The sequence below is a fragment of the Oncorhynchus keta genome, unplaced genomic scaffold (assembly GCF_023373465.1).
Source record: "Oncorhynchus keta strain PuntledgeMale-10-30-2019 unplaced genomic scaffold, Oket_V2 Un_contig_15037_pilon_pilon, whole genome shotgun sequence".
Classification (NCBI taxonomy): Eukaryota; Metazoa; Chordata; class Actinopteri; order Salmoniformes; family Salmonidae; genus Oncorhynchus; species Oncorhynchus keta.
This window is the reverse complement of record NW_026279095.1, coordinates 5626-67500: the sequence shown is the minus strand read 5'-3', so window position 1 is coordinate 67500 and position 61875 is coordinate 5626. Positions and strand designations below refer to the sequence as shown.

Below are 61875 nucleotides of genomic sequence, written 5' to 3'. Positions count from 1 at the left end.
CTCTTCCTCCTCCACCTCCTCTTCCACTTTCGCCTCATCCAGCTCCTCCTCCACTTCCAGCTCCTCCTCCACCTCAACCATGTCCTCCTCCTCCACTTCCTCTTCCTCATCCTCCACCTCCACCCCTCCTCCTTCCATTCCTCCTCCTCCTCCTCCACCTCCCTTACTTCTTCCACACACACACACATTCTCACATTCTCACTGTCTGTTCTTCCTCCCGGGGAAGGACTGCCCGTTCCATGATCTCGCCATCACGGTTGACAACTCCATTGTGTCCTCCTCCCAGAGCGCTAAGAACCTTGGCGTGATCCTGGACAACACCCTGTCGTCCTCAACTAACATCAAGGCGGTGGCCCGTTCCTGTAGGTTCATGCTCTACAACATCCGCAGAGTACGACCCTGCCTCACACAGGAAGCGGCGCAGGTCCTAATCCAGGCACTTGTCATCTCCCGTCTGGATTACTGCAACTCGCTGTTGGCTGGGCTCCCTGCCTGTGCCATTAAACCCCTACAACTCATCCAGAACGCCGCAGCCCGTCTGGTGTTCAACCTTCCCAAGTTTTCTCACATCACCCCGCTCCTCCGCTCTCTCCACTGGCTTCCAGTTGAAGCTCGCATCCGCTACAAGACCATGGTGCTTGCCTACGGAGCTGTGAGGGGAACGGCACCTCAGTACCTCCTGGCTCTGATCAGGCCCTACACCCAAACAAGGGCACTGCGTTCATCCACCTCTGGCCTGCTCGCCTCCCTACCACTGAGGAAGTACAGTTCCCGCTCAGCCCAGTCAAAACTGTTCGCTGCTCTGGCCCCCCAATGGTGGAACAAACTCCCTCACGACGCCAGGACAGCGGAGTCAATCACCACCTTCCGGAGACACCTGAAACCCCACCTCTTTAAGGAATACCTAGGATAGGATAAAGTAATCCTTCTCACCCCCCCCCCCCTTAAAAGATTTAGATGCACTATTGTAAAGTGGCTGTTCCACTGGATGTCATAAGGTGAATGCACCAATTTGTAAGTCGCTCTGGATAAGAGCGTCTGCTAAATGACTTAAATGTAAATGTTAAATATAATACGCCACGCCTCTTTCTGGGTCGTAACTAGTTACCACAGCCACAAAGTCGTAATTACGTCTGAACCACGCTTATTTCCACCATTTATCTTCTTAAAATCTGATTTTAAACCTAATCCTAACCGTATGTCTAACCCGAATGAAGAGCAAAAAACACATGTTTGTTTTCATGAATTTTTAGGACAACCATTTCGACTTTGTCGCTGTGGTAACTGGTGACCACCCTCTTTCGCCACACTCAACATGGTGGAAAACCACGGACGTATGTAAACAAACTACTTTACAGCACCTACGATCTACTGTCGTAAATTGCATTTGGCATCCCCATGCTATGGATACAAGCTTGCTGACAGAATTATGTGTCTACACGTGGGTAAGTTTCTTTATCAACCAATGTTTTTTTGTATGTATCATGACACTCGTATTTAGCTAATAAGATCCAGTTTGTTTGTGATACTAACGTTAGCTAGCTACGTTTTGTCAAGCACACTCGTTTCAAGAACGCTAGCTACCAAAACTCATGTTAGCGCCAGTTAGCTAACGTTAACTAACTTGAATTATCTAACTAGTGAAAGTGAACTAGAGTAGTACAATCTCTCCGTCTCTGGCAGTTGTGTACCGGTGATTTACTGAAGCGATGTCATATGTTAAATATGAACACAGTAGCAACTGCATCTCAATTCGCACTGTCAATGCCTCCTGAAACATTACAGGGAACCAACAGCTATTGGCAGTTAGGACAGGGCCATGTTGAAGACCTGTCAGTGCCCAGGCTCGCTGATGGAGCCCTACAGATGGGGACGGTGCGCCAACTCAGTGGAGGTGGTGGGCATTCGGCTGTGATCTCTGGTGCGTGTGGCTCATGATGCCATTTTTGTTGTCATGAAGAAAGTTATCGAATATCTGCAAAGGGGTTGACTTTGTCTCCCTCTGCTGGACATATGGCTTCTAATTTTGGTGTGTCAATAAAGCTATGCGAATAACATTTTTCTGCGTGTGCATTACACAGTATATACAACTAATACGTTATTATCCTTCTCTTCTTCTACCTCCCTCATTCTCTTCCTCCTCAACCGCCTCTTCCACTTCCTCGTCCTCCTCCACGTCCCCTTCCTCCACCTCCTCTTCTTCCACCTCTTCCCCCACTGCCTCTTCCTCCTCCCTCCAGAGAAAGGAGATCTGCTGGTGTGTGGCCAGAACCACAGAGGTCAGCTGGGACTGGGTCACTGTTTAGAGGTCACCACCTTTCAACTCTGTCCTCTCATTGGTCAGAGGGTTGCACACGTGTCCTGTGGTTGGGATTTCACACTCGTCCTCACTGGTGAGTGGAAGAGAATGTACTGCTCATTCTCTCTGGGGAGAGAGGCAGAGAATGTACAGTAGCGAACTGGAGCAGCAGCTGAGTCAGGTCTCTGTGACAGTCATCACAACACCTTAGTTGTCAACCAGAGACCTGAATGTCTTGACATATATCTAGGTGTTCATGCTTGTCATTTTATATCATGTTTTGTTTCTCCTCTCTCAGATCATGGCCAGGTACTGACGTGTGGATCTAATGCATACGGCCAGTTAGGTGTCTCAGAGCCAATCCCTCATTCTGTGGTGCTGCTGCCCATTCAGTCTGTAAGGGAGCCAGTGATCAGAGTGGCAGCAGGACTCAGACATTCACTATCTGTCACTGGTAAGACATACCTGTCACTGATAAGACATACCTGTCACTGGTAAGACATACCTGTCACTGATAAGACATACCCGTCACTGATAAGACATACCCGTCACTGATAAGACATACCCGTCACTGATAAGACATACCTGTCACTGATAAGACATACCTGTCACTGATAAGACATACCTGTCACTGGTAAGACATACCTGTCACTGATAAGACATACCTGTCACTGATAAGACATACCTGTCACTGGTAAGACATACCTGTCACTGATAAGACATACCTGTCACTGGTAAGACATACCTGTCACTGATAAGACATACCTGTCACTGATAAGACATACCTGTCACTGATAAGACATACCTGTCACTGATAAGACATACCTGTCACTGATAAGACATACCTGTCACTGATAAGACATACCTGTCACTGGTAAGACATACCTGTCACTGGTAAGACATACCTGTCACTGGTAAGACATACCTGTCACTGGTAAGACATACCTGTCACTGATAAGACATACCTGTCACTGATAAGACATACCTGTCACTGGTAAGACATACCTGTCACTGGTAAGACATACCTGTCACTGGTAAGACATACCTGTTCACTGACTTCACAGCCACATTCATAAATATGTTATAATTCTGATTACAGATCCAATCTCTGAATTTAACTTTTACATTCACTCTGGTCTTCATTGCTGTGTGTGGTTCTGTGTAGTGTCCTCTCATTGCTGTACGTGGTTCTGTGTAGTGTGTCCTCATTGCTGTGTGTGGTTCTGTGTAGTGTGTCCTCATTGCTTAACGTGGTTCTGTGTAGTGTGTGTCCTCATTGCTGTGTGTGGTTCTGTGTAGTGTGTGTCCTCATTGCTGTGTGTGGTTCTGTGTAGTGTGTGTCCTCATTGCTGTGCGTGGTTCTGTGTCGTGTGTGTCCTCATTGCTGTACGTGGTTCTGTGTAGTGTGTGTCCTCATTGCTGTACGTGGTTCTGTGTAGTGTGTGTCCTCATTGCTTAACGTGGTTCTGTGTAGTGTGTCCTCATTGCTTAACGTGGTTCTGTGTAGTGTGTCCTCATTGCTGTGTGTGGTTCTGTGTAGTGTGTGTCCTCATTGCTTAACGTGGTTCTGTGTAGTGTGTGTCCTCATTGCTGTGTGTGGTTCTGTGTAGTGTGTGTCCTCATTGCTGTGCGTGGTTCTGTGTCGTGTGTGTCCTCATTGCTGTACGTGGTTCTGTGTAGTGTGTCCTCATTGCTTAACGTGGTTCTGTGTAGTGTGTCCTCATTGCTTAACGTGGTTCTGTGTAGTGTGTCCTCATTGCTGTGTGTGGTTCTGTGTCGTGTGTGTCCTCATTGCTGTACGTGGTTCTGTGTAGTGTGTGTCCTCATTGCTGTACGTGGTTCTGTGTAGTGTGTGTCCTCATTGCTGTGCGTGGTTCTGTGTCGTGTGTGTGCTATGTAAATAGTTCAGTCTTCTTCTCAGTCACTACAGAGCAGGTGGTTAATAGTGGTTAAGAACGTCAGGCCACTAACCGAAAGGTCTCTGGTTTGAGTCGCCGAGTCGGTGAGAAATCTGTCAGTCTTGAGCAAGGCACTTAAACCCTAATTGCTCCTGTAAGTCGCTCTGAATAAGAGTGTCTGCTCAATGACTCAAATGTAAATGTACTATTATCAATGCTTTCTTTCTTATGGGGCACAACAATCACCAATACGTCTTACTCTTTGTGCTGTTCTATCTCCAGCTACAGGTAGTGTTTACCAGTGGGGTATGGGTCTCTCTGGCCAGGCTAAGAGAGCTCTGAGTCCACAGCCTGTCCCAGAACACTTCACCTCCAAGGTACCTTGTCTGGTCCCAGGTCTGGAACAGGTGATTTCGCACAGTGTTGCTGCAGGCTCCGCCCACTCTGTGAGCCTTACTGGTGAGTGACTGTTATTGCTCTCCAGTCTGCTGTTCCGTTGTTCTGCTAGTCTCCAGTCTGCTGTTCCGTTGTTCTGCTAGTCTCCAGTCTGCTGTTCTGCTAGTCTCCAGTCTGCTGTTCTGTTGTTCTGCTAGTCTCCAGTCTGCTGTTCTGCTAGTCTCCAGTCTGCTGTTCTGCTAGTCTCCAGTCTGCTGTTCTGCTAGTCTCCAGTCTGCTGTTCTGCTAGTCTCCAGTCTGCTGTTCTGCTAGTCTCCAGTCTGCTGTTCTGTTGTTCTGCTAGTCTCCAGTCTGTTGTTCTGCTAGTCTCCAGTCTGCTGTTCTGCTAGTCTCCAGTCTGCTGTTCTGCTAGTCTCCAGTCTGCTGTTCTGCTAATCTCCAGTCTGCTGTTCTGCTAGTCTCCAGTCTGTTGTTCTGCTAGTCTCCAGTCTGCAGTTCTGCTAGTCTCCAGTCTGCTGTTCTGCTAGTCTCCAGTCTGCTGTTCTGCTAGTCTCCAGTCTGTTGTTCTGCTAGTATCCAGTCTGCTGTTCTGCTAGTCTCCAGTCTGTTGTTCTGCTAGTCTCCAGTCTGCTGTTCTGCTAGTCTCCAGTCTGCTGTTCTGCTAGTCTCCAGTCTGCTGTTCTGCTAGTCTCCAGTCTGCTGTTCTGCTAGTCTCCAGTCTGCTGTTCTGTTGTTCTGCTAGTCTCCAGTCTGCTGTTCTGCTAGTCTCCAGTCTGCTGTTCTGCTAGTCTCCAGTCTGCTGTTCTGCTAGTCTCCAGTCTGCTGTTCTGCTAGTCTCCAGTCTGCTGTTCTGCTAGTCTCCAGTCTGCTGTTCTGCTAGTCTCCAGTCTGCTGTTCTGCTAGTCTCCAGTCTGCTGTTCTGCTAGTCTCCAGTCTGCTGTTCTGCTAGTCTCCAGTCTGCTGTTCTGCTAGTCTCCAGTCTGCTGTTCTGCTAGTCTCAGTCTGCTGTTCTGCTAGTCTCCAGTCTGCTGTTCTGCTAGTCTCCAGTCTGCTGTTCTGTTGTTCTGCTAGTCTCAGTCTGCTGTTCTGCTAGTCTCCAGTCTGTTGTTCTGCTAGTCTCAGTCTGCTGTTCTGCTAGTCTCCAGTCTGCTGTTCTGCTAGTCTCCAGTCTGCTGTTCTGCTAGTCTCCAGTCTGCTGTTCTGCTAGTCTCCAGTCTGCTGTTCTGCTAGTCTCCAGTCTGCTGTTCTGCTAGTCTCCAGTCTGCTGTTCTGCTAGTCTCAGTCTGCTGTTCTGCTAGCCTCCAGTCTGCTGTTCTGCTAGTCTCCAGTCTGCTGTTCTGCTAGTCTCAGTCTGCTGTTCTGCTAGTCTCCAGTCTGCTGTTCTGCTAGTCTCAGTCTGCTGTTCTGCTAGTCTCCAGTCTGCTGTTCTGCTAGTCTCCAGTCTGCTGTTCTGCTAGTCTCCAGTCTGCTGTTCTGCTAGTCTCCAGTCTGCTGTTCTGCTAGTCTCAGTCTGCTGTTCTGCTAGTCTCCAGTCTGCTGTTCTGCTAGTCTCCAGTCTGCTGTTCTGCTAGTCTCCAGTCTGCTGTTCTGCTAGTCTCCAGTCTGCTGTTCTGCTAGTCTCCAGTCTGCTGTTCTGCTAGTCTCCAGTCTGCTGTTCTGCTAGTCTCCAGTCTGCTGTTCTGCTAGTCTCCAGTCTGCTGTTCTGCTAGTCTCAGTCTGCTGTTCTGCTAGTCTCCAGTCTGCTGTTCTGCTAGTCTCCAGTCTGCTGTTCTGCTAGTCTCCAGTCTGCTGTTCTGCTAGTCTCAGTCTGCTGTTCTGCTAGTCTCCAGTCTGCTGTTCTGCTAGTCTCCAGTCTGCTGTTCTGCTAGTCTCCAGTCTGCTGTTCTGCTAGTCTCAGTCTGCTGTTCTGCTAGTCTCAGTCTGCTGTTCTGCTAGTCTCCAGTCTGCTGTTCTGCTAGTCTCCAGTCTGCTGTTCTGCTAGTCTCCAGTCTGCTGTTCTGCTAGTCTCCAGTCTGCTGTTCTGCTAGTCTCCAGTCTGCTGTTCTGTTGTTCTGCTAGTCTCCAGTCTGCTGTTCTGCTAGTCTCCAGTCTGCTGTTCTGCTAGTCTCCAGTCTGCTGTTCTGCTAGTCTCCAGTCTGCTGTTCTGCTAGTCTCCAGTCTGCTGTTCTGCTAGTCTCCAGTCTGCTGTTCTGCTAGTCTCCAGTCTGCTGTTCTGCTAGTCTCCAGTCTGCTGTTCTGCTAGTCTCAGTCTGCTGTTCTGCTAGTCTCCAGTCTGCTGTTCTGCTAGCCTCCAGTCTGCTGTTCTGCTAGTCTCCAGTCTGCTGTTCTGCTAGTCTCCAGTCTGCTGTTCTGCTAGTCTCCAGTCTGCTGTTCTGCTAGTCTCCAGTCTGCTGTTCTGCTAGTCTCCAGTCTGCTGTTCTGCTAGTCTCAGTCTGCTGTTCTGCTAGTCTCCAGTCTGCTGTTCTGCTAGTCTCCAGTCTGCTGTTCTGCTAGTCTCCAGTCTGCTGTTCTGCTAGTCTCCAGTCTGCTGTTCTGCTAGTCTCCAGTCTGCTGTTCTGCTAGTCTCCAGTCTGCTGTTCTGCTAGTCTCCAGTCTGCTGTTCTGCTAGTCTCCAGTCTGCTGTTCTGCTAGTCTCCAGTCTGCTGTTCTGCTAGTCTCCAGTCTGCTGTTCTGCTAGTCTCCAGTCTGCTGTTCTGCTAGTCTCCAGTCTGCTGTTCTGCTAGTCTCCAGTCTGCTGTTCTGCTAGTCTCCAGTCTGCTGTTCTGCTAGTCTCAGTCTGCTGTTCTGCTAGCCTCCAGTCTGCTGTTCTGCTAGCCTCCAGTCTGCTGTTCTGCTAGCCTCCAGTCTGCTGTTCTGCTAGCCTCCAGTCTGCTGTTCTGCTAGCCTCCAGTCTGCTGTTCTGCTAGTCTCAGTCTGCTGTTCTGCTAGTCTCCAGTCTGCTGTTCTGCTAGTCTCCAGTCTGCTGTTCTGCTAGTCTCCAGTCTGCTGTTCTGCTAGTCTCCAGTCTGCTGTTCTGCTAGTCTCCAGTCTGCTGTTCTGCTAGTCTCCAGTCTGCTGTTCTGCTAGTCTCCAGTCTGCTGTTCTGCTAGTCTCCAGTCTGCTGTTCTGCTAGCCTCCAGTCTGCTGTTCTGCTAGCCTCCAGTCTGCTGTTCTGCTAGCCTCCAGTCTGCTGTTCTGCTAGTCTCCAGTCTGCTGTTCTGCTAGTCTCCAGTCTGCTGTTCTGCTAGTCTCCAGTCTGCTGTTCTGCTAGTCTCAGTCTGCTGTTCTGCTAGTCTCCAGTCTGCTGTTCTGCTAGTCTCCAGTCTGCTGTTCTGCTAGTCTCAGTCTGCTGTTCTGCTAGTCTCCAGTCTGCTGTTCTGCTAGTCTCCAGTCTGCTGTTCTGCTAGTCTCCAGTCTGCTGTTCTGCTAGTCTCCAGTCTGCTGTTCTGCTAGTCTCCAGTCTGCTGTTCTGCTAGTCTCCAGTCTGCTGTTCTGCTAGTCTCCAGTCTGCTGTTCTGCTAGTCTCCAGTCTGCTGTTCTGCTAGTCTCCAGTCTGCTGTTCTGCTAGTCTCCAGTCTGCTGTTCTGCTAGTTTCCAGTCTGCTGTTCTGCTAGTCTCCAGTCTGCTGTTCTGCTAGCCTCCAGTCTGCTGTTCTGCTAGCCTCCAGTCTGCTGTTCTGCTAGTCTCCAGTCTGCTGTTCTGCTAGTCTCCAGTCTGCTGTTCTGCTAGTCTCCAGTCTGCTGTTCTGCTAGTCTCAGTCTGCTGTTCTGCTAGTCTCCAGTCTGCTGTTCTGCTAGTCTCCAGTCTGCTGTTCTGCTAGTCTCCAGTCTGCTGTTCTGCTAGTCTCAGTCTGCTGTTCTGCTAGTCTCCAGTCTGCTGTTCTGCTAGTCTCCAGTCTGCTGTTCTGCTAGTCTCAGTCTGCTGTTCTGCTAGTCTCCAGTCTGCTGTTCTGCTAGTCTCCAGTCTGCTGTTCTGCTAGTCTCAGTCTGCTGTTCTGCTAGTCTCCAGTCTGCTGTTCTGCTAGTCTCCAGTCTGCTGTTCTGTTGTTCTGCTAGTCTCCAGTCTGCTGTTCTGCTAGTCTCCAGTCTGTTGTTCTGCTAGTCTCCAGTCTGCTGTTCTGCTAGTCTCCAGTCTGCTGTTCTGCTAGTCTCCAGTCTGCTGTTCTGCTAGTCTCCAGTCTGCTGTTCTGCTAGTCTCCAGTCTGCTGTTCTGCTAGTCTCAGTCTGCTGTTCTGCTAGTCTCCAGTCTGCTGTTCTGCTAGTCTCCAGTCTGCTGTTCTGCTAGTCTCCAGTCTGCTGTTCTGCTCGTCTCCAGTCTGCTGTTCTGCTCGTCTCCAGTCTGCTGTTCTGCTAGTCTCCAGTCTGCTGTTCTGCTAGTCTCCAGTCTGCTGTTCTGCTAGTCTCCAGTCTGCTGTTCTGCTAGTCTCCAGTCTGCTGTTCTGCTAGTCTCCAGTCTGCTGTTCTGCTAGTCTCCAGTCTGCTGTTCTGCTAGTCTCCAGTCTGCTGTTCTGCTAGTCTCAGTCTGCTGTTCTGCTAGTCTCCAGTCTGCTGTTCTGCTAGTCTCCAGTCTGCTGTTCTGCTGTTCTGCTAGTCTCCAGTCTGCTGTTCTGCTAGTCTCCAGTCTGTTGTTCTGCTAGTCTCAGTCTGCTGTTCTGCTAGTCTCCAGTCTGTTGTTCTGCTAGTCTCCAGTCTGCTGTTCTGCTAGTCTCCAGTCTGCTGTTCTGTTGTTCTGCTAGTCTCCAGTCTGCTGTTCTGCTAGTCTCCAGTCTGCTGTTCTGTTGTTCTGCTAGTCTCCAGTCTGCTGTTCTGCTAGTCTCCAGTCTGCTGTTCTGCTAGTCTCCAGTCTGCTGTTCTGTTGTTCTGCTAGTCTCCAGTCTGCTGTTCTGCTAGTCTCCAGTCTGCTGTTCTGCTAGTCTCCAGTCTGCTGTTCTGCTAGTCTCCAGTCTGCTGTTCTGCTAGTCTCCAGTCTGCTGTTACGTTGTTCTGCTAGTCTCCAGTCTGCTGTTCTGCTAGTCTCAGTCTGTTGTTCTGCTAGTCTCAGTCTGCTGTTCTGCTAGTCTGCTGTTCTGCTAGTCTGCTAGTCTCCAGTCTGCTGTTCTGCTGGTCTCCATGTCTGCCAGTCTCTAGTCTGCTATTCTGCTAGTCTCAGTCTGCTATTCTGCTGTTCTGCTGGTCTCCATGTCTGCTAGTCTCCAGTCTGCTGGTCTCCATGTCTGCTAGTCTCCAGTCTGTTGTTCTGCTAGTCTCAGTCTGTTGTTCTGCTAGTCTCCAGTCTGCTGGTCTCCATGTCTGCCAGTCTCTAGTCTGCTATTCTGCTAGTCTCCAGTCGGCTATTCTGCTAGTCTCCAGTCTGCTGGTCTCCATGTCTGCCAGTCTCTAGTCTGCTATTCTGCTAGTCTCCAGTCGGCTATTCTGCTAGTCTCCAGTCTGCTGGTCTCCATGTCTGCCAGTCTCTAGTCTGCTATTCTGCTAGTCTCCAGTCTGCTATTCTGCTGTTCTGCTGGTCTCCATGTCTGCTAGTCTCCAGTCTGCTGGTCTCCATGTCTGCTAGTCTCCAGTCTGTTGTTCTGCTAGTCTCCAGTCTGTTGTTCTGCTAGTCTCCAGTCTGCTGGTCTCCATGTCTGCCAGTCTCTAGTCTGCTATTCTGCTAGTCTCCAGTCGGCTATTCTGCTAGTCTCCAGTCTGCTGGTCTCCATGTCTGCCAGTCTCTAGTCTGCTATTCTGCTAGTCTCCAGTCGGCTATTCTGCTAGTCTCCAGTCTGCTGGTCTCCATGTCTGCCAGTCTCTAGTCTGCTATTCTGCTAGTCTCAGTCTGCTATTCTGCTGTTCTGCTGGTCTCCATGTCTGCTAGTCTCCAGTCTGCTGGTCTCCATGTCTGCTAGTCTCCAGTCTGTTGTTCTGCTAGTCTCCAGTCTGTTGTTCTGCTAGTCTCCAGTCTGCTGGTCTCCATGTCTGCCAGTCTCTAGTCTGCTATTCTGCTAGTCTCCAGTCTGCTGTTCTGCTAGTCTCCAGTCTGCTGTTACGTTGTTCTGCTAGTCTCCAGTCTGCTGTTCTGCTAGTCTCCAGTCTGTTGTTCTGCTAGTCTCCAGTCTGCTGTTCTGCTAGTCTGCTGTTCTGCTAGTCTGCTAGTCTCCAGTCTGCTGTTCTGCTGGTCTCCATGTCTGCCAGTCTCTAGTCTGCTATTCTGCTAGTCTCCAGTCTGCTATTCTGCTGTTCTGCTGGTCTCCATGTCTGCTAGTCTCCAGTCTGCTGGTCTCCATGTCTGCTAGTCTCCAGTCTGTTGTTCTGCTAGTCTCCAGTCTGTTGTTCTGCTAGTCTCCAGTCTGTTGTTCTGCTAGTCTCCAGTCTGCTGGTCTCCATGTCTGCCAGTCTCTAGTCTGCTATTCTGCTAGTCTCCAGTCGGCTATTCTGCTAGTCTCCAGTCTGCTGGTCTCCATGTCTGCCAGTCTCTAGTCTGCTATTCTGCTAGTCTCCAGTCGGCTATTCTGCTAGTCTCAGTCTGCTGGTCTCCATGTCTGCCAGTCTCTAGTCTGCTATTCTGCTAGTCTCCAGTCTGCTATTCTGCTGTTCTGCTGGTCTCCATGTCTGCTAGTCTCCAGTCTGCTGGTCTCCATGTCTGCCAGTCTCTAGTCTGCTATTCTGCTAGTCTCCAGTCGGCTATTCTGACTTGAGATCCACGTGCTTTACTTGAATGAATGATTTAAGAGAGTGTGAATTGCGTCCACAGAAAAGCATTTTACCTCAGAACAACAGAGACCATTTGATGCTTGTGTGTTTTTCTTTATTATGTAGTAGAGCAGAGTCCCAAACTTCTTTTTTTTTTTTAATTCAAAACTCAGTCCGACCTTCAACTTCCTCTTCAAAGTTGTATAATAGTAGAAAGCACAAGGTGTGATATCTAAATTGGTTATATCATCATCATCATCATCATCATCATCAGTTAGTCATTACAGACCTTACAGAGATATTTATAACTAGTCAGAAATGTCCAGATCAACTCGTCCCATGTCAACTAACGTTTTTTTTAAGCCAATAGATTTCGTTGTAACTCTTGAGTCACTCAAATATCACATGAATACACATTAGACATGGAAAAATGTGTAGAATTGCAAGCAAATTATCTTTTAAAAACTGCAACATGTTCTCGACGACCCCATGACAACATGTGTAGAATCGCAGGAAATACTGTAAACTTTAAACCTGACAGTTTGTGTCATGAACAGGGCTAGTCCCTATAGAAATAGACATGGTGGCAGGTTGTGTGTGTGTTATATTACTCACTGTGAAAATGAATCAGCATTTACCCACCTCTTTCTACCACGACATCACTGGTTTACATACATTCTCCATTGATTTACACTTTCCCTGGTGATGGTCTTCATGCTTGCATTCATCTTGGCACGTTTGTCTGTGTCTCAGTGTTGTATTATAGCAGGGGTGGTGTGTTATAGCAGGGGTGGTGTGTTATAGCAGGGGGTGGTGTGTTATAGCAGGGGTGGTGTGTTATAGCAGGGGTGGTGTGTTATAGCAGGGGTGGTGTGTTATAGCAGGGGTGGTGTGTTATAGCAGGGGGTGGTGTGTTATAGCAGGGGTGGTGTGTTATAGCAGGGGGTGGTGTGTTATAGCAGGGGGTGGTGTGTTATAGCAGGGGGTGGTGTGTTATAGCAGGGGTGGTGTGTTATAGCAGGGGGTGGTGTGTTATAGCAGGGGGTGGTGTGTTATAGCAGGGGGTGGTGTGTTATAGCAGGGGTGGTGTGTTATAGCAGGGGGTGGTGTGTTATAGCAGGGGTGGTGTGTTATAGCAGGGGTGGTGTGTTATAGCAGGGGTGGTGTGTTATAGCAGGGGTGGTGTGTTATAGCAGGGGGTGGTGTGTTATAGCAGGGGTGGTGTGTTATAGCAGGGGTGGTGTGTTATAGCAGGGGTGGTGTGTTATAGCAGGGGTGGTGTGTTATAGCAGGGGTGGTGTGTTATAGCAGGGGGTGGTGTGTTATAGCAGGGGGTGGTGTGTTGTAGCAGGGGTGGTGTGTTGTAGCAGGGGTGGTGTGTTATAGCAGGGGTCGTGTGTTGTGTTATAGCAGGGGTCGTGTGTTGTGTTATAGCAGGGGTCGTGTGTTGTGTTATAGCAGGGGTCGTGTGTTGTGTTATAGCAGGGGCTCGTGTGTTGTGTTATAGCAGGGGCTCGTGTGTTGTGTTATAGCAGGGGCTCGTGTGTTGTGTTATAGCAGGGGCTCGTGTGTTGTGTTATAGCAGGGGCTCGTGTGTTGTGTTATAGCAGGGGCTCGTGTGTTGTGTTATAGCAGGGGCTCGTGTGTTGTGTTATAGCAGGGGCTCGTGTGTTGTGTTATAGCAGGGGCTCGTGTGTTGTGTTATAGCAGGGGCTCGTGTGTTGTGTTATAGCAGGGGCTCGTGTGTTGTGTTATAGCAGGGGCTCGTGTGTTGTGTTATAGCAGGGGCTCGTGTGTTGTGTTATAGCAGGGGCTCGTGTGTTGTGTTATAGCAGGGGGTCGTGTGTTGTGTTATAGCAGGGGGTCGTGTGTTGTGTTATATAGCAGGGGGTCGTGTGTTGTGTTATATAGCAGGGGGTCGTGTGTTGTGTTATATAGCAGGGGGTCGTGTGTTGTGTTATAGCAGGGGGTCGTGTGTTGTGTTATAGCAGGGGGTCGTGTGTTGTGTTATAGCAGGGGGTCGTGTGTTGTGTTATAGCAGGGGTCGTGTGTTGTGTTATAGCAGGGGTCGTGTGTTGTGTTATAGCAGGGGGTCGTGTGTTGTGTTATAGCAGGGGTCGTGTGTTGTGTTATAGCAGGGGGTCGTGTGTTGTGTTATAGCAGGGGGTCGTGTGTTGTGTTATAGCAGGGGGTCGTGTGTTGTGTTATAGCAGGGGGTCGTGTGTTGTGTTATAGCAGGGGGTCGTGTGTTGTGTTATAGCAGGGGGTCGTGTGTTGTGTTATAGCAGGGGGTCGTGTGTTGTGTTATAGCAGGGGGTCGTGTGTTGTGTTATATAGCAGGGGGTCGTGTGTTGTGTTATATAGCAGGGGGTCGTGTGTTGTGTTATAGCAGGGGGTCGTGTGTTGTGTTATAGCAGGGGGTCGTGTGTTGTGTTATATAGTCAGGGGTCGTGTGTTGTGTTATATAGTCAGGGGTCGTGTGTTGTGTTATATAGTCAGGGGGTCGTGTGTTGTGTTATAGCAGGGGGTCGTGTGTTGTGTTATAGCAGGGGTCGTGTGTTGTGTTATAGCAGGGGGTCGTGTGTTGTGTTATAGCAGGGGGTCGTGTGTTGTGTTATAGCAGGGGGTCGTGTGTTGTGTTATAGCAGGGGGTCGTGTGTTGTGTTATAGCAGGGGGTCGTGTGTTGTGTTATAGCAGGGGGTCGTGTGTTGTGTTATAGCAGGGGGTCATGTGTTGTGTTATAGCAGGGGGTCATGTGTTGTGTTATAGCAGGGGGTCGTGTGTTGTATTATAGCAGGGGGTCGTGTGTTGTGTTATAGCAGGGGGTCGTGTGTTGTATTATAGCAGGGGGTCGTGTGTTGTGTTATAGCAGGGGGTCGTGTGTTGTATTATAGCAGGGGGTCGTGTGTTGTGTTATAGCAGGGGGTCGTGTGTTGTGTTATAGCAGGGGGTCATGTGTTGTGTTATAGCAGGGGGTCATGTGTTGTGTTATAGCAGGGGGTCGTGTCTAGGATAGTGAGTAACACCAGTCTATCTGTATTCTGTTCTAGCTGAGGGAGATGTGTTCCTGTGGGGCAGTAATAAGCACGGCCAGCTGAGCAGTAGCAGTACAGACTCCTTCCTACCCAGACCTGTCCTCCTAGACCGCTCACCACTGGGTGGAGAGAAGGTTTCCCACGTTCACAGTGGCTGGACACCTGGTGGCCCAAACAGGTGAGAGAGAGAGACACAAAGACCTGTTTTTAGTCGGGAGAAAATGTTTTGGAATGGGCAGGGACTACCTGAACGTGTCTAATAAGAAGAGATTGTTTTCAGTAGCAAAATTGTTCAAATCGATGTGTCTTATGGAACCTTTTTTGGGGGCATCGACTCTTAACTAGAGAGTTTAAATATCAGTATCAATGGTGCTGTGGATGATACTGTTGAAAGGGGCAACAGGTCCTGAAGCCTGAAGGTATGATACATTATAAATGGGCTATAATGCATCGTAAGACACAATATGACCGTGTTAGTGTCTACTGTCTATATATATATATATATATATATATATATATATATATATATATATATATGCCATTTAGCAGACGCTTTTATCCAAAGCGACTTACAGTCATGTGTGCATACATTCTACGTATGGGTGGTCCCGGGAATCGAACCCACTACCCTGGCGTTACAAGCGCCATGCTCTACCAACTGAGCTACAGTATACAGTATGACCCTGTTAGTGTCTATATACAGTAGGACCCTGTTAGTGTCTATATACAGTAGGACCCTGTTAGTGTCTATATACAGTATGACCCTGTTAGTGTCTATATACAGTAGGACCCTGTTAGTGTCTATATACAGTAGGACCCTGTTAGTGTCTATATACAGTATGACCCTGTTAGTGTCTATATACAGTAGGACCCTGTTAGTGTCTATATACAGTAGGACCCTGTTAGTGTCTATATACAGTAGGACCCTGTTAGTGTCTATATACAGTAGGACCCTGTTAGTGTCTATATACAGTAGGACCCTGTTAGTGTCTATATACAGTAGGACCCTGTTAGTGTCTATATACAGTAGGACCCTGTTAGTGTCTATATACAGTAGGACCCTGTTAGTGTCTATATACAGTAGGACCCTGTTAGTGTCTATATACAGTAGGACCCTGTTAGTGTCTATATACAGTAGGACCCTGTTAGTGTCTATATACAGTAGGACCCTGTTAGTGTCTATATACAGTAGGACCCTGTTAGTGTCTATATACAGTAGGACCCTGTTAGTGTCTATATACAGTAGGACCCTGTTAGTGTCTATATACAGTAGGACCCTGTTAGTGTCTATATACAGTAGGACCCTGTTAGTGTCTATATACAGTAGGACCCTGTTAGTGTCTATATACAGTAGGACCCTGTTAGTGTCTATATACAGTAGGACCCTGTTAGTGTCTATATACAGTAGGACCCTGTTAGTGTCTATATACAGTAGGACCCTGTTAGTGTCTATATACAGTAGGACCCTGTTAGTGTCTATATACAGTAGGACCCTGTTAGTGTCTATATACAGTAGGACCCTGTTAGTGTCTATATACAGTAGGACCCTGTTAGTGTCTATATACAGTAGGACCCTGTTAGTGTCTATATACAGTAGGACCCTGTTAGTGTCTATATACAGTAGGACCCTGTTAGTGTCTATATACAGTAGGACCCTGTTAGTGTCTATATACAGTACGATCCTGTTAGTGTCTTACTACCAGTTTATAATGATCCGCAACTCTCTTCCAGAGAGCGGCCGTGTCTTCACTTGGGGCAGAGGCAATTATGGACAGCTGGGGAGGACAGAACTGACCAATCAGAGTACAGATCAGCAGTCAAGTAGTGCATTGAGAGGAGCTGCCAGCCAATGGACATGTGTCCCTGCAGAAGTCAAGATCCTCTGTGGAGCCTCACAGGTGAGACGGGTCACGGGCGTCTCGGGTCACGGGCGTCTTGGGTCGCGGGCGAGACGGGTCACGGGCGTCTCGGGTCACGGCGCGTCTCGGGTCACGGCGCGTCACGGGCGTCTCGGGTCACGGGCGTCTCGGGTCACGGCGCGTCTCGGGTCACGGGCGTCTCGGGTCACGGGCGTCTCGGGTCACGGGCGTCTGGGGTCACGGGCGTCTGGGGTCACGGGCGAGACTGGTCTCGGGTCACGGGCGTCTCGGGTCACGGGGGTCACGGGCGTCTCGGGTCACGGGCGAGACGGGTAACGGGCGTGTTTGCGACAGCAGTCGCGCTACAGAAATGAATGATCAATGATTTCACAAACCTCTTGAAGAGAACTTCGGCCCCAGTCCAGCAGCAGAGGGCAGCAGAAACTAAAACACGGAGTCCCTGGATATAAAGGTGGTTTTCCACAGAGTAAACGTCTTGATGCCAGGTTGTTGTACTGGTGCGTTGGTTGTTACCTTATTATATTATTGGTCAAATCTGGGAACACTGGACAGATTTATAGCGAATGAAAACACCCCAGAGACCCACACCTGTATCATCAGTCTTTTATTTAACTGGACAAGTTAGTTAAGAACAAATTCTTATTTACAATGACGGCCTACCAGGGAACTGTGGGTTAACTGCCTTGTTCAGGGGCAGAACGACAGATTTACACACTGTTGCTGACAGGGGTATAAAATCGAGCACACAGCCATGCAATCTCCATAGACAAACATTGGCAGTAAAATGGCCCTTACTGAAGTGCTCAGTGACTTTCAATGTGGCACCGTCATAGGATGCCACCATTCCAACAAGTAAGTTTGTTCAATTTCTGTCCTGCTAGAGCTGCCCTGGTCAACTGTAAGTGCTGATATTGTGAGGTGGAAATGTCTAGGAGCAACAACGGCTCAGTCGCGAAGTGGTAGGCCACACAAGCTTCACAGAACGGCCTACCGAGTTCCAAACTGCCTCTGGAAGCAACGTCAGCACATGAACTGTACGTCGGGAGCTTCATGGGTTTCCATGGCCGGGCAGCTGCACACAAGTCTAACTTCTCGATGCTCAATGCCAATCGCCGGCTGCAGTGTAAAGTACACCGACATTGGAGCAGTGGAAACGCGTTCTCTGGAGTGATGAATCGCGTTTCATCTGGCAGTCTGACGGACAAATCGGAATGTTGACTGTCCTTGGGGAGAGTGCGTTTCCTGTCTAGCCTACATGACCATGTGAAGAATAGACAGGTTGACATTCAACCAATTCATATGATGTAAAGACTTCATCAGATATTTAATTTCTCTCCACAGATTGCCTGTGGATCTGAACATAACCTTGCCATAGTAGGTATGTATTTATATATTGTTCAATGCAGTCATTGAAACTACAAATTATTTGTGGTGTTATTCTACTGTATTTGGCTATAAATAGACTTTCCACAAAATAATTGGATGATGAATGAATGTTAAAATGTACTCTGTCAACCCACTAAGAGGAAGCTAGGGGAGAGGAGGGGACAGGGGAGTTTGGAAAATGGGTCAGAAACTATTTTTAATTTTTTAAAAGCATGTTGTTTTCACTACACTAAGTGCAAGTGACTGAAATGGGACACGTCCCAAATGAGACACTATGCCCTATATAGTGCACTACTGTTGACCAGAGCCCTATGGATTGCAGCTGGCTCTTATGCGTGACTCATGTTTAGTTACTACAGTACACTGTGCTCTTACTTCCTGGTTTGGGGAACCAACCAGAATACAAAAATACATGCGAGGCTTAATGAGGCATTATGGGGAAAAATGAATATTTGATGGGGTTTTCCTCGCCTTCTTCTTCTTCTTCTTCAATAAGTGAAGGATTCTCCCGTCTAATGCATGACAAACCTCTGGGTGGAATGTTAAAATAATTAGTGGTTGAGGGGTAAGTCACATACAAATTGCCTGCTGGAGACTGAGCATCAATCCCTGCATCCTCCCCACTGTTTCTTCCACTACCTGTCTCCCCTTCCGATTTCCATTCTGCCTCAATACAATGTTAAATACCTTAAGAAATGTATTGAAATTTAAATAATTAGTTAGCTATGAAACCACCTTTTTTTTAATCCAAATGTTGGTGAGGTTAATTACAGTTGATGTGACACATGTCCAAATATGGAATGGAATTGATGGATAGAATTATATGCATAGAATTCAATAGACACGTTTGATTGGACAGTTCTTCCAGTGAAAGAGAGGAGGACCAAAATGCAGCGTGGTTATTTATAAACATCTTTAATAAAGATGAAAATACGAAACAATATACAAAACACAAGAAACGTGAAAAACCAGAGACAGGAACAATCACCCTCGAAAATACTCAAAGAATATGGCTGCCTAAATATGGCTCCCAATCAGAGACAACGATAAATCACCTGCCTCTGATTGAGAAACACTCTAGGCAACCATAGACTTACCTAGAATACTATACTGAACACAATCCCATAAACTACAAAACCCCAAGACAAAACAAACCACATAAATCACCCATGTCACACCCTGGCCTCACCAACATAATAAAGAGAACACAGAATACTATACTAAACACAATCCCATAAACTACAAAACCCCAAGACAAAGCCTCACCAACATAATAAAGAGAACACAGAATACTAAGACCAGGGCGTGACAGACATGACCTTTCTAAAGAATTAGTAAGAGAGAGAGAGAGAGAGAGATATAATGCTTTACAGTTTAACATCAGGGTGAGAGAGAGAGAGAGAGATATAATGCTTTACAGTTTAACATCAGGGTGAGAGAGAGATATATAATGCTTTACAGTTTAACATCAGGGTGAGAGGGAGAGATATATAATGCTTTACAGTTTAACATCAGGGTGAGAGAGAGAGATATATAATGCTTTACAGTTTAACATCAGGGTGAGAGAGAGAGATATAATGCTTTACAGTTTAACATCAGGGTGAGAGAGAGAGATATATAATGCTTTACAGTTTAACATCAGGGTGAGAGAGAGAGATATAATGCTTTACAGTTTAACATCAGGGTGAGAGAGAGAGATATATAATGCTTTACAGTTTAACATCAGGGTGAGAGAGAGAGAGATATAATGCTTTACAGTTTAACATCAGGGTGAGAGAGAGAGAGATATAATGCTTTACAGTTTAACATCAGGGTGAGAGAGAGAGATATAATGCTTTACAGTTTAACATCAGGGAGAGAGAGAGAGATATAATGCTTTACAGTTTAACATCAGGGTGAGAGAGAGATATATAATGCTTTACAGTTTAACATCAGGGAGAGAGAGATATATATATATATAATGCTTTACAGTTTAACATCAGGGTGAGAGAGAGATATATATATATAATGCTTTACAGTTTAACATCAGGGTGAGAGAGAGATATAATGCTTTACAGTTTAACATCAGGGAGAGAGAGATATATATAATGCTTTACAGTTTAACATCAGGGTGAGAGAGAGAGATATATAATGCTTTACAGTTTAACATCAGGGAGAGAGAGAGATATATAATGCTTTACAGTTTAACATCAGGGAGAGAGAGAGATATATAATGCTTTACAGTTTAACATCAGGGAGAGAGAGAGAGAGAGATATATAATGCTTTACAGTTTAACATCAGGGTGAGAGAGATATATATATAATGCTTTACAGTTTAACATCAGGGAGAGAGAGAGAGATATATAATGCTTTACAGTTTAACATCAGGGTGAGAGAGAGAGATATATATATGCTTTACAGTTTAACATCAGGGAGAGAGAGAGAGATATATAATGCTTTACAGTTTAACATCAGGGAGAGAGAGATATATATATAATGCTTTACAGTTTAACATCAGGGTGTGAGAGAGAGAGAGAGATATATAATGCTTTACAGTTTAACATCAGGGAGAGAGAGAGAGAGATATATATATGCTTTACAGTTTAACATCAGGGAGAGAGAGAGAGATATATATAATGCTTTACAGTTTAACATCAGGGAGAGAGAGAGATATATATATAAAGCTTTACAGTTTAACATCAGGGAGAGAGAGAGATATATATATAAAGCTTTACAGTTTAACATCAGGGAGAGAGAGATATATATATAAAGCTTTACAGTTTAACATCAGGGAGAGAGAGAGATATATATAAAGCTTTACAGTTTAACATCAGGGAGAGAGAGAGAGAGATATATATATAATGCTTTACAGTTTAACATCAGGGAGAGAGAGAGAGATATATAAAGCTTTACAGTTTAACATCAGGGAGAGAGAGAGAGAGATATATATATAATGCTTTACAGTTTAACATCAGGGAGAGAGAGAGATATATAATGCTTTACAGTTTAACATCAGGGAGAGAGAGAGAGAGATATATAATGCTTTACAGTTTAACATCAGGGAGAGAGAGAGAGAGATATAATGCTTTACAGTTTAACATCAGGGAGAGAGAGAGATATATAATGCTTTACAGTTTAACATCAGGGTGAGAGAGAGATATATAATGCTTTACAGTTTAACATCAGGGTGAAAGAGATATAATGCTTTACAGTTTAACATCAGGGTGAAAGAGATATAATGCTTTACAGTTTAACATCAGGGTGAGAGAGAGATATATATAATGCTTTACAGTTTAACATCAGGGAGAGAGAGAGAGATATATAATGCTTTACAGTTTAACATCAGGGTGAGAGAGAGAGATATATAATGCTTTACAGTTTAACATCAGGGTGAGAGAGATATAATGCTTTACAGTTTAACATCAGGGTGAGAGGGAGAGATATATAAAGCTTTACAGTTTAACATCAGGGTGAGAGAGAGAGATATATAATGCTTTACAGTTTAACATCAGGGTGAAAGAGATATAATGCTTTACAGTTTAACATCAGGGTGAGAGAGAGAGATATATAAAGCTTTACAGTTTAACATCAGGGTGAGAGAGAGAGATATAAAGCTTTACAGTTTAACATCAGGGTGAGAGAGAGAGAGATATAATGCTTTACAGTTTAACATCAGGGTGAGAGAGAGATATATAATGCTTTACAGTTTAACATCAGGGTGAGAGAGAGATATATAATGCTTTACAGTTTAACATCAGGGAGAGAGAGAGAGATATAATGCTTTACAGTTTAACATCAGGGAGAGAGAGAGATATAATGCTTTACAGTTTAACATCAGGGAGAGAGAGAGAGAGAGATATAATGCTTTACAGTTTAACATCAGGGAGAGAGAGAGAGATATAATGCTTTACAGTTTAACATCAGGGAGAGAGAGAGAGATATAATGCTTTACAGTTTAACATCAGGGTGAGAGAGAGAGATATATAATGCTTTACAGTTTAACATCAGGGTGAGAGAGAGAGATATATAATGCTTTACAGTTTAACATCAGGGTGAGAGAGAGAGAGATATATAATGCTTTACAGTTTAACATCAGGGTGAGAGAGAGAGAGATATAATGCTTTACAGTTTAACATCAGGGAGAGAGAGAGAGAGATATAATGCTTTACAGTTTAACATCAGGGAGAGAGAGAGATATAATGCTTTACAGTTTAACATCAGGGTGAGAGAGAGAGAGATATAATGCTTTACAGTTTAACATCAGGGAGAGAGAGAGAGAGAGATATAATGCTTTACAGTTTAACATCAGGGAGAGAGAGAGAGATATATAATGCTTTACAGTTTAACATCAGGGTGAGAGAGAGAGAGATATAATGCTTTACAGTTTAACATCAGGGTGAAATGTTAATTCTTTTGTTGAGGCTTGAGGCGAATTCAAGGGGTTTGGATTATAACTATGTCGCCCTGTAGGGATTATAGTCTTTGGCTACAGGAAGTAATTACTTATAGGGAAGACGAGTATCACTGACCGGGTCTAATCACTCACACACAGTATATGATAAGCAGAATATGTGTCACTGACCGGGTCTAATCACTCACACACAGTATATGATACTGAATATGTGTCACTGACACGGCTAATTAGCTGCTCTGTGTTAATGAGAAGAGTCAAACACAAGAACAATCACACAGAAGTTTTCACTTTAGACCAGAACCCTATAGAACCCTATTCCCTATATAGTGCACTACTTTAGACCAGAGCCCTATAGAACCCTATTCCCTATATAGTACACTACTTTAGACCAGAGCCCTATAGAACCCTATTCCCTATATAGTACACTACTTTAGACCAGAGCCCTATAGAACCCTATTCCCTATATAGTGCACTACTTTAGACCAGAACCCTATAGAACCCTATTCCCTATATAGTGCACTACTTTAGACCAGAACCCTATAGAACCCTATTCCCTATATAGTGCACTACTTTAGACCAGAACCCTATAGAACCCTATTCCCTATATAGTGCACTACTTTAGACCAGAACCCTATAGAACCCTATTCCCTATATAGTGCACTACTTTAGACCAGAACCCTATAGAACCCTATTCCCTATATAGTGCACTACTTTAGACCAGAACCCTATAGAACCCTATTCCCTATATAGTACACTACTTTAGACCAGAGCCCTATAGAACCCTATTCCCTATATAGTGCACTACTTTAGACCAGAGCCCTATAGAACCCTATTCCCTATATAGTGCACTACTTTAGACCAGAACCCTATAGAACCCTATTCCCTATATAGTGCACTACTTTAGACCAGAACCCTATAGAACCCTATTCCCTATATAGTGCACTACTTTAGACCAGAACCCTATAGAACCCTATTCCCTATATAGTGCACTACTTTAGACCAGAACCCTATAGAACCCTATTCCCTATATAGTGCACTACTTTAGACCAGAACCCTATAGAACCCTATTCCCTATATAGTACACTACTTTAGACCAGAGCCCTATAGAACCCTATTCCCTATATAGTGCACTACTTTAGACCAGAACCCTATAGAACCCTATTCCCTATATAGTGCACTACTTTAGACCAGAACCCTATAGAACCCTATTCCCTATATAGTGCACTACTTTAGACCAGAGCCCTATAGAACCCTATTCCCTATATTGTGCACTACTTTAGACCAAAGCCCTATAGAACCCTATTCCCTATATAGTGCACTACTTTAGAGCCCTGTTCCCTATATAGTACACTACTTTAGACCAGAACGCTATGGAACCCTATTCCCTATATAGTGCACTACTTTAGACCAGAACCCTATGGAACACTATTCCCTATATTGTGCACTACTTTAGACCAGAGCCCTCTAGAACCCTATTCCCTATATAGTGCACTACTTTAGACCAGAACCCTATGGAACACTATTCCCTATATTGTGCACTACTTTAGACCAAAGCCCTATAGAACCCTATTCCCTATATAGTGTACTACTTTAGACCAGAGCCCTATAGAACCCTATTCCCTATATTGTGCACTACTTTAGACCAGAGCCCTCTAGAACCCTATTCCCTATATAGTGCACTACTTTAGACCAGAACCCTATGGAACACTATTCCCTATATTGTGCACTACTTTAGACCAAAGCCCTATAGAACCCTATTCCCTATATAGTGTACTACTTTAGACCAGAGCCCTATAGAACCCTATTCCCTATAGTGTACTACTTTAGACCAGAGCCCTATAGAACCCTATTCCCTATATAGTGCACTACTTTAGACCAGAGCCCTATAGAACCCTATTCCCTATATTGTGCACTACTTTAGACCAGAGTCCCTATAGAACCCTATTCCCTATATAGTGCACTACTTTAGACCAGAGCCCTATAGAACCCTATTCCCTATATAGTGTACTACTTTAGACCAGAGCCCTATAGAACCCTATTCCCTATATAGTGCACTACTTTAGACCAGAGCCCTATAGAACCCTATTCCCTATATTGTGCACTACTTTAGACCAGAGTCCCTATAGAACCCTATTCCCTATATAGTGCACTACTTTAGACCAGAACCCTATGGAACCCTATTCCCTATATTGTGCACTACTTTAGACCAAAGCCCTATAGAACCCTATTCCCTATATAGTGCACTACTTTAGACCAGAGCCCTATAGAACCCTATTCCCTATATAGTGCACTACTTTAGACCAGAGCCCTATAGAACCCTATTCCATATATAGTGCACTACTTTAGACCAGAGCCCTATAGAACCCTATTCCCTATATAGTGCACTACTTTTGACCAGAGCCCTACTCCAAAGTAGTGTACTATATAGTACACAGAGTGCCATTTGGGACGCAGACCTGTACAGTGTGTGAATAGAGTTTGAGTAGAGTTTAAATACAGGCTGAATAGAGTTTGAGTAGAGTTTAAATACAGGCTGAGTAGAGTTTAAATACAGGCTGAGTTTAAATACAGGCTGAATAGAGTTTGAGCAGAGTTTAAATACAGGCTGAGTAGAGTTTAAATACAGGCTGAGTAGAGTTTAAATACAGGCTGAGTAGAGTTTAAATACAGGCTGAGTAGAGTTTGAGTAGAGTTTAAATACATTTTGAATAGAGTTTGTCGAATGTAAATAGATTGTTTACAGTAGAGCCTATTAAAGTGGAATTTACAGCATTTTAACTACTTTGCAGATATGCAACAGACAATCATAATAAGTTGGTTAAAGGTCAAATTCTCAGTTTATGCAACAACTTTATAAGAGGTTTTAATTATAAGTTATATTCGACTCACAATTCCGTTACGTGAAGTAAGGCATCGTTGGCCGAATAGATGGATGCAGTTCAATGCATTATAACTATAATTCACCAATAAATTTCTTGGTATTTCCCCCCAAAAGCTGATCACAAGTCAGTCATAATGTGACTAATAGGCTAACTTATTCATTTATGAAGCTATTTATGTAGCAAGCTAAAAACCAAACAAGCCTAACGTCAGCTAGCTAGCTAGCTGCTGGGAGGATGTCATGGCAACATTGAATCATTTTTTCAATGGCCACAGCTAGACGCAGGTGTTGTTTGGTTAGCAGGAAATGTAAATCGCTTTGCTAGCTAGTTATGCAGAACTTGAACGACTGTTATCCCATCTTGTGCAGTGGTGTAAAAATACTTCAAAGTACTACTTAAGTAGTGTTTTGGGGGTATCTGTACTTTACTATTTACTATTTATATGTTTGACAACTTTTAGTTTTACTTCACTACCCCCCCGCCCCCCGCGTACCCCCAAAAATGTACTTTTTACTCCATAAGATTTATGACACTCAAAAGTAGTCGTTACATTTTGAATGCTTAGCAGGACAAGAAAATGGTCCAATTCACACACTTCGATGTATCAAGAGAACTTCCCTGGTCATCCCTACTGCCTCTGACCTGGCATGTATCAAGAGAACTTCCCTGGTCATCCCTACTGCCTCCGACCTGGCATGTATCAAGAGAACCTCCCTGGTCATCCCTACTGCCTCCGACCTGGCATGTATCAAGAGAACTTCTCTGGTCATCCCTACTGCCTCCGACCTGGCATGTATCAAGAGAACTTCTCTGGTCATCCCTACTGCCTCCGACCTGGCATGTATTAAAGGCCGGCCTTTAAGCAAATACATACTCTTGATACATGCCAGGTCAGAGGCAGTAGGGATGACCAGAGAAGTTCTCTTGACACATGGCAACCCTCATCCCATCCCATCTATCTCTGCTGGCCACCCTCAGCCCCTCCCATCTATCTCTGCTGGCCACCCTCAGCCCCTCCCATCTATCTCTGCTGGCCACCCTCATCCCATCCCATCTATCTCTGCTGGCCACCCTCAGCCCATCCCATCTATCTCTGCTGGCCACCCTCAGCCCCTCCCATCTATCTTTGCTGGCCACCCTCAGCCCATCCCATCTATCTCTGCTGGCCACCCTCAGCCCATCCCATCTATCTCTGCTGGCCACCCTCAGCCCATCCCATCTATCTCTGCTGGCCACCCTCAGCCCATCCCATCTATCTCTGCTGGCCACCCTCAGCCCATCCCATCTATCTCTGCTGGCCACCCTCAGCCCATCCCATCTATCTCTGCTGGCCACCCTCAGCCCATCCATTCTATCTCTCCTGACCACCCTCGGCCCATCCCATCTATCTCTGCTGGCCACCCTCAGCCCATCCATTCTATCTCTCCTGGCCACCCCCAGCCCATCCCATCTATCTCTCCTGGCCACCCTCAGCCCATCCCATCTATCTCTGCTGGCCACCCTCAGCCCATCCCATCTATCTCTGCTGGCCACCCTCAGCCCATCCCATCTATCTCTGCTGGCCACCCTCAGCCCATCCCATCTATCTCTGCTGGCCACCCTCAGCCCATCCCATCTATCTCTGCTGGCCACCCTCAGCCCATCCCATCTATCTCTGCTGGCCACCCTCAGCCCATCCCATCTATCTCTGCTGGCCACCCTCAGCCCATCCCATCTATCTCTGCTGGCCACCCTCAGCCCATCCATTCTATCTCTCCTGACCACCCTCGGCCCATCCCATCTATCTCTGCTGGCCACCCTCAGCCCATCCATTCTATCTCTCCTGGCCACCCCCAGCCCATCCCATCTATCTCTCCTGGCCACCCCCAGCCCATCCCATCTATCTCTGCTGGCCACCCTCAGCCCATCCCATCTATCTCTGCTGGCCACCCTCAGCCCATCCCATCTATCTCTGCTGGCCACCCTCAGCCCCTCCCATCTATCTTTGCTGGCCACCCTCAGCCCATCCCATCTATCTCTGCTGGCCACCCTCAGCCCATCCCATCTATCTCTGCTGGCCACCCTCAGCCCATCCCATCTATCTCTGCTGGCCACCCTCAGCCCATCCCATCTATCTCTGCTGGCCACCCTCAGCCCATCCCATCTATCTCTGCTGGCCACCCTCAGCCCATCCCATCTATCTCTGCTGGCCACCCTCAGCCCATCCCATCTATCTCTGCTGGCCACCCTCAGCCCATCCCATCTATCTCTGCTGGCCACCCTCAGCCCATCCCATCTATCTCTGCTGGCCACCCTCAGCCCATCCCATCTATCTCTGCTGGTCACCCGCAGCCCCTCCCATCTATCTCTGCTGGCCACCCTCAGCCCATCCCATCTATCTCTGCTGGCCACCCTCAGCCCATCCATTCTATCTCTCCTGACCACCCTCGGCCCATCCCATCTATCTCTGCTGGCCACCCTCAGCCCATCCATTCTATCTCTCCTGGCCACCCCCAGCCCATCCCATCTATCTCTCCTGGCCACCCTCTTCGGATTTCTACGCAACATCTTTCAACTATGCTGTGATGTTTAACGTACAATTTCACTCTCTCTAATCAAATAGAATCCACAGATTGCGAGTTAAAGATAAATACTTTTACTATGAGTATTAGTAATTGACTGACCAGGTCTCTCCAGATCTCTTAACAGTACTATTTCTAGGGTCAATTTTTTTAGATCAATGCGTTTTCAGCCATTCCTGAACCTGAGACCATAAATGGGCTACCGGAGGGCAATTCTGTATCGTCACAACAGAATCTGCAGAGCTTTGACGATTTTATGCCCCAAATATTCAACATTTTGTTGGTGGCAAGAATTCTATATGATAATTTTAGCTGAAAAGCACGAAGTCTTGAATCTTGCGTTTTATATATCAGCTCATACATCCTGTACCATGGAATCGGTACATCAAAAATCTCTTCCCTCCTATTTTGCAATCTGTATGGCTCAGATGTCAACATCCTGGTCCTCAAATGAAACTGGTATAACTTTCCTATTTATGCTATTTACATTCCTCCGCCAGTTTAGATCCTTTATATTGGGCAGACAGACCAGTTCCCTACCTCCTCCCACCTCCCTCCTCCCACCTGCCTCCTCCAGTTTAGATCCTTTATATTGGGCAGACAGACCAGTTCCCTACCTCCTCCCACCTCCCTCCTCCCACCTGCCTCCTCCAGTTTAGATCCTTTATATTGGGCAGACAGACCAGTTCCCTACCTCCTCCCACCTCCCTCCTCCCACCTGCCTCCTCCAGTTTAGATCCTTTATATTGGGCAGACAGACCAGTTCCCTACCTCCTCCCACCTGCCTCCTCCCACCTGCCTCCTCCCGCTACCACCTGCCTCCTCCAGTTTAGATCCTTTATATTGGGCAGACAGACCGGTTCCCTACCTCCTCCCACTGCCACCTGCCTCCTCCCGCTCCCACCTGCCTCCTCCCGCTACCACCTGCCTCCTCCAGTATTGATCCTTTATATTGGGCAGACAGACCAGTTCCCTACCTCCTCCCTCCTCCCACCTGCCTCCTCCAGTTTAGATCCTTTATATTGGGCAGACAGACCGGTTCCCTACCTCCTCCCGCTGCCACCTGCCTCCTCCAGTTTAGATCCTTTATATTGGGCAGACAGACCGGTTCCCTACCTCCTCCCGCTCCCACCTGCCTCCTCCCGCTGCCACCTGCCTCCTCCAGTTTAGGTCCTTTATATTGGGCAGACAGACCAGTTCCCTACCTCCTCCCACTGCCACCTGCCTCCTCCCGCTACCACCTGCCTCCTCCAGTTTAGATCCTTTATATTGGGCAGACAGACCAGTTCCCTACCTCCTCCCGCTACCACCTGCCTCCTCCCGCTACCACCTGCCTCCTCCAGTTTAGATCCTTTATATTGGGCAGACAGACCAGTTCCCTACCTCCTCCCACTGCCACCTGCCTCCTCCCGCTACCACCTGCCTCCTCCAGTTTAGATCCTTTATATTGGGCAGACAGACCAGTTCCCTACCTCCTCCCGCTACCACCTGCCTCCTCCCCTCCCACCTGCCTCCTCCAGTTTAGATCCTTTATATTGGGCAGACAGACCAGTTCCCTACCTCCTCCCACCTGCCTCCTCCCGCTGCCACCTGCCTCCTCCAGTTTAGATCCTTTATATTGGGCAGACAGACCAGTTCCCTACCTCCTCCCACCTGCCTCCTCCCGCTGCCACCTGCCTCCTCCAGTTTAGATCCTTTGTATTGGGCAGACAGACCAGTTCCCTACCTCCTCCCACCTGCCTCCTCCCACCTGCCTCCTCCCACCTGCCTCCTCCCGCTGCCACCTGCCTCCTCCAGTTTAGATCCTTTATATTGGGCAGACAGACCAGTTCCCTACCTCCTCCCACCTGCCTCCTCCCGCTGCCACCTGCCTCCTCCAGTTTAGATCCTTTATATTGGGCAGACAGACCAGTTCCCTACCTCCTTTCCGTACAGTTCTGATAACTCCATGAAGAACATAACTCTACCAGTACAATTTACAATATAATTTAAGAACAAAATACCCTTTTCAAACATCTTTCCTATAAATACAGGTATTTTATCAACCAGCACATTTGAGTTCAGCCATAACATTTGTTGTAATATTTGTTTGATCTTTTCAGGGGAGGAAACTGAAATTGTAGCCAGCTCTGCAACGCAGAGAGACTTTTTCAAAGCATCATTTTCAATTAATCGAAAATGAGACATGGCAATCTGCACAAAGGTTAAAAGGCTATTTTTTTTTTAAATGGATGAGCTTTTCTTAGTAATCTACTTGAGGCTCTTTACTCAGAACTTAGTTGAAGCTCCTTTGGCAACGATCACCGCCTCGAGTCATCTTGGGTATGACGCTACAAGCTTGGCGCACCTGTATTTGGGGAGTTTTTCCCATTCTTCTCTGCAGAGTCTCTCCAGAGATGTTCGATCGGGTTCTAGCTGGGCCACTCAAGGACATTCAGAGACTTGTCATTGTTCTGTTGGAAGGTGAACCATCGCCCCAGTCTCGGTTCCTGAGCGCTCTGGAGCATCAAGGATCTCTCTGTACTTTGCTCTGTTAATCTTTCCCTCAATCCCGTTTAATCTCCCAGTCCCAGCCTCTGAAAAACATCCCAAAAGCATTATGCTGTCACCATAGGGATGTTGCCAGGTTTCTTCCAGACGTGATGCTTGTCATTCAGGCCAAAGAGTTACATTCGGGTTTCGTCAGACCAGAGAATCTTGTTTCTCATGGTCTGTGTCCTTTAGATCCCTTTTTGGCAAACTCCAAATGGGCTGACGTGCTTTTACTGAGGAGTGGCATCCGTCTGGAGTGCTGGGTGGAGTGTTTCAGAGATGGTTGTCCTTCTGGAAGGTTCTCCCATCGCCACAGAGGAACTCTGGAGATCTGTCATCTAATTTCTGTCCTCCCTCCTCTTTGTCTAAATTTTATCCTAGTCGCTCATCCCATACGCACCACCAGCCCAGACAGAGACAGAGGCTAAACCCTTTTGAAAGCAGAAGATTCCTTCGGCATTAACGTTTGAACACTGACCCAGTTCTTCTGCCTCTGTGTTGGTACCAGAGTTTACTAGGGAGGGAAACATGGACTCTGATTGGTCGCTTTCCTCCTGAAGTGCTCACTGTGTTGGTACCAGAGTGTACTAGGGAGGGGAAACATGGACTCTGATTGGTTGCTTTCCTCCTGAAGTGCTCACTGTGTTGGTACCAGAGTGTACTAGGGAGGGGAAACATGGACTCTGATTGGTCGCTTTCCTCCTGAAGTGCTCACTGTGTTGGTACCAGAGTGTATTAGGGAGGAGAAACATGGACTCTGGTTGGTCGCTTTCCTCCTGAAGTGCTCACTGTGTTGGTACCAGAGTGTACTAGGGAGGGAAACATGGACTCTGGTTGGTCGCTTTCCTCCTGAAGTGCTCACTGTGTTGGTACCAGAGTGTATTAGGGAGTGGAAACATGGACTCTGATTGGTCGCTTTCCTCCTGAAGTGCTCACTGTGTTGGTACCAGAGTTTACTAGGGAGGGGAAACATGGACTCTGGTTGGTCGCTTTCCTCCTGAAGTGCTCACTGTGTTGGTACCAGAGTTTACTAGGGAGGGGAAACATGGACTCTGATTGGTCACTTTCCTCCTGAAGTGCTCACTGTGTTGGTACCAGAGTGTACTAGGGAGGGGAAACATGTACTCTGATTGGTCGCTTTCCTCCTGAAGTGCTCACTGTGTTGGTACCAGAGTTTACTAGGGAGGGGAAACATGTACTCTGATTGGTCGCTTTCCTCCTGAAGTGCTCACTGTGTTGGTACCAGAGTGTATTAGGGAGGGAAACATGGACTCTGGTTGGTCGCTTTCCTCCTGAAGTGCTCACTGTGTTGGTACCAGAGTTTACTAGGGAGGGGAAACATGTACTCTGATTGGTCGCTTTCCTCCTGAAGTGCTCACTGTGTTGGTACCAGAGTTTACTAGGGAGGGGAAACATGTACTCTGATTGGTCGCTTTCCTCCTGAAGTGCTCACTGTGTTGGTACCAGAGTGTACTAGGGAGGGGAAACATGGACTCTGGTTGGTCGCTTTTTCTTTGAGACGAAGACTTATGTTTGGGAGCATCAGCCGAGTCCTATTAGAGAGGAGATGTTAGTTGGAGAGACAACGGGAAACTACAATCACCCATACAAGCCTTGTGCCCAGGCCAATACAATCCAATACAACTTTATTTGTCCGGCGTTACATTAACAATGTGTGTTCTGCTCCGCTGTCCTCTCAACCCTCCGTTCACCCCCTCTGTTGTCAGTGGATTATCAATGGCTGTCTCCTCTAAACCCACCGTTCAGCCCCCTCTGTTGTCAGTGGATTATCAATGGCTGTCTCCTCTAAACCTGCCGTTCACCCCCTCTGTTGTCAGTGGATTATCAATGGCTGTCTCCTCTAAACCCGCCGTTCACCCCCTCTGTTGTCAGTGGATTATCAATGGCTGTCTCCTCTAAACCCGCCTTTCAGCCCCCTCTGTTGTCAGTGGATTATCAATGGCTGTCTCCTCTAAACCCGCCGTTCACCCCCTCTGTTGTCAGTGGATTATCAATGGCTGTCTCCTCTAAACCCGCCGTTCACCCCCTCTGTTGTCAGTGGATTTTCAATGGCTGTCTCCCAAATGGTAAACTGTTCCTTCTTATGTAGTGTACTACAGTACTTTTGACCGGAGCCCCTTGGTTCCTGGTGAAATGTAGTGCTCAAAATGTGGAATATGGTGCCATATTGGGACGTAGCTAATGATATTACAGAGCTTCTCCTCACGGTTGCCAGCAGCATACCACCCTGCATCTCACTGCTGGCTTGCTTCTGAAGCTAAGCAGGGTTGGTCCTGGTCAGTTCCTGGATGGGAGACCAGATGCTGCTGGAAGTGGTGTTTGAGGGCCAGTAGGAGGCACTCTTTCCTCTGGTCTAAAAAAGTATATCCCAATGCCCCAGGACAGTGATTGGGGACATTGCCCTGTGTAAGTTGCAGTGTTTAGGATGTCGGGTGTCCTGATTCTGGTCACTAAATATCCCATGGCACTTATTGTTAGAGTAGGGGTATTAAACCTGGTTTCCTGGCAAAATTCCCAATTTGGCCCTCATACCATCACGGTCACCTACTCATCCCCAGCTTCCAATTGGCTCATTCACCCCCCTCCTATCCCCTTTAACTATTCCCCATGTCGTTGCTGTAAATGAGAATGTGTTCTCAGTCAATTTATACATTTATCTGGTAAAATAAGGGTTAAATGCTTTAGAAACACTGTCACTGCCAGGGATTAGAGGGGAAACTAGAAGAAGAACAGGGATTAGAGAGGAAACTAAAAGAAGAACAGGGATTACAGAGAACTAGAAGAAGAACAGGGATTACAGAGGAAACTAGAAGAACAGGGATTACAGAGGAAACTATAAGAACAGGGATTACAGAGGAAACTATAAGAACAGGGATTACAGAGGAAACTAGAAGAAGAACAGGGATTACAGAGAACTAGAAGAAGAACAGGGATTACAGAGGAAACTATAAGAACAGGGATTACAGAGGAAACTAGAAGAAGAACAGGGATTACAGAGGAAACTAGAAGAAGAACAGGGATTACAGAGGAAACTAGAAGAAGAACAGGGATTACAGAGGAAACTAGAAGAACAGGGATTAGAGAGGGAACTATAAGAACAGGGATTAGAGAGGAAACTATAAGAACAGGGATTACAGAGGAAACTATAAGAACATGGATTAGAGAGGAAACTAGAAGAAGAACAGGGATTACAGAGGAAACTAGAAGAAGAACAGGGATTACAGAGGAAACTAGAAGAACAGGGATTACAGATAACTGTAAGAAGAACAGGGATTACAGAGGAAACTAGAAGAACAGGGATTACAGAGGAAACTATAAGAACATGGATTAGAGAGGAAACTAGAAGAAGAACAGGGATTACAGAGGAAACTAGAAGAACAGGGATTACAGAGAACTGTAAGAAGAACAGGGATTACAGAGGAAACTAGAAGAACAGGGATTACAGAGGAAACTATAAGAACATGGATTAGAGAGGAAACTAGAAGAAGAACAGGGATTACAGAGGAAACTAGAAGAAGAACAGGGATTACAGAGGAAACTAGAAGAACAGGGATTACAGAGAACTAGAAGAAGAACAGGGATTACAGAGGAAACTAGAAGAACAGGGATTACAGAGGAAACTAGAAGAACAGGGATTACAGAGGAAACTATAAGAACAGGGATTACAGAGGAAACTACAATAACATTTCCTGAAGAAAATGTGTGTGTTTGCGTTGGCTAACAAATGGATGGATGAAGGGAGAGTAGAGAGGTGAAGGGAGAGTAGAGAGGTGAAGGGAGTTCTTTCTAGGGAGTTTTTCCTAGCCACCGTGCTTTTACACCTGCATTGTTTGCTGTTTGGGGTTTTAGGCTGGGTTTCTGTACAGCACTTTGAGATATCAGCTGATGTACGAAGGGCTATATAAATAAATTTGATTTGATTTGAAGGGAGACTAGAGGTGTGAAGGGAGACTAGAGGTGTGAAGGGAGACTATAAGAACAGGGATTACAGAGGAAACTACAATAACATTTCCTGAAGAAAATGTGTGTGTTTGCGTTGGCTAACAAATGGATGGATGAAGGGAGAGTAGAGAGGTGAAGGGAGAGTAGAGAGGTGAAGGGAGTTCTTTCTAGGGAGTTTTTCCTAGCCACCGTGCTTTTACACCTGCATTGTTTGCTGTTTGGGGTTTTAGGCTGGGTTTCTGTACAGCACTTTGAGATATCAGCTGATGTACGAAGGGCTATATAAATAAATTTGATTTGATTTGAAGGGAGACTAGAGGTGTGAAGGGAGACTAGAGGTGTGAAGGAGACTAGAGGTGTGAAGGGAGACTAGAGAGGTGGAGGGAGACTAGAGAGGTGGAGGGAGACTAGAGAGGTGGAGGGAGACTAGAGAGGTGGAGGGAGGTTAGAGGTTAATTTACCAGACGCTCTTATCCAGAGCAACTTAGTTTAAATGCATTCATCTTAAAATAACAAATCTTAACAAGCAAATGTGGAACAATTTCTTCTCTACGCTCCACTTTTACTCAGTGGCCAGTTTATTAGGTACACCCATCGACACTCCCGCACCACCTCCACCAGCCCGTACCGTTGACACCACCTCCACCAGCCCTTACCGTTGACACCACCTCCACCAGCCCTTACCGTTGACACCACCTCCACCAGCCCGTACCGTTGACACCACCTCCACCAGCCCGTACCCGTTGACACCACCTCCACCAGCCCGTACCCATTGACACCACCTCCACCAGCCCTTACCGTTGACACCACCTCCACCAGCCCGTACCCATTGACACCACCTCCACCAGCCCTTACCGTTGACACCACCTCCACCAGCCCGTACCCGTTGACACCACCTCCACCAGCCCTTACCGTTGACACCACCTCCACCAGCCCGTACCCATTGACACCACCTCCACCAGCCCATACCGTTGACACCACCTCCACCAGCCCGTACCGTTGACACCACCTCCACCAGCCCGTACCGTTGACACCACCTCCACCAGCCCGTACCCATTGACACCACCTCCACCAGCCCGTACCGTTGACACCACCTCCACCAGCCCGTACCCATTGACACCACCTCCACCAGCCCGTACCGTTGACACCACCTCCACCAGCCCGTACCCGTTGACACCACCTCCACCAGCCCGTACCGTTGACACCACCTCCACCAGCCGGTACCCGTTGACACCACCTCCACCAGCCCGTACCCGTTGACACCACCTACACCAGCCCTTACCGTTGACACCACCTCCACCAGCCCTTACCGTTGACACCACCTCCACCAGCCTTTACCGTTGACACCACCTCCACCAGCCCGTACCCGTTGACACCACCTCCACCAGCCCTTACCGTTGACACCACCTCCACCAGCCCTTACCGTTGACACCACCTCCACCAGCCCGTACCCGTTGACACCACCTCCACCAGCCGGTACCCGTTGACACCACCTCCACCAGCCTTTACCGTTGACACCACCTCCACCAGCCCTTTCCATTGACACCACCTCCACCAGCCCTTTCCGTTGACACCACCTCCACCAGCCTGTACAGTTGACACCACCTCCACCAGCCTTTACCGTTGACACCACCTCCACCAGCCCTTTCCGTTGACACTACCTCCACCAGCCTGTACAGTTGACACCACCTCCACCAGCCTGTACAGTTGACACCACCTCCACCAGCCTGTACAGTTGACACCACCTCCGCCAGCCCGTACCGTTGACGCCACCTCCGCCAGCCCGTACCGTTGACGCCACCTCCGCCAGCCCGTACCGTTGACGCCACCTCCACCAGCCCGTACCGTTGACGCCACCTCCACCAGCCCGTACCGTTGACACCACCTCCACCAGCCCGTACCGTTGACGCCACCTCCACCAGCCCGTACCGTTGACACCACCTCCGCCAGCCCGTACCGTTGACGCCACCTCCGCCAGCCCGTACCGTTGACGCCACCTCCACCAGCCCGTACCGTTGACACCACCTCCACCAGCCCGTACCGTTGACACCACCTCCACCAGCCTTTACCGTTGACACCACCTCCACCAGCCCTTTCCGTTGACACCACCTCCACCAGCCCTTTCCGTTGACACCACCTCCACCAGCCTGTACAGTTGACACCACCTCCACCAGCCTTTACCGTTGACACCACCTCCACCAGCCCTTTCCGTTGACACTACCTCCACCAGCCTGTACAGTTGACACCACCTCCACCAGCCCGTACCGTTGACGCCACCTCCACCAGCCCATACCGTTGACACCACCTCCATCAGCCCTTTCCGTTGACACCACCTCCACCAGCCCATACCGTTGACACCACCTCCACCAGCCCGTACCCGTTGACACCACCTCCACCAGCCCTTACCGTTGACACCACCTCCACCAGCCCTTACCGTTGACACCACCTCCACCAGCCCTTACCGTTGACACCACCTCCACCAGCCCATACCATTGACACCACCTCCACCAGCCCGTACCCGTTGACACCACCTCCACCAGCCCATACCGTTGACACCACCTCCACCAGCCCATACCGTTGACACCACCTCCACCAGCTCGTACCGTTGACACCACCTCCATCAGCCCTTTCCGTTGACACCACCTCCACCAGCCCTTACCGTTGACACCACCTCCACCAGATCAGCGTGGCGGATGTGTTGTTACCTACTCTTACCACCTGGGTGCGGCCCATCAGGAAGTCCAGGATCCAGTTGCAGAGGGAGGTGTTTAGTCCCAGAGTCCTTAGTTTAGTGATGAGCTTTGAGGGCACTATGGTGTTGAACGCTGAGCTGTAGTCAATGAACAGCATTCTCACATAGGTGTTTTTATTTATTTATTTTTTATTTCACCTTTATTTAACCAGGTAGTCTAGTTGAGAACAAGTTCTCATTTGTACCTGCAACCTGGCCAAGATAAAGCATAGCAGTGTGAACAGACAACACAGAGTTATTAACAAGTCAATAACACAGTAGAAAAAAATAGTCTATATACATTGTGTGCAAAAGGCATGAGGTAGGCGAATAATTACACTTTTGCAGATTAACACTGGAGTGATAAATGATCAGATGGTCATGTACAGGTAGAGATATTGGTGTGCAAAAGAGCAGAAAAGTAAATAAATATAAACAGTATGGGGATGAGGTAGGTAAAATTGGGTGGGCTATTTACCGATAGACTATGTACACCTGCAGCGATCGGTTAGCTGCTCAGATAGCAGATGTTTGAAGTTGTTGAGGGAGCTAAAAGTCTCCAACTTCAGCGATTTTTGCGATTCGTTCGTTCACAGTCAGCAGAGAACTGGATAGAAAGGCGGCCAAATGAGGTGTTGGCTTTAGGGATGATCAGTGAGATACACCTGCTGGAGCGCGTGCTACGGGTGGGTGTTGCCATCGTGACCAACTGAGATAAGGCGGAGCTTTACCTAGCATGGACTTGTAGATGACCTGGAACCAGTGGATCTGGCGACGAATATGTAGCGAGGGCCAGCCGACTAGAGCATACAGGTCGCAGTGGTGGGTGGTATAAGGTGCTTTCGTAACAAAACGGATGGGACTGTGATAAACTGCATCCAGTTTGCTGAGTAGAGTGTTGGAAGCTATTTTGTAGATGACATCGCCGAAGTCGAGGATCGGTAGGATAGTCAGTTTTACTAGGGTAAGTTTGGCGGCGTGAGTGAAGGAGGCTTTGTTGCGGAATAGAAAGCAGACTAGATTTGATTTTAGATTGGAGATGTTTGATATGAGTCTGGAAGGAGAGTTTACAGTCTAGCCAGTCACCTAGGTACTTATAGATGTCCACATATTCTAGGTCGGAACCATCCAGGGTGGTGATGCTAGTCGGACGTGCGGGTGCAGGCAGCAAACGTTTGAAAAGCATGCATTTGGTTTTACTAGCGTTTAAGAGCAGTTGGAGGCCACGGAAGGAGTGTTGTATGGCATTGAAGCTCGTTTGGAGGTTAGATAGCACGGTGTCCAGGACGGGCCGGAAGTGTACAGAATGGTGTCGTCTGCCTAGAGGTGGATCAGGGAATCGCCTGCAGCAAGAGCAACATCATTGATATATACAGAGAAAAGAGTCGGCCTGAGAATTGAACCCTGTGGCACCCCCATAGAGACTGCGGGAGGACCAGACAGCATGCCCTCCGATTTGACACACTGAACTCTGTGTGGCTGAGGTGCACCCCGTGACCGGCTCGGAAACCAGATTGCACAGCGGAGAAGGTACGGTGGGATTCGAGATGGTCAGTGACCTGTTTGTTGACTTGGCTTTCAAGACCTTAGATTGGCAGGGCAGGTACAAAGTATTAACTTAAGGGGGCTGAATAATTTTGCACGCCCAATTTTTCAGTTTTGATTTGTTAAAAAGTTTTAAATATCCAATAAATGTCGTTCCACTTCATGATTGTGTCCCACTTGTTGTTGATTCTTCACAAAAAAATACAGTTTTATATCTTTATTTTTGAAGCCTGAAATGTGGCAAAAGGTCGCAAAGTTCAAGGGGGCCGAATACTTTCGCAAGGCACTGTAGGTCTGTAACAGTTTGGGTCCAGGGTGTCTCCCCTTTGAAGAGGGGGATGACTGCGGCAGCTTTCAATCCTTTGGGGATCTCAGACGATATGAAAGAGAGGTTGAACAGGCTGGTAATAGGTGTTGCGACAATGGCGGCGGATAGTTTCAGAAATAGAGGGTCCAGATTGTCAAGCCCAGCTGATTTGTACGGGTCCAGGTTTTGCAGCTCTTTTAGAACATCTGCTATCTGGATTTGGGTAAAGGAGAACCTGGAGAGACTTGGGCGAGTAGCTGCGGGGGGGCGGAGCTGTTGGCCGAGGTTTGAGTAGCCAGGCGGAAGGCATGGCCAGCCGTTGAGAAATGCTTGTTGAAGTTTTCGATAATCATGGATTTATCGGTGGTGACCGTGTTACCTAGCCTCAGTGCTGGGAGGAGGTGCTCTTGTTCTCCATGGACTTTACAGTGTCCCAGAACTTTTTGGAGTTCGAGCTACAGGATGCAAATTTCTGCTTGAAAAAGCTGGCCTTTGCTTTCCTGACTGACTGCGTGTATTGGGTCCTGACTTCCCTGAACAGTTGCATATCGTGGGGACTATTCGATGCTATTGCAGTCCGCCACAGGAAGTTTTGTGCTAGTCGAGGGCAGTCAGGTCAGGTGTTCCTTTTGTCCAGGTGGGAAAGGGCAGTGTTAAGTGCAATAGAGATTGCATCATCTTTGGAACTGTTGTGGTGGAATGCAAATTGGAGTGGGTCTAGGGTTTCTGGGATAATGGTGTTGATGTGAGCCTTGACCAGCCTTTCAAAGCACTTAATGGCTACAGACGTGAGTGTACTATGTACTGGATGTGTGCACAGCAGTGGCCATGTTGGCATAGAATCCTGACAGGTTGTCATTATTGATGGAGGGGGTTGTCGATCGAAATATTATTTTGGACGATATTATAGATACTAGCTAATGTATTTAACAATAATAATTACGTCAGCTAGCGCTAGTCGGCTGTATCTGCACGAAAACTCTTTTTTTTTTACCATCTTCTTTTTAAATAGGTAGCCATGTTTTCATCACTTTTTTTTACATGATCAAAACTCATTGTCTCTCTCTGCAGCAGACGTATAGTGAGCAATATGTTTGGAGCATTAAATCTCAATAAAATTGCCGTATCGAATCGCAAAACATATACAGTACCAGTACACGTTACAACGCACCTACTCATTCAAGGGTTTTTCTTTATTTTTTAAAACTATTTTCTATTTTCAAAACTATGAAATAACCCATATGGAATTATGTAGTAACTTGTAATTAACACGAGGGAGACAGAGAGCTGTTTTCAAGCGCAGGGCGCAGCAGGTGTTTATTGTAAAGGACCACAGAAGGAGGCAGGTAGCTGGGTCCAGGGGCAGGCAGAAGGTCATACACAGGAGGAGGCAGGTAGCTGGGTCCAGGGGCAGGCAGAAGGTCATACACAGGAGGAGGCAGGTAGCTGGGTCCAGGGGCAGGCAGAAGGTCATACACAGGAGGAGGCAGGTAGCTGGGGCAGGCAGAAGGCCATACACAGGAGGAGGCAGGTAGCTGGGTCCAGGGGCAGGTAGAAGGTCATACACAGGAGGAGGCAGGTAGCTGGGTCCAGGGGAAGGCAGAAGGTCATACACAGGAGGAGGCAGGTAGCTGGGTCCAGGGGCAGGCAGAAGGCCATACACAGGAGGAGGCAGGTACCTGGGTCCAGGTGCAGGCAGAAGGCCATACACAGGAGGAGGCAGGTAGCTGGGTCCAGAGGCAGGCAGAAGGTCATACACAGGAGGAGGCAGGTTGCTGGGTCCAGAGGCAGGCAGAAGGTCATACACAGGAGGAGGCAGGTTGCTGGGTCCAGGGACAGGCAGAAGGTCATACACAGGAGGAGGCAGGTAGCTGGGTCCAGGGGCAGGCAGAAGGTCATACACAGGAGGAGGCAGGTAGCTGGGTCCAGGGGCAGGCAGAAGGTCATAGACAGGAGGAGGCAGGTAGCTGGGTCCAGGGGCAGGCAGAAGGTCATACACAGGAGGAGGCAGGTAGCTGGGTCCAGGGGCAGGCAGAAGGTCATACACAGGAGGAGGCAGGTAGCTGGGTCCAGGGGCAGGCAGAAGGTCATACACAGGAGGAGGCAGGTAGCTGGGTCCAGGGGAAGGCAGAAGGTCATACACAGGAGGAGGCAGGTAGCTGGGTCCAGGGGCAGGCAGAAGGTCATACACAGGAGGAGGCAGGTAGCTGGGTCCAGGGGCAGGCAGAAGGCCATACACAGGAGGAGGCAGGTAGCTGGGTCCAGGGACAGGCAGAAGGTCATTACACCGGGAATCCAAAAAGATAACAGTGCAGGCAGGGGAAAAGGCTAATAACATAGTCTGGGAGATGTGGCAAGAGGTTGATGACAGGAAATCTGATAAGCAGAAAACGTTGTTATTGAGAATGACCAAACACTATGATACACGGGAGGACTAATATGGGAATCAACAGAGCTCCGAATAGAATGTGTAACAAAACAAACAAGACCTCACAGTGATGGGGTGCAAAGAACTGAACTAAATAGTGTGTGACAATGACATACAGGTGTGTGAACAGGTGATCAGAATTCAGGTGATTGGGATCTGGAGAGTGAGCTGCATTCAGGGGATCTGAAGTGTTTGAGAATGTTTGTCTAGCATTGGCTGTAAAGCATATTTTGAAAATCTGAGATGACAGTGTGATTAACAAAAGGCTAAGCTGTGTCTCAATATATTTCATTTGTGATTTTCATCAATAGGAAGATTTTCTAGGAAGATTTATGTCCGCTGCGTTATGCTAATTAGTTTGAGGCGATGATTACGCTCCCGGATCCGGGTTTGAGAGTCGCAAGAAGTTTTAAGGGGATCTATGTGTTTGAGAGTGTGAGTTAGAGAGTGAGCTGTGTTCAGGGGATCTATGTGTTTGAGAGTGTGAGTTAGAGAGTGAGCTGCGTTTAGGAGATCTAGGTGTTTGAGTTTTAAGCAGGTGTTGTATAACCAAATAAGTGTTAAACAAATCAAAAATATATTTTATTATTTGAGATTCTTCTAAGTAGCTGCCTTGATGACAGCTTTGCGCACTTTTGGCATTCTCTCAACCAGCTCCATGAGGTAGTCACCTGGAATGCATTTCAATTAACAGGTGTGCTTTGTTAAAAGTTTTTAATTTGTGGAATTTCTTTCCTTAAGGCGTTTGAGCCAATCAGTTGTGTTGTGACAAGGTAGGGCTGGTTTACAGAAGATAGCCCTATTTGGTAAAAGACCAAGTCCATATTATGGCATAACAGCTCAAATAAGCAAAGAGAAACGACAGTCCATCATTACTTTAAGACATGAAGGTCCGTCAATCTGGAAAATTTGTGCAGTTGCAAAAACCATCAAGCGCTATGATGAAACTGGCTCTCATGAGGACCGCCACAAGAATGGAAGACCCAGAGTTACCTCTGCTGCAGAGGATATGTTCATTAGAGTTACCAGCCTCAGAAATTGCAGCCCAAATAAATGCTTCAGAGTTCAAGTAACAGACACATCTCAACGTCAACTGTTCAGAGGAGACCGCGTGAATCAGGCCTTCATGGTCAAATTGCTGCAAAGAAACCACTACTAAAGGACACAAGCTTTGCTGGTGACACTGTCTGCGATTTTATTTAGAATTCAAGGCACACCGCATTCTGCAGCGATCGCCATCCCATCTGGTTTGCACTTAATCCCACAATCATTTGTTTTCAACAGGACAATGACCCAACACACCTCCAGGCTGTGTAAGGGCTATTTGACCAAGGAGGAGATTGATGGAGTGCTGTATCAGATGACCTGGCCTCTACAATCCCCCAACCTCAACTCAACTGAGATGGTTTGGGATGAGTTGGACCACAGAGGGAAGGAAAAGCAGCCAACAAGCACTCAGCATATGTGGGAACTCCTTCAAGACTGTTGGAAAAGCATTCCTCGTGAAGCTGGCTGAGAGAATACCAAGACTGTGCAAAGCTGTCATCAAGGCGACAGTGGCTACTTTGAAGAATCTCAAATATAAAATATATTTTTTTTTTTTAGTCACTACATGATTCGATGTTATTTCATAGTTTTGATGTCTTCAGTATATTCACTTTATTCTACAATGTATAAAATAGTTTAAAAAATAAAGGAAAATCCTTGAATGAGTAGATGTGTCCAAACTTTTGACTGGTACTGTATAATCGTGATAATCACAATACATATCGTATTGACACCTAAGTATGCTGGTTATATGGTACGGTGAGGTCTCTGCCCTAGTTGTCATATCACACTGGCATAAGCTGCCTGCTGGGAGACATCTTGGTCTGGGAGACATCTTGGTCTGGGAGACATCTTGGTCTGGGAGACATCTTGGTCTGGGAGACATCTTGGTCTGGGAGACATCTTGGTCTGGGAGACATCTTGGTCTGGGAGACATCTTGGTCTGTGAGACATCTTGGTCTGGGAGACATCTTGGTCTGGGAGACATCTTGGTCTGTGAGACATCTTGGTCTGTGAGACATCTTGGTCTGTGAGACATCTTGGTCTGGGAGACATCTTGGCCTGGGAGACATCTTGGCCTGGGAGACATCTTGGCCTGGGAGACATCTTGTTTTATCTGTTCTCTCTGCTGACACAGAACTCAGAGGCTTTTGATCCATTGGTCAGAATAAATAAGAGGGAGATGTAGAGATATAAAGGGATTCAGTCGATGAAAGGAGGGATAGAGAAATGAGGGAAGAAACAGAAAACAGACAGAACATTGGGATGGGTAGAATGAACGCTTGAAGATGTGAGCTGTGTTGCCATGACAACGGGGCCTATTAGTTAACCGAACTGTGTTGCCATGGCACGTGTCTCCACGGTGATGCAGCCCTGTCGGACCACACCCACTAAACCAACAAGCTCCTTTACCAGCTGTCTGAGAGGGAACAGAGAAGAGGAGGAAAGGTGCAGAGACTGTCTGGAGCTGAATGGCAGTGTGTGTTTAACTTTTGTTGAGCCCCCAAGGGGTGGGTGTGTGTGTGTGTGTGTGTGTGTGTGTGTGTGTGTGTGTGTGTGTGTGTGTGTGTGTGTGTGTGTGTGTGTGTGTGTGTGTGTGTGCCTATTTGAATCGACACAGACTACTTTGAAGTCATCTGATTTTTTAAAATGTTTTATACCCAACCATTTTCCTATTCCAGTTGAGCAAATGTGTAATCCTCATTGCCTGGCCATGCAACATCTGAGAAACGACTGATGTATTCCCAACTAGTTAGTGTTGTATTACCAACTAGTGATGTATAACCAACTAACAACTAGTGATGTATAACCAGCTACCAACTAGTGCTGTACAACTAACTAGTGATGTATAACCAGCTAGTTAGTGTTGTATTACCAACTAGTGATGTGAAACCAACTAGTGATGTAAAACCAACTACCAACTAGTGATGTATAACCAACTACCAACTAGTGCTATACAGCCAACTAGTGTTGTATTACCAACTAGTGTTGCATAACCAACTACCAACTAGTGTTGTATAACCAACTACCAACTTGTGTTGTATAACCAACTAACAACTAGTGTTATATAACCAACTAGTGTTGTATAACAAACTAGTGTTGTATAACCAACTAGTGGTGTATAACCAACTAGTGGTGTATAACCAACTAGTGGTGTATAACCAACTACCAACTAGTGGTGTATAACCAACTACCAACTAGTGGTGTATAACCAACTAGTGATGTATAACCAACTAGTGATGTATAACCAACTAGTGTTGTATAACCAACTAGTGTTGTATAACCAACTAGTGTTGTATAACCAACTAGTGGTGTATAACCAACTAGTGGTGTATAACCAACTAGTGGTGTATAACCAACTACCAACTAGTGGTGTATAACCAACTACCAACTAGTGGTGTATAACCAACTAGTGATGTATAACCAACTAGTGATGTATAACCAACTAGTGTTGTATAACAAACTGGTGTTGTATAACCAACTAGTGGTGTATAACCAACTAGTGGTGTATAACCAACTGGTAGTGTATAACCAACGACCAACAAGTGATGTATAACCAACTAGTGTTGTATACCCAACTAGTGTTGTATAACCAACTAGTGTTGTATAACCAACTACCAACTAGTGCTGTATAACCAACTAGTGATGTATAACCAACTAGTGATGTATAACCAACTAGTGATGTATAACCAACTAGTGATGTATAACCAACTAACAACTAGTGATGTATAAACAACTAGTGATGTATAACCAACTAGTGATGTATAACCAACTAGTGATGTATAACCAACTACCAACTAGTGCTGTATAACCAACTAGTGATGTATAACCAACTAGTGATGTATAACCAACTAGTGATGTATAACCAACTAACAACTAGTGATGTATAACCAACTAGTGATGTATAACCAACTAGTGATGTATAACCAACTACCAACTAGTGCTGTATAACCAACTAGTGATGTATAACCAACTACCAACTAGTGTTGTATAACCAACAAGTGATGTATGACCAACTAACAACTAGTTTTGTATAACCAGCTAGTCATGTATAACCAACTAGTGTTTTATTACCAACTAGTGATGTATAACCAGCTAGTAATGATTAATGATGTATTACCAACTAGTGATGTATAACCAACTAGTGATGTATAACCAACTAGTAATGTATAACCAACTACCAACTAGTGCTGTATAACCAGATAGTGCTGTATAACCAACTAGTGATGTATAGCCAACTAGTGCTGATTAACCAACTAATGTTGTATAACCAACTAATGTTGTATAACCAACTAGTTAGTGCTGTATAACCAACTAGTGATGTATAACTAACTAGTGATATATAACCAACTAGTGATATATAACCAACTAGTGATATATAACCAACTAGTGATGTATAACCAACTAGTGCTGTATAACCAACTAGTTTGTGCTGTATAACCAACTAGTTTGTGCTGTATAACCAGATAGTGCTGTATAACCAACTAGTGATGTATAACCAACTACCGACGAGTGATGTCTGACCAATGACCAACTGGTGCTGTATAACCAACTACCAACTAGTGTTGTATAACCAACTACCAACTAGTGTTGTATAACCAACTACCAACTAGTGTTGTATAACCAATGACCAACTAGTGCTGTATAACCAATGTGTTGTATTACCTACTACATACTTGTGTTGTATAACCAACTCCTATAGTCGATGTCATGTCAGGCTAGTTGTCCTGTATATATCAGGTCTAACTGACCAGTCTATGATGTCTGGTCCAACTGACCAGTCTATGATGTCAGGTCCAACTGACCAGTCTATGATGTCTGGTCCAACTGACCAGTCTATGATGTCTGGTCTAACTGACCAGTCTATGATGTCTGGTCCAACTGACCAGTCTATGATGTCAGGTCCAACTGACCAGTCTATAATGTCTGGTCTAACTGACCAGTCTATGATGTCAGGTCTAACTGACCAGTCTATGATGTCTGGTCCAACTGACCAGTCTATGATGTCTGGTCTAACTGACCAGTCTATGATGTCAGGTCCAACTGACCAGTCTATGATGTCTGGTCCAACTGACCAGTCTATGATGTCAGGTCCAACTGACCAGTCTATAATGTCTGGTCCAACTGACCAGTCTATGATGTCAGGTCCAACTGACCAGTCTATGATGTCAGGTCCAACTGACCAGTCTATGATGTCAGGTCCAACTGACCAGTCTATGATGTCAGGTCCAACTGACCAGTCTATGATGTCAGGTCCAACTGACCAGTCTATGATGTCAGGTCCAACTGACCAGTCTATAATGTCTGGTCCAACTGACCAGTCTATGATGTCTGGTCCAACTGACCAGTCTATGATGTCAGGTCCAACTGACCAGTCTATGATGTCTGGTCCAACTGACCAGTCTATGATGTCTGGTCCAACTGACCAGTCTATGATGTCTGGTCCAACTGACCAGTCTATGATGTCTGGTCTAACTGACCACTATGATGTCTGGTCCAACTGACCAGTCTATGATGTCTGGTCCAACTGACCAGTCTATGATGTCTGGTCCAACTGACCAGTCTATGATGTCAGGTCCAACTGACCAGTCTATGATGTCTGGTCCAACTGACCAGTCTATGATGTCTGGTCCAACTGACCAGTCTATGATGTCTGGTCCAACTGACCAGTCTATGATGTCTGGTCCAACTGACCAGTCTATGATGTCAGGTCCAACTGACCAGTCTATGATGTCAGGTCCAACTGACCAGTCTATGATGTCTGGTCCAACTGACCAGTCTATGATGTCTGGTCCAACTGACCAGTCTATGATGTCTGGTCCAACTGACCAGTCTATGATGTCTGGTCCAACTGACCAGTCTATGATGTCTGGTCCAACTGACCAGTCTATGATGTCTGGTCCAACTGACCAGTTCACAAAATAGTTGGGAAGTGTTTTTGCACTCAACTGTTTTTACCAATTCTAGTTGGTGATCTCTCAGCCTGGTCACACCAGATCAGTTTGTGTTGTCTTCTCTCAGCCTGGTCACACCAGATCAGTTTGTGTTGTCTTCTCTCAGCCTGGTCACACCAGATCAGTTTGTGTTGTCTTCTCTTAGCCTGGTCAGATCAGATCAGTTTGTGCTATCTTGCCAACTCCTAATGTCATTGTCATGCCAAACATGTACAGATCTGGGATCAGGGTAGTAATCTGCTGTTTGTTATCTCTAACTGACCAGTGTCCTCTACCCTCCTCTCCTCATCTCTCCTCTCCAGGGGGTCGCCTGCTCTCTTGGGGGTGGAAACGAACATGGGATGTGTGGGGACGGTTCGAGACAGATGTCAGCGAACCACAGCCCATTCCTGCCCTCCGGCCTCTTGTGATTGGCTGTGGCGCTGGCCACTCTATGGCACTGTGTGCTGTGAGGACAGGTGAAGAGGAGTCTACAGAGGACATGGAGATAGAACAAGCTACACTATAGTTTGAAACGAGCATGTTTTATCTAACTTATCAGGACTGTACCTGGGTTAGATCGCGGACCGCTTGTGCCGCTGATTTGAAGCTCAATGTCTATCGTTTTATCTCTATGGCAGAGGACACCCGGCTCACTGTGGGGCGTGAGAGTAACATGATAGGGTATGAATCATGATCACCCAGTCTGTGGGGAAGGAGCCTCAGGGGAAGATCTGGGAGGAGGACATTCTGAAGGTTGTAAAGTATGTGGGTGTGTCTGTCTGAGCAAAATAGCCAAACCCCGTTATGATTGCTTTGTTGTTGGCCAAAGTAAGGCACGTGTAAGTTCAGTAATGACCGGTACATTCTAACTGCCTTCGTAATGTCTTTTTATTTCCATCTATTGACACATTGCCCTTTTTTGTTCCAAGAGGCCGTAACTCACAAAGCCTGTCAGAGTAGGAGGGGCTGATCTAGGATCAATTCTATTTCTATTCTAATCCATTCAGAATGTAAACCCCATTTCCAAATGTTTCCTAACTGAAAAGCATTGAATTGAAATTTCAATGCACATCCTCAATTGACTGGAATTAAAAATTGGAATTGACCCTAAACCTACAGTCCATGTAATCGTATTCTTGTAGTCATTTTAAAAGACGAAACCGATCCTAGATCAGCACACACTTGATACATGCAGGTCTGTATTCAAATTGTGAGACGGCAAAATAAATATTGTTTCTGGCGTTAGAGACGGGTGAGTTATGTTTGATCAGGGACAGAGGCTGTCATTCCTCGAGCCCAGTCCAGATAGGATTGAGGGTCAGGAGATGGATACACAAGTCTGTTAGTCTATACATGATGCCTATGTCCCAAGACATAAAGTACAGTCAAAAGTTTGGGCGCACCTACTACTCATTCAAGGGTTTTAGAACACCTACTCATTCAAGGGTTTTAGAACACCTACTCATTCAAGGGTTTTAGAACACCTACTCATTCAAGGGTTTTAGAACACCTACTCATTCAAGGGTTTTAGAACACCTACTCATTCAAGGGTTTTAGAACACCTACTCATTCAAGGGTTTTAGAACACCTACTCATTCAAGGGTTTTAGAACACCTACTCATTCAAGGGTATTAGAACACCTACTCATTCAAGGTTTTTAGAACACCTACTCATTCAAGGGTTTTAGAACACCTACTCATTCAAGGGTTTTAGAACACCTACTCATTCAAGGGTTTTAGAACACCTACTCATTCAAGGGTTTTAGAACACCTACTCATTCAAGGGTTTTAGAACACCTACTCATTCAAGGGTTTTAGAGCACCTACTCATTCAAGGGTTTTAGAACACCTACTCATTCAAGGGTTTTAGAACACCTACTCATTCAAGGGTTTTAGAACACCTACTCATTCAAGGGTTTTAGAACACCTACTCATTCAAGGGTTTTAGAACACCTACTCATTCCAGGGTTTTAGAACACCTACTCATTCAAGGGTTTTAGAACACCTACTCATTCAATGGTTTTAGAACACCTACTCATTCAATGGTTTTAGAACACCTACTCATTCAAGGGTTTTAGAACACCTACTCATTCAAGGGTTTTAGAACACCTACTCATTCAAGGGTTTTAGAACACCTACTCATTCAATGGTTTTAGAACACCTACTCATTCAAGGGTTTTAGAACACCTACTCATTCAAGGGTTTTAGAACACCTACTCATTCAAGGGTTTTAGAACACCTACTCATTCCAGGGTTTTAGAACACCTACTCATTCAAGGGTTTTAGAACACCTACTCATTCAAGGGTTTTAGAACACCTACTCATTCAAGGGTTTTAGAACACCTACTCATTCAAGGGTTTTAGAACACCTACTCATTCAAGGGTTTTAGAACACCTACTCATTCAAGGGTTTTAGAACACCTACTCATTCAAGGGTTTTAGAACACCTACTCATTCAAGGGTTTTAGAACACCTACTCATTCAAGGGTTTTAGAACACCTACTCATTCAAGGGTTTTAGAACACCTACTCATTCAAGGGTTTTAGAACACCTACTCATTCAATGGTTTTAGAACACCTACTCATTCAAGGGTTTTAGAACACCTACTCATTCCAGGGTTTTAGAACACCTACTCATTCAAGGGTTTTAGAACACCTACTCATTCAAGGGTTTTAGAACACCTACTCATTCAAGGGTTTTAGAACACCTACTCATTCAAGGGTTTTAGAACACCTACTCATTCAAGGGTTTTAGAACACCTACTCATTCAAGGGTTTTTCTACATTGTAGAATAATTTGTAAAGACATCAAAACTATGAAATAACACATATGGAATCATGTAGTAACCAAAAAAGTGTTAAAACAAAATATATTATTTTAGATTTTTCAAAGTAGCTACCCTTTGCACACTCTTGGCATTCTCTCAACCAGCTTCATGATGACATATTGACAGATTTCCACTCATGTTTCTTGGCCCAAGCCAAGTCTCTTCTTATTAATGGTGTCCTTTAGTAGTGGTTTCTTTGCAGCAATTCAACCATGAAGGCCTGATTCACACAGTCTTCTCTGAACAGTTGATGTTGAGATGTGTCTTTTACTTAAACTCTGAAGCATTTATTTGTGCCGCAATCTGAGGTGCAGTTAACTCTAATGAACTTATCCTCTGCAGCAGAGGTAACTCTGGGTCTTCCTTTCCTGTGGTGGTCCTCATGAGAGCCAGTTTCATCATAGCGCTTGATGGCAACTGCGCTACATTTTTTATTTTATCTAACTAGGCAAGTCAGTTAAGAACAAATTCTTATTTTCAACGACGGCCTAGGAACGGGCAGAACGACAGATGTGTACCTTGTCAGCTCGGGGATTTGAACTTGCAACCTCTCGGTTACTAGTCCAACGCTCCAACCACGAGGCCACCCTGCCTCCCCATGATTCCATATGTGTTATTTCATAGTTTTGATGTCTTCACTATTATTCCACAACATAGTGAGTAGTTCAAAGTTTCCCAGTTTGTCTTCCTGATTGATTCATAGGATACATAGATCCATGCCTAGGGCCCTATATATATATATATATATATATATATATATCCCCTCTTGGCCCTTCCCTCTCCTCTTGTCATGCCAGTGTACATTCCCATTGATTAACATGGCTATTGATGGCCTGAAGTATATGCTAGGCCAGTGCTGTAGTTCCATCTCTCCAAGTCTGTCACTGACCCCCTTTTTTATTGCAGTGATCTTGACTGACAGAAAGCACTCAAATCTCCTGGACTTCCTCACTCACCTCTGTGTCCCAAATGGCGTCCCTAATTCCCTTTTGTAGGGCACATGTCTCATAGGGCTCTGGTCAAAAGGAGTGTACTTTTTAAGGAATAGGGTTCTGGTCAAAAGTAGTGAACTATATAGAGGGAATAGGGTTCTATAGGATTCTGGTCAAAAGTAGTGCACTATATAGAGGGAATAGGGTTCTATAGGATTCTGGTCAAAAGTAGTGCACTATATAGGGAATAGGGTTCCATAGGGCTCTGGCCTAAAGTAGTGCACTATATAGGGAATAGGGTTCCATAGGGCTCTGGTATAAAGTATTGCACTATATAGGTAGTAGGGTGCCATTTGGGACACATATTCAGGCGATGCTGTTATACAGTATCCGCTGGCCCCGGAGAATGCTATATGTGTACCAGTCCGATTTAAAGGTTATAGGGGTCATATTTGTCATAATTACTGGTGTTTGAAGGCCATGTATAAGAGGTGATATAAGGATGACCGTTAAATGTCTTCACTGTATGTTATGGGGTTATGTTTACATTGACATACTGCAAGTGTTCTGTCTGTCTGTCTGTCTGTCTGTCTGTCTGTCTGTCTGTCTGTCTGTCTGTCTGTCTGTCTGTCTGTCTGTCTGTCTGTCTGTCTGTCTGTCTGTCTGTCTGTCTGTCTGTCTGTCTGTCTGTCTGTCTGTCTGTCTGTCTGTCTGTCTGTCTGTCTGTCGAATATATTACAATATCGTCGTGTATGTTTATCTATGCAAAGAAATATATGACATGGGATTGGGCAGCAGCCTGAAAACATTGATCTCACTGAAATATGAAATTGTGATGAAAAAATGACTGTAAAAAGATGACAAAATGTAGATAGACCAATGAATTACTATCTTTTGACTTTCTTCAAAAATAAATCAACACTCATTGAAAAATAATCGTATGTGTTTTAAAATGTTTATTTTTTTCACTATTTAAATGTACACTCTGACTCTGAACTGTTTCAGAACTTTTCAGGAAAAAATACACATAAATCTCTAAATAACAAACCAGTTGAAACGATCACTGAAGGAACGAACACCCTGCAAATAACTAGACACACAGAATGTACACTGTTCAAACCAAACACTGTTCGAGTTTCACAAAAACGGACCACAATGGTTTCCTGTTTGTTTGGGTTAATGATTGTTATAAAGGATTACTGCTGGGTCGTATTCATTAGGAGGTGGAACGGAAAACGTTTCAAAATGTTTTAAAACGTGTTACTTATTGGATTAATTTCAAGAAGTCCCTCCCTTGTTTCAGTCCGTTTACTTCCGTTTTGCTGCCTAATGAACATGACCCTGTTGTTTGGTCCATGTTGGACACCATAGTTTCCTCCCATTGTGCTCAGTGAGTTCCATTGGCAGCCATTGGTCCAGCTGTGTTCTGTCAGGAAGCACATCGAACATCTCCGTAAGCTGTCAGTCAGTAGGCAGTGTGTTTTGTAGTTGGTTTCATAAACATGTTGGTCCCTTTAATAACAGTAATTACCATATTTAATATTACAAATGATGTAAACTGGGGAATAACCCTTGACTTAAAGCCTGCAGGTATAATGAATTATAAGACTTAATACAGCGTTCTCTCCGTATCATCTCATTGTGACCAAATAACAGTCCTTTAGAGCCATTTTAAAGGTGGGGTTGTACATTTTACACAGAAACATAGCATATTATAAACCTTATAATAAGACATTATAAAGATATATATATATATACATGCTTTATAACAAGTAATAAAACATAATACCTGCAAGCTGAAAGGGATACCAAATGATGCTTTTACAACCAATCACACTGCTTGGACAAAACATTAGGAACACCTGCTCTTTCTATGACAGACTGACCAGGTGAATCCAGGTGAGAGCTACGATCCCTTATTGATGTCACTTGTTAAATCTACTTCAATCAGTGTAGCTGAAGGAGAGGATTGTGTGTGTGTGCCATTCTGAGGATGATAAAATATTGAAGTGCCTTTGAACGGGGTATGGTGGTAGGTTCCAGGCACACCAGTTTGTGTCAAGAACTGCAACGCTTCTGGGTTTTTCACGCTCATCAGTTTCCCCGTGTATCAAGACTGGTCCACCACCCAAAGGACATCCAGACAACTTGACACCACTGTGGGAATCATTGGAGTCAACAGTGGCCAGCATCCCTGTGGAACGCTTTCGACATCTTGTAGAGTCAACATGGACCAGCATCCCTGTGGAACGCTTTCAACACCTTGTAGAGTCAACATGGACCAGCATCCCTGTGGAACGCTTTCGACACCTTGTAGAGTCAACAGTGGCCAGCATCCCTGTGGAACGCTTTCGACACCTTGTAGAGTCAACAGTGGCCAGCATCCCTGTGGAACGCTTTCGACACCTTGTAGAGTCAACAGTGGCCAGCATCCCTGTGGAACGTTTTCGACATCTTGTAGAGTCAACATGGACCAGCATCCCTGTGGAACGCTTTCGACACCTTGTAGAGTCAACATGGGCCAGCATCCCTGTGGAACGCCTTCCACACCTTGTAGAGTCAACATGGGCCAGCATCCCTGTGGAACGCTTTCGACACCTTGTAGAGTCAACATGGGCCAGCATCCCTGTGGAACGCCTTCCACACCTTGTAGAGTCAACATGGGCCAGCATCCCTGTGGAACGCTTTCGACACCTTGTAGAGTCCGTCGTGCCCTGAAGAATTGAGGCTGTTCTGAGGGCAATATTAGGAAGGTGTTCCTAATGTTTGTACTCTTTTTGTATTTTCAACTTTTTTAAATTGATATCCATTATGCATTTTTTGGGTTTGTTATACTGCCTTGCCTGCCTAAGCTTTCAGATGTTGTACTACTGATTATTGATTTGACTGACAGCTGAACGACTACACTGACTAGTCTTTCATGTTCGTTTAAACAAATTCCCCCTGGTATGATTCAGTAAATTAGAGGCACTTTTCCACTATGATGAAGTGACAGTGTTCTGGCTATGATTTTATTTACAGTAGGTTGCTTCACCTATTAAGTGCCCTCACAAAAAAAAAAAAAAAACATGCTGAGAGTTTAAAAAAAAAAAAAAAAAAAATGTTGGTTGGAAAATATAGGCCTACTGTTGCTAATTGGTATTTTACACCTACAACCATGACATTGAATAAGAAAGATATACACATTGTTGTTCAACTGCAATCTTGTGTTGATACTTGATAGGCTAAATGTGTGTGTGACATTTCTATCAGGAAGTTAGCCCTAAAGTGGAATTTGTTTAAACAACACAGTTGTAGGTTTTTAACTGACCACTTTGTAATAGCAAATCTGGTAGTTGTAATGCCTTGGTTTAGTGATCAAAGACATGACTGGTGAGTTTAAGAAATAATTATATTGCACTTTTTTTTGTGCGTGTTTGGTCTCCTATGTGGACAAACAGTATTTAAATCCTAACTTTATCTCAAAGTATAATGAAAGGATTTTTTTATTTCACAGGTGCAAACAGTCCAAAAGGCTAATAATTATTATTATGTGACAATGACAATGCAACTTGACTGTGTCAAGACTAACTCGGTTTCGTCTGGCTGACATAAGTGATAATATTTTCGGGAAAGTGGGTGATAGAACCGTAGGAACAGAGATACTCTGTTGGGGAAAGGGGGTGATAGAACCATAGGAACAGAGATAATCTGTTGGGGAGGGGGTGATAGAACCGTAGGAACAGAGATAATCTGTTGGGGAAAGGGGTGATAGAACCATAGAAACAGAGATAATCTGTTGGGGAGGGGTGATAGAACCGTAGGAACAGAGATAATCTGTTGGGGAGGGGTGATAGAACCGTAGGAACAGAGATAATCTGTTGGGGAAAGAGGGTGATAGAACCGTAGGAACAGAGATAATCTGTTGGGGAAAGGGGTGATAGAACCATAGAAACAGAGATAATCTGTTGGGGAAAGGGGGTGATAGAACCGTAGGAACAGAGATAATCTGTTGGGGAAAGGGGTGATAGAACCGTAGGAACAGAGATAATCTGTTGGGGAAAGAGGGTGATAGAACCGTAGGAACAGAGATAATCTGTTGGGGAGGGGGTGATAGAACCGTAGGAACAGAGATAATCTGTTGGGGAAAGAGGGTGATAGAACCGTAGGAACAGAGATAATCTGTTGGGGAGGGGGTGATAGAACCATAGGAACAGAGATACTCTTTTGGGGAAAGGGGTGATGGAACAGATAATCTGTTGGGGAAAGGGGTGATAGAACCGTAGGAACAGAGATAATCTGTTGGGGAAAGGGGGTGATAGAACCGTAGGAACAGAGATAATCTGTTGGGGAAAGGGGTGATAGAACCGTAGGAACAGAGATAATCTGTTGGGGAAAGGGGGTGATAGAACCGTAGGAACAGAGATAATCTGTTGGGGAAAGGGGTGATAGAACCGTAGGAACAGAGATAATCTGTTGGGGAAAGGGGGTGATAGAACCGTAGGAACAGAGATAATCTGTTGGGGAAAGGGGTGATAGAACCTTAACAGATAATCTGTTGGGGAAAGGGGTGATAGAACCTTAAGAACAGATAATCTGTTGGGGAGGGGGTGATAGAACCATAGAAACAGAGATAATCTGTTGGGGAAAGGGGGTGATAGAACCGTAGGAACAGAGATAATCTGTTGGGGAAAGGGGGTGATAGAACCTTAACAGATAATCTGTTGGGGAAAGGGGTGATAGAACCATAGAAACAGAGATAATCTGTTGGGGAAAGGGGGTGATAGAACCGTAGGAACAGAGATAATCTGTTGGGGAAAGGGGGTGATAGAACCTTAAGAACAGATAATCTGTTGGGAAAGGGGTGATGGAACCATAGAGACAGATAATCTGTTGGGGAAAGGGGGTGATAGAACCGTAGGAACAGAGATAATCTGTTGGGGAAAGGAGGTGATAGAACCGTAGGAACAGAGATAATCTGTCGGGGAAAGGGGTGATAGAACCATAGAAACAGAGATAATCTGTTGGGGAAAGGGGGTGATAGAACCTTAAGAACAGATAATCTGTTGGGGAAAGAGGGTGATAGAACCGTAGGAACAGAGATTATCTGTTGGGGAAAGGGGTGATAGAACCATAGAAACAGAGATAATCTGTTGGGGAAAGGGGTGATAGAACCATAGAAACAGAGATAATCTGTTGGGGAAAGGGGTGATAGAACCTTAAGAACAGATAATCTGTTGGGGAAAGGGGGTGATAGAACCATAGAAACAGAGATAATCTGTTGGGGAGGGGGTGATAGAACCGTAGGAACAGAGATAATCTATTGGAGAAAGGGGTGATAGAACCGTAGGAGCAGAGATAATCTGTTGGGGAATAGAACCGTAGGAACAGAGATAATCTGTTGGGGAATAGAACCGTAGGAACATAGATAATCTGGAGAAAGGGGGTGATAGAACCCTAGGAGCAGAGATAATCTGTTGGGGAATAGAACCGTAGGAACAGAGATAATCTGTTGGGGAATAGAACCGTAGGAACAGAGATAATCTGTTGGAGAAAGGGGAGGTGATAGAACCCTAGGAGCAGAGATAATCTGTTGGGGAATAGAACCGTAGGAACAGAGATAATCTGTTGGGGAATAGAACCGTAGGAACAGAGATAATCTGTTGGGGAATAGAACCGTAGGAACAGAGATAATCTGTTGGAGAAAGGGGGGTGATAGAACCCTAGGAGCAGAGATAATCTGTTGGGGAATAGAACCGTAGGAACAAAGATAATCTGTTGGGGAATAGAACCGTAGGAACAGAGATAATCTGTTGGAGAAAGGGGGTGATAGAACCATAGGAACAGAGATAATCTGTTGGGGAATAGAACCGTAGGAACAGAGATAATCTGTTGGAGAATAGAACTGTAGGAATAGAGATAATCTGTTGGGGAAAGGGGTGATAGAACTTTAAGAACAGATCATCTGTTGGGGAAAGAGGGTGATAGAACCTTAAGAACAGATCATCTGTTGGAGAAAGGGGGTGATAGAACCCTAGGAACAGAGATAATCTGTTGGGGAAAGGGGTGATAGAACCCTAGGAACAGAGATAATCTGTTGGGGAAAGGGGTGATAGAACCATAGGAACAGAGATAATCTGTTGGGGAAAGAGGGGTGATAGAACCATAGGAACAGAGATAATCTGTTGGGAAAGGGGGTGATAGAACCATAGGAACAGAGATAATCTGTTGGGGAAAGGGGTGATAGAACCATAGGAACAGAGATAATCTGTTGGGGAAAGGGGGTGATAGAACCATAGGAACAGAGATAATCTGTTGGGGAAAGAGGGGTGATAGAACCATAGGAACAGAGATAATCTGTTGGGGAAAGAGGGGTGATAGAACCATAGGAACAGAGATAATCTGTTGGGGAAAGGGGGTGATAGAACCATAGGAACAGAGATAATCTGTTGGGGAAAGGGGGTGATAGAACCATAGGAACAGAGATAATCTGTTGGGGAAAGGGGGTGATAGAACCATAGGAACAGAGATAATCTGTCGGGGAAAGGGGGTGATAGAATTTATCTGAGTAACAGTTTATTATTATTATTTTAAAACAGAAGCAGCACACAAATATTTGATAATCACTCAAAATAAACATTTAGGAGTTCTAACACACAATTTATGCACACACAAGTGTATATACAGGTACTAGGCACATACACACCAACAATAGGCACAGCACATTACAGTACGTTACAGCACAATAACCAGTGACAGATACTGACCTACATGAGGCTTGACAACAACACTCCCTATGCTGAGTTAGGATGCATCTTAAAAACCAAATGGCACCCTATTCCCATGTAGTGCACTACTTTAGATCAGGGCCCTATAGAACCCTATTCCCTATATAGTGCACTACTTTAGACCAGAGCCCTATGGCACCCTATTCCCTATATAGTGCACTACTTTAGACCAGAGCCCTATGGCACCCTATTCCCTATATAGTGCACTACTTTAGACCAGAGCCCTATGGCACCTTATTCCCTATTTAGGTGTGCACTAATTTTGATCAGGTGTGGTTATTAAAAGGGATTAGGATGCCATTTAGTCTGTGAGGTACAGGTAGCCACTGTAACACCCAATTATTTAAAACTAATTTTACACACACAACAAACGAGGCTAATGTATTATCAGGTGGGGGCTGGTGTTGCGGTGAGGGGGTCTTATTATGGGACAGACATATCGTGGTGGGAACACCACGGTTCATTACACAAACTGAGTCTGATGCTGCTGGTCTGCTCCGAGGCTGTCGCTGGGTGGTCTCTACAAACATATCAAAAACAGAACAACACAGACAGTTATTACAACAAATGATGTATGAGGGATAGGAGGAAGTGATGCTGACGATGGATAGGTTGACTAGGATACCTCTACTATAACAGTGTAGGAGGCTAGGATATATCTATAAAAGTGTAGGAGGCTAGGATACATCTATAACAGTGTAGGAGGCTAGATACCTCTACTATAACAGTGTAGGAGGCTAGGATATATCTATAAAAGTGTAGGAGGCTAGGATACATCTATAACAGTGTAGGAGGCTAGGATACCTCTCTATAACAGTGTAGGGGCTAGGATACATCTACTATAACAGTGTAGGAGGCTAGGATACCTCTACTATAACAGTGTAGGAGGCTAGGATACCTCTACTATAACAGTGTAGGAGGCTAGGATACCTCTCTATAACAGTGTAGGAGACTAGGATACCTCTACTATAACAGTGTAGGAGGCTAGGATACATCTACTAATATAACAGTGTAGGGGGCTAGGATACCTCTACTATAATAGTGTAGGAGGCTAGGATACATCTACTATAACAGTGTAGGAGACTAGGATACCTCTACTAGAACAGTGTAGGGGGCTAGGATACATCTACTATAACAGTGTAGGGGGCTAGGATACCTCTACTAGAACAGTGTAGGGGCTAGGATACCTCTCTATAACAGTGTAGGAGACTAGGATACCTCTACTAGAACAGTGTAGGGGGCTAGGATACATCTACTATAACAGTGTAGGAGGCTAGGATACCTCTACTATAACAGTGTAGGGGGCTAGGATACATCTACTATAACAGTGTAGGAGGCTAGGATACCTCTACTATAACAGTGTAGGGGCTAGGATACATCTACTATAACAGTGTAGGAGGCTAGGATACCTCTCTATAACAGTGTAGGAGACTAGGATACCTCTACTAGAACAGTGTAGGAGGCTAGGATACATCTACTATAACAGTGTAGGAGGCTAGGATACCTCTACTATAACAGTGTAGGAGACTAGGATACCTCTACTATAACAGTGTAGGAGACTAGGATACCTCTACTATAACAGTGTAGGAGGCTAGGATACCTCTACTATAACAGTGTAGGAGGCTAGGATACCTCTACTATAATAGTGTAGGGGCTAGAATACCTCTCTATAACAGTGTAGGGGGCTAGGCTACCTCTACTATAACAGTGTAGGAGGCTAGGATACATCTACTATAACAGTGTAGGGGCTAGGATACATCTACTATAACAGTGTAGGGGCTAGGATACATCTACTATAACAGTGTAGGAGGCTAGGATACCTCTACTATAACAGTGTAGGGGCTAGGATACATCTACTATAACAGTGTAGGAGGCTAGGATACCTCTACTATAACAGTGTAGGAGGCTAGGATACCTCTACTATAACAGTGTAGGAGGCTAGGATACCTCTACTATAACAGTGTAGGAGGCTAGGATACATCTACTATAACAGTGTAGGAGGCTAGGATACATCTACTATAACAGTGTAGGAGGCTAGGATACATCTACTATAACAGTGTAGGAGGCTAGGATACATCTACTATAACAGTGTAGGAGGCTAGAATACATCTACTATAACAGTGTAGGAGGCTAGGATACATCTACTATAACAGTGTAGGAGGCTAGGATACATCTACTATAACAGTGTAGGAGGCTAGGATACATCTACTATAACAGTGTAGGAGGCTAGAATACCTCTACTATAACAGTTTTTTATTTATTTTACCTTTATTTAACTAGGCAAGTCAGTTAAGGCCAAATTCTTATTTTCAATAACGGCCTAGGAACAGTGGGTTAACTGCCTGTTCAGGGGCACAACGGCCGATTTTTGTAGGAGACTAGAATACCTCTACTAGAACAGTGTAGGAGGCTAGAATACCTCTACTATAACAGTGTAGGTGGCTAGAATACCTCTCTATAACAGTGTAGGAGGCTAGGATACCTCTACTATAACAGTGTAGGAGGCTAGGATACCTCTACTATAACAGTGTAGGAGGCTAGGATACCTCTACTATAACAGTGTAGGAGGCTAGAATACCTCTACTATAACAGTGTAGGAGGCTAGAATACATCTACTATAACAGTGTAGGAGACTAGAATACCTCTACTATAACAGTGTAGGGGCTAGAATACCTCTCTATAACAGTGTAGGTGGCTAGAATACCTCTACTATAACAGTGTAGGAGACTAGAATACCTCTACTAGAACAGTGTAGGAGACTAGAATACCTCTACTAGAACAGTGTAGGAGACTAGAATACCTCTACTAGAACAGTGTAGGAGGCTAGAATACCTCTACTAGAACAGTGTAGGGGGCTAGAATACCTCTACTATAACAGTGTAGGTGACTAGGATACCTCTACTATAACAGTGTAGGAGACTAGAATACCTCTACTATAACAGTGTAGGGGGCTAGAATACCTCTACTAGAACAGTGTAGGTGACTAGGATACCTCTACTAGAACAGTGTAGGAGACTAGAATACCTCTACTATAACAGTGTAGGGGCTAGAATACCTCTCTATAACAGTGTAGGGGGCTAGAATACCTCTATAACAGTGTAGGGGGCTATAATACCTCTACTAGAACAGTTTAGGTGACTAGGATACCTCTACTAGAACAGTGTAGGAGACTAGAATACCTCTACTATAACAGTGTAGGAGGCTAGGATACCTCTACTATAACAGTGTAGGGGGCTAGAATACCTCTCTATAACAGTGTAGGGGGCTAGAATACCTCTCTATAACAGTGTAGGAGGCTATAATACCTCTACTAGAACAGTTTAGGTGACTAGAATACCTCTACTATAAACGTTTTGGGGCTAGACTACTTCTACTAGAACAGTGTGGGAGGCTAAGCTAACTCTATAGAACAGTGCAGTGAGACAGGTGGCTAGGCTAGGCTACCTCTACAGAACAGTGCTGTGGGGCAGGTGGCTATGCTAGGCTAGGCTAACTCTACAGAACAGTGGGGCAGGTGGCTAGGCTAGGCTAACTCTACAGAACAGTGCAGTGGGGCAGGTGGTTAGGCTAGGCTAGGCGAACTCTACAGAACAGTACAGGGAGCAGGTGGCTTGGCTACCTCTACAGAACAGTGCAGAGGGGAGGTGGCTAGGCTACCACTACAGAACAGTGCAGAGGGGAGGTGGCTAGGCTAGGCTACCTCTACAGAACAGTGCAGAGGGGAGGTGGCTAGGCTAGGCTACCTCTACAGAACAGTGCACAGGGAGGTGGCTAGGCTAGGCTACCTCTACAGAACAGTGCAGTGGGGCAGGTGGCGAGGCTAACTCTACAGAACAGTGGGGTAGGTGGCTAGGCTAGGCTACCTCTACAGAACAGTGGGGCAGGTGACTAGGCTAGGCTACCTCTACAGAACAGTGCAGAGGGGAGGTGGCTAGGCTACCTCTACAGAACAGTGGGGCAGGTGACTAGGCTAGGCTACCTCTACAGAACAGTGCAGAGGGCAGGTTTCTAGGCTAGGCTACCTCTAAAGAACAGTGCAGAGGGCAGGTGGCTAGGCTAGGCTACCTCCTACAGAACAGTGCAGAGGGCAGGTGGCTAGGCTAGGCTACCTCTACAGAACAGTGCAGAGGGCAGGTGGCTAGGCTAGGCTACCTCTACAGAACAGTGCAGAGGGCAGGTGGCTAGGCTAGGCTACCTCTACAGAACAGTGCAGAGGGCAAGTGGTTAGGCTAGGCTACCTCTACACAACAGTGCAGTGAGGCAGGTAGTGGAATGATGTTAAAGAAAATGTGCTCTGTTAGTTTCTCATCATGGTAAAGGTGGCAGTTTTACCATGTATTTCCCATGCTTATAGCCAAGGCAAAGACAACATTTGCATTCTTAAGAATGATATTATTCATGCCCAGATCATGCTTTTGTTGTACAAGTTGCATGTACAGAGGTTCAGTCAGTAGTTGTCATGGTTTATGTCATGCTCCCATCGTC

At 45.8% G+C, this 61875-nt stretch overlaps 1 protein-coding gene, 1 long non-coding RNA gene and 1 pseudogene across 19 annotated transcripts; 1 reads left to right on the top strand and 2 right to left on the bottom strand.

The window, feature by feature from the left end:
• The first annotated feature begins 1315 nt into the window (after positions 1–1315).
• On the top strand, positions 1316–48112 carry LOC118379294 (secretion-regulating guanine nucleotide exchange factor-like; annotated as a pseudogene).
• Positions 48113–48285: 173 nt separating this feature from the next.
• LOC127918836 (uncharacterized) lies at positions 48286–49878 on the bottom strand. Of its 18 annotated transcripts, none has more exons than XR_008100977.1 (3): positions 48844–49878; positions 48506–48661; positions 48286–48453 (listed from the first exon to the last, which is right to left on the bottom strand). It is a non-coding gene; the product is annotated as an uncharacterized LOC127918836 (long non-coding RNA). The 18 variants fall into 18 exon arrangements; XR_008100963.1 differs by having other exon boundaries at positions 48506–48817; positions 48870–49878; XR_008100965.1 differs by having other exon boundaries at positions 48506–48791; positions 48870–49878.
• Positions 49879–53766: 3888 nt separating this feature from the next.
• LOC127918835 (uncharacterized) lies at positions 53767–56783 on the bottom strand. The gene is made up of 4 exons (XM_052502074.1): positions 55821–56783; positions 55349–55436; positions 54463–55310; positions 53767–53772 (listed from the first exon to the last, which is right to left on the bottom strand). The coding sequence occupies exons 1-4, from the start codon at positions 55863–55865 to the stop codon at positions 53767–53769; spliced, it is 987 nt and encodes a 328-aa protein (XP_052358034.1). The 5' UTR covers positions 55866–56783.
• Between the last annotated feature and the right edge of the window lie 5092 nt (positions 56784–61875).

Bases quoted from the DNA above. Each gene is read 5' to 3' on its own strand.
- LOC127918835 (XM_052502074.1), bottom strand. From the start codon at position 55,865: ATGGTTCTATCACCCCCTTTCCCCAACAGATTATCTGTTCTTAAG. The intron at 55,437-55,820 runs GTTCTATCACCC...TCTGTTCTTAAG, and splicing joins ACAGATTATCTGTTCTTAAG to GTTCTATCACCCCCTTTCCC. The intron at 55,311-55,348 runs GTTCTATCACCC...TTATCTGTTAAG, and splicing joins AGATTATCTCTGTTTCTATG to GTTCTATCACCCCCTTTCCC.